Source organism: Diceros bicornis (assembly GCF_020826845.1).
Source record: "Diceros bicornis minor isolate mBicDic1 chromosome 13 unlocalized genomic scaffold, mDicBic1.mat.cur SUPER_13_unloc_1, whole genome shotgun sequence".
NCBI lineage: Eukaryota > Metazoa > Chordata > Mammalia > Perissodactyla > Rhinocerotidae > Diceros > Diceros bicornis.
This window is the reverse complement of record NW_026690866.1, coordinates 8,429,750-8,501,838: the sequence shown is the minus strand read 5'-3', so window position 1 is coordinate 8,501,838 and position 72,089 is coordinate 8,429,750.

Sequence of the window (72,089 nt, the reverse complement as noted above, 5' to 3'; positions counted from 1 at the left end):
GACTGAAGAATTGTCGCCACCCCCAACCCACACCCAGGGTGCACAGGTAAGAACCCCTGGGAAAACTGGGGAAGGACATTCTAGATCTGACCTCGCTTATTCACTGGGGATAAAGAAGGTGCTCCTAATCAGCACAGGTGGCTGGTCCCTGAGGGCATGGGCACTCTGCACTTGGAGCATATTAATAAAGACTTTTAAACACTTAGAGCCCCAGAGTGCTCTGGTCCTTTCACCTTCTCTAAGAAAGGATCCCCTTGGCCTTGGAGCTGGGTTGAAGGCCAAGGGTCTGGGGCCTTGTGTGACCTTGAGGGAGACTCTTGTCAAGGTCAACCCTGGGCAGGTTCCTTGAGCCCCACTGACCCCACTGTGCTCCTCAGCATCTCTCAGACATAGCCCCGCCCCTTGGCCAACCCTTGGTTCCTTCTCTGGGACTCCTTCCCAGGCCCTTGATCTACTTAACCTAGCCCCTGTCCAGCCTCCCACCACCCCTCTCCAACTGAGCTACCAAACGTCCTCGGTCCTGCCTACCTGTGACCAAGACCACAAACCAGGTCTTGCTGGTCAGAGGCCACCACTCAGCTGGGCTTCACCCTGATGGGGGCCACCTGCAGCAGGAGCTCTGCAGCCACACTGGTGGGGCCTGGTGGACACCTAGAAGGCTCTGGGGAAGGAGACCCTGGGCCAAGCAGGGTCAGGGATGTCTGCACTGCCCACTGTTCTCCCTACAGCCCTCCTGGGGCCAGGAGGGATAGGGGTGCACACTCTCATCTCTCCACCTTTTGTTGTGACTCAAAATTGCTGCTGGTTTTCTCCTGGTGAAGTGAATGTGCTTTTAAAAAATGTGAGAAATTGAGAAAAGTGTAAAGAAGAAATTAACAATCGCTGCTAATCCCTGCCCATGTAACCGAGCAAAGGCTCCTTCTGCTTGCTGCAACCTTGAAGCCAATCAATCACAAGATGAGTTGGTGGTCAGGAAAGGGATTTACTCGATTAGCTAGCAAAATCGGAAGATGATGGACTCCTGTCCCAGAGACCATCTTAAACAAGCACATAATCTGTGGCAGTTCTATAGGGACTAGTGGGTTGTGAGGGGTCTCAGGAACATTGACCATCTGGCATCGGCGACTGGAGACATCACACCAGGTCTTTCAGTTGTCATCGATGATGGATGCCAGCATAGATGTTCTTCCTGAGGAGGTCGTCATCTTCCTAAGTAACTCAAAAGAATAAAGTTCTGTCACTCTTGGGATGTAGGTATGTCAGCCAGGATTATTTCCCAGACCTGTTTATCTGCTAGGCTACGTGCAAGGTAAAACACACAGAGCTTGAGTGAGCTAGTCAGAGGTTACTCTAAGTTACAACATGGCTTCCCTCGAGTCAACTTGCTCTAGGCCAGTATCACCCACGGGTAACATTTGGCAAATTTTCTGCCAGGCCCTGCTGCATTTGTGCTTTCACTTCTTGTTTTCCTCATTCACATTAATTCGTAAGCATTTTCTGAAGTCAGCACAAATATTTTTCCAGCTGTATTGAGGTACGATTAACAAAGAAAAGTTGTATATATTGAAGGTGTACAATGTGATGTTTTCATGTATGTACACATTGTGAAATGAATACCACAATCAAGCTAATGAAGAGTTCTGTCAACTCCTGTAATAACTCCCCCTTTTTTTAATGCTAAGAACTCTTAAGATCAATTTTCTTGAGTATACAATGCATTATTATTAACTCTGGTCACCTCGTTCTATATTAGATCTTGAAAGCATCCTCATGTTATAACTGAAAGTTTGTACCCTTTGAACCAACATCTCTCATTCTCCTCGCACCCACCAACCTCCATCCCTTGTAGGCACATTCCACTCTCTGTTTCCACGAGTTTGACGTTTTTAGATTCCACGTGTAAATGAGATCATGCAGTGATTGTCTTTCTGTGTCTGACTTATTATGCTTAGCATAATGTCCTCCAAGTTCAACTGTGTTGTCAGAAAAGACAGGATTTCTCTCATATTTAAAGCTGGATAATATTTAATTGTAGATACACGTAATGTTTCTTAATTCAATCATCCATCAGCAGACATTTAAGTTGTGTCCATATCTTGGCTATTGTTGTCACCAACTAGCTGCCCCGAGTAATTCAAAGGCAATTTCGAAAGCACTTAACTGTTTCTTTTTTGTTGTTTTGGTGAGGAAGATTAGCAGTGACCTAGCATCTGTTGCCAATCTTCCTCTTTATGCTGAGGAAGATTGGCCTTGAGCTAACATCTGTGCCCATCTTCCTCCGTTTGATATGCGGGACGCCTGTCATGGCATGGCTTGATGAGCGGTGCATAGGTCGGCACCAGGGATCGGAACCTGCAAACCACAGGCTGTTGAAGCGGTGTGGCCAAACCCAACCACTATGCCACCAGGCCGGCCCCTTAACTCTTTCTCAAAGTTGTTTCTCAGTTACATTAAGAGACGCAATCACCAACCACCATGAACCAGTCTAAACCCCACTGCAAAAGCAACGCCTGCACAGATGGGCCAAGAAGTCTCCAAAGTTACTTTTGCTTCATTTTAATGTTAATATCTCCACCCCAGGAGGAGCTTAAGCCTTATTAGCATAACATGAAAGGTAGGGGAAAGCATGTTTTCAAACTACGCCTGGGCTAGCTTATACCCACCTCTATACTTGATGACGAAACTTTCCTTTTGAATATTTATTCCCTACCAAAAAGAAAAGGCACTTGTTTTCCCTTGCTGAGAGAGCCACATCTTTGGAAGTGATTCCCTATGGTCCCCTTATTTGCTGCAAGTGAATTGTACTTTGTGTGAGAACAACTTCTAGTAAAGGCTTTGATTTCAACTCACCAAATAGGGAACTCATTTTGGTTCGGTAACATTGTGACAAGTGCTGCAGTGATCATGGGAGGGCAGATATCACTTGAATATACTTATTTCATTTCCTTTGGAACTATACCAAGTAGTGGGATTGCTGCATCATATGAGAGTTCCATCTGTAATCTTTTGAGAAAACTCTGATCTTTAATCTTTGAGAAAACACTGTTTTCCATACCCGCTGTACCAACAAAAATCAATTCCAGGTGGATTTTAAATCTAAACGGGGGTTTTTACAACAATTTCTCTATAAGTACCTTAGAAAAACAGTTTCAAGATCTTGGGGCAGCCAAAGATTTCAGAGAACACAAAGAATAGTAAAGATAAGGAACAAAAAGATAAACAGGAAATTATTAAAAATGAGAACCGTCAGTGAAAAGAAACTTTTAAGAGAGGAAAAAGGGCAGGCACAAAGGGGATAAACACTTGCCATGTATTTATCTGACACAAGACTCTCATATAGGATATTTAACTAACTTGCATAAATTTATAAAAATATTACAGACAATCCACGAGAATAAAAGGGGAGATTTCACTAGGCACTTCAAAAAAAAGATAACCAAATGGTAACAATGAAATGGGAAAGGGCTCCACGTAATTACTCAGGAGGAAAATACAAATTAAAACCACAATGAGCTACCACTACACATACACCAGCACGGTTAAAATCAAACCTCTGACGGCACCAAGCGTTGGTGGAGATGTGGAGTAACTGGAACTTTTGTACACAGCTGGGGGTGCAAACTGTTTAATCCGCTTTGATACTCTTTGGTAGTATCTCCTAAAGGTGGACGTACACATACTCCATGACCCAACAATTCCACGCTTAGGTATCTACCCAACACAGATATGTTCATATGTTCACCAAAAGATGTACAAGATGTCCAGAGCAGCATTTTTTGGCATATCATCAAATTGTAGACAACCCATTCTGCATCAGTAGTGGAATGGATAAATAAAATGGGTTATGTTTTATAGTGGAATACTATACAGAAATAAAAATTAACTACAGCCACATTCAAGAATATTGATGAATCTTACAAGCAAAATGAAAGAAGCCAGACAAGACAAAGACAAGAAAAACAAATTCAGAAGTTAGAATATTGGTTCCCCTTGAGGGAGAGAGGTCAGTGACATGGGAGGGGCACATAAGGGGGCCGTTGGAGGGCTGGTCATGTTCTATTTTTTGTGGGTACTGGTTAGCGGTTGTGTTCCCTTTGGATAATTCATGGATCGATGCAAGGATGATTTCTGTACTTGCTGGTATGTATGCTATGCTCCAACTTGCAAATTCAATCTCATGATTATAAACTTTTTTACTTATTAGTCCCAAAGCATACGTGTTAGTATGAGACTCCAGACTTATGGGTCTACATTCATATCCTGGATGTAACCTCTTCCTACCTCAGAGACCCTGGCCATGATATTAACTCTTTGGGCTTCAGTTTCTTCATTTGTAAAATGGGTTACTTTTGGAACCTCTGTCTTACTCGGTGAGATAATTAACTCCTTGCTGGCACAGGGCAAGGATTCCATAAATAATGGCTCTTGTAGTTGTTCTTGCCATCCTTAACTCTTTGGGCTGGGGAGCTGGTGGGCGATGGCCTGTGGTGGAGGGTGGTGCAGGATGGGGATCCAGTCAAGACACATGCTCCAGGTGAGGGTGAGGGGGTAGAGCAGAGCTGATGCTGAGGTGCAGGAGGAAGGGTCAAAGGCCTGGGGTTCCTCCTTCCTTCCCCATCTCGATTCCTGCCCCTCTATAAATACAGGAGGTTAACTAACCAGGTGATCTCTAGCTGGTTAGTCCTTCCAGCATGGACATTGGAGAGTTGGAAGGGTGATGTAAATGCCATGAAAAACCAAAATCAAATTTCCCAGTTTGATCCACACTCAAACCCAAGGAACCAGACCTGGGAGTTAGGGGAGGTGGATATAGCGGTGAGATTATGGATCCTTTCTATATTCTTCATTGTACTTTTTTCTATTTGGGACAGGAGCCACCTGAAACAAGGAGCCACTTGGGTGGCTGAGGGCCCTGGGGTGGTCCCCTTATCTGAAGACTCCAAATGAAAGGGGGCCCCTTGGCCCAGGAGAGCAGAGACTTGCCCTCAGTGGATGGGATGGTGTGGAACTCCCTGGGCTCAGGGGTTGCTCTGTCCACACAGCTACAGCCACTCCAGGAGGGACATCCCTGCATTTGATGGCTTGCAGGGGGTCCACACCAAGAGGAGGGGGCACAGGCTGTCAGTGACCGGCCTCCAGGAGCCAGTGACCTTACACTCTCTTCCCCCTCACCTGAATCAGCCCCCAGCCCCTCCTGAGTGGAGTCCCATCTTCCCAGCCTGGCCCATTAGAACCTGAAGCCCCCTGAGATGTTCATCCTGGAGAGGGGAAAGTCCCTTGGTGTGGCCCTTGTCCCTTCCAGGGTGTCGGCCTCTCCCTGCCGCCTGAGCCTGACCTCTCCCTGGGGGAGTCTGAGTCTCAGAAGCTGCACCTCAGCCCTCTCCCAGCTGGCAACATGTGTGCACACCATGCCCACAACCTGCCCCACCGAGCCATGCACACTGCAGTGTGCACAATCCATGCACTGAGCCTTGTTTGCAGTAAAGGTTTGTCCTGCACAGGGAAGCAGGGGTGGATGATGAGGAGAGAAGGGACATGTGAAATGCACCTAGAGCGGGGAGGAGTGAGATGACCCAGGGACACTGGGAGGGGTTTGGGCAGCACCGTGGGGCCTTGTGGTCTACCATCATGATGTGACGGTGGGACCAGCCCTCGCTCTGAACCAGCCTGTGCCCCTCTCACAGCTGGGGCAGGTGCAGAGAAAGTGCAGAGCTGGGTCCCAACGTGGATTTCACCATGCCAGGACCATGGAAGGAACAGGACGGAGCTGCAGGACAGGAGCGTGTGGCTGTCCTGGAGGTCAGTGTGTGCAGAGGAAGGAAGGACGTGACGTAGGGGAAGGAAAGCGAACGTGGAGCAAGGTTGGCAGACGGAGACCCAGTGGGCTGAGGACTCATCAGGGGAGGGAACCTCCAGTGGGTGGGCTGGAGAGGCACTGGTGGGTACTAGCTAGAATGGGCTGGCCGTAAATGGGGGTGTCGGTCATGGTGGAGATGGTTAAATGCGCAGAGTGATACCAGGGCAGTGGGTGGTGGGAGCTGAGTGAACGTGGGCGGAGGATAGGGCCTGAGGGTCCAGGATGTCAGAAAGATCATCGAGGTGGATGCAGGGTGACCAAAAGGGGTCGATTTACAGTGGTGGTGGAGAGAGAGACAGTGCGGCCTTACATCCACACCTCAAAGTGTACACACAGGTGGACACACAGACACACACACCCCCATCAGTGCACAGGGTGCAGTTTGGCCCACAGGCTCAGTGCAGCTGCTAGATGTGCTGGCCCAGGTAGGCATCCCACTCTGTGTGGCCACATCACTGCTTCTAAGGCCCCTCCTGCCCTGTGGAGACCCCCACTGAAGAGCTTCATCATCTGCATGTCCTGGTTATTTATCTTGTCTTGGAAGTAAGCGATGCCATTGTCCCTCTCCAGGATGAACCAGGTGTTGATGATGGGTCTCCACCCTGGAAGCGACATGGGCTAGGGCCATGTTGGACTTGTTGGGGTTCATGCAGTTGGGGAGAGTCTTAATGTCTGAAGGAGGGAGAACAGAGTGGGGGAGGCCCCAGTGCCGGGAGCTGCGAGGTCATGAGGGATGCAAGCTCAGATCTCCAGCAGTACAGATTATACGTTTCTGGTGGCTGGCAGGGATGCTGTCCACCCCAAGTCTCTCTGCAGGCCTAAGATCTCTGCCATTAGCCAAGGCTCCCTGAGGATTGTTTGGACAAGTACTCCCATATGCTGCATGGAGCTCAGGAGCAGCTGACCTGAACCCCAAATTTCTTTACTGGGTCTCTGGATGGAATAAGAGAAGATGATGGAACTGTATCAGCATGGTGTCGTGTCCCCTGAGGGTGATGACCCTGTGAGGTAGGGGAAGCACAGGTGTCCTGTCCCTGGGGATGGGGCCAGTTTCAGTGAGAAAGGCTCACAGGTGGAGGGGTGCCCAGCAGAGTGTCTGGGCTCTGGGAAACTGGAGAAAGTCGGTTCGTGGATATGGTGTGGAAAGAACACGAGCTGTGTGTGGGGACCAGCTGGGATGACTGATGGCTCTGAGCAGTAGAAGGAAAACTGTCTCCCGAGGTGATGATCTGAGGTTTTCAAGGGACAGGCGAGGGGGACTCTATCACATGAGTCCTCATCCAAATTCACAGTCTAGGTGGTCACCTGGCACATTCCTGCAGAAATGCTGCCCCCTGGAAGCCCAGGCCATCCATGCAGCTGAGCCAGTGGCCACTTACAGGTTTTGAATTTCGAGGTGATGATTCCACAAAGGACACTTTAAATACTTTGCATCCGCAGGGCTTCCTGGACAACAGAAGCCACCTTGGAGCCCTGTTCTGGTGATGGAAGCATCCCAAGGTCTCCAGGGGGTGAGCCCCGACTATTGAAACCAAAAGGCACCCTTCTCATTCTTCACTCAACGCCCATCCTGCCTCTCCCAACCCAGGGAAGCGCCACTAGCCTATCCATTTGGCCCAGCCCCTGCCTGGCCTGGGGTTCTGCACCATCTTTACTCAAACAAAATTAAACGATAGGGTCAATCCTGTAGCCCCTTCCATCAACTCTCATCATCTTCCACTGCCATGATCTTCTGAGCTCACGGACCCCCATCACCTCTCCCACCAATGTCCCCAGGAAGTAGCAATGTGGCCACATAGAATGAACGGGCAGGAGATTGTCCAGTGAATCTTGCAAACTCTTCCTCCCCCAATCTCAGCCAGGAACACACTCCTTGCTGAAGTCCTCCCATCTCAAGCATGATGAGGCTGCGGGTTGCAGGTGGCAAGACTGTCATTCCTCTTGGGACAAGCTGGTCCATCTGCTGCTCAAGGAGACGGTGAAGGTTAGGCTGAAGACTCCATCTGATTTCTCTTTGTGTCTCCAGAGACCAGGATGTTATAAAACAACACCCAGCAAGTGTGGTGGGCGGAGAGAATGATCTATGGAACATTCAACCACCTGACTAACTCCTCTTGCCCCAGAAGGATGGGAATTTTGGCCTTTCATAAACAGACTTTCAGAATTGCCCCCTCAGTCTTATTCTAAGGACTCATAAAGCTCATCTTGCTGACAGCGCCCAACAGGATCCTGAAGAGGCTGTCAGCCTACTGTGGGGAATATCACTACCATCGCCCCCGCCCATCCCACTTACAGTGCTGAGCCGACAGGTGAGCCTACCTGGGCCCCACCGGCTACAGCAGGATGACAGTGGTACTGTCTGCCCCTTGCCTATTTGCCCACCTGTCCTGTAGACAAGAGACCTCTATTCCTTGTCTAAACAGAAGCCAGTCCAAAGCTTTTATTCCAGGCTCAGAGATCACCAATACCTATCAATCTATCGAATTTCTAGCTCACATGAGATGTACAAAGACTCCCCTTCCTCAAGCACCCGCAGCACAGGGCTTTTGCAAGATGTGAATGAGGTAAGGTGGGTAAAGCATTTTTCAGAGAACCACCCCAGAATTAGTCCTCAGTACACTATGGTGACTCGCCGTTACCATCACCACCATCTTTGTTGTGTTGAGTCTGCTAGAAAAACCAGCACATTAATAATGTAGAGGATGTTGGATCAACTTGGAAGGCTGCGGCCTGGCTCCAGAGCACAGGTGGGGGGTGAGGCCTGTTTCCAGGACCCCAGGATCAGGATTGGGGAGCTTGGAAGTGGGAGGGGAGGGAAGAACTCCCGCATGATGAGCATCTTGAAAACCAAACGATCTTGAAGTTCATTGTGAAGCTGAAGGGCAGCAGAGCTGATGCCACATTTCCTCAAGGTTACTGGTCTAGTCGAGGGCTTTCTATACCATTTTCCTCAAAGCTGGAATAAAGGGATGTCTGTAATAAGGGCTTTAGGGAGAAAAATGTAAAAGACTGAAAGAACTGAGCCCAGATGTCTCTAAAATGACTAACATCGGAGCAAATGTGCATAGCTCAAGGAATATGGACTGTGAAGTTGGATGAAATAGGGAAAGAGAGATCAAATGGTTGAGGGAGTTGTGGGAGGCAAACAGCCATGTGTCCCCACACTTTGGTTCACCCTTCCATCTGATCAGCAGAGGAAGCTGACACTAATAGGAAACGTCCTGTAAGATTTCCATAGGAGCTGCCACGGCCCTAAGATCCTGAAGAGGAGGGGCAGTTAACGGGACCTTTGAGAGGAAAACTCCAAAAGGAATTGGATCCCTCTCAGAACTGGACATGCCCCCAATCCAGATCAAGGAAGGTGTGAGCAAGCAAGAGGAGAGGATGGAGCAAATGTGCATGGAGCTCACAGTGATGATCAAGTGCATCTAGACCCCATTACTTTAGAGGTGTCCATGTGTGCTTTATTTATCCTGACCTCATAGGTATCCATTGATCCATCTATCCATCCATCCATCACGCATCCACCCATGATCAATCCATCCACCATTCATTCATCCATTCATCTATCCCTCATCCATCCATCCAACTGTAAATCACACATCCACCCACCCATCCATCCATCCATTCACCCATCCACTCACTATCCTTGCATCAACTACCCTTTCATCCATCCATTCATCATCCATCCATCCAGCATCCATCCAATCATTCATTTAATTGAGGAACATGGGATGAAAATTATGATGATTATGTGTACAGACCTTCCTTTGTCCTGACACCGTTGAAGGCCTCAGGTCCTCTAACCATTACTATTGTGAAACCGTTTCCCCTGAAATCAAGTACAGTTTCATTCTGATGATGAGCACACATTGCATGATATTCCCCAGGTTTTTGGTGTCACCAACCACCAGGATCTGGTTTGCCATCACCGGGTCCCACCTCACTCCTGGGTCTGCTGGGACTCACTTTCCTTGAGAGGCTGAGGACAACTCTCAGGACTGAATGAGACCAGTCTTTTCAGGGGTAGGGGAGAGGGAGGACCTAGACATGGGCATTTAAGAAGGAAAAGGCAAAGATAGGGGAACTTGTGTCCTGAGGCCTGGGTGGACAAGACTGAGGCTGGCAAGTTGATCAGCTCCGAGAGAGGGACAGTGGGCATAGGGAGGTAAGTGGGCAGACAGGGTGAGGAACCTTGTACTGTACAGTTGGGGATGCCTGGAGCCCAGGCCTGAGTGTCAGAGATGTCCAGGTAACATAAGTACCAAAGAGGCACTGAGGGGTCCCAAGGAGGTGAGGATGTGACGGTCCCTGTGGGAAGGTAGTGAATAGGGATTGGGTGGCACCTAAACATTTGCAGACCTCAAATATTGTTCCAACAGCACCATGGATTTTTGAAATTGATAACACGTTTTGTAACGATGTGTTTGATTTTTAATGGCAACCCCAGCGCAGTAGTCTTGCAAAATACAAACACATAATAGGGACAACAGTCCTCACATTTATAGATGGGCTTATAATATGCAAAGTTTCTTCCAAATCATGACTTTGGCCTCTGAGGAAACTATGTCTTAGAAAGGGTACCTGACTTGGCTATAACTTCACCAGGAGCAAGGGGTTAGCAGGGACCCATTGTGGATGGATATCTGTCCAAGGCCTGACTGAGTTCCCTTCTCCCCTGCTGGGCAGGAAGATGTCCCGCTCTGCCTGGGAGACACCATCAAAGACACAAGAGAGCAAATTCTGGCCCAAGTCCACCTGGGGTTCTGAACAACAGGACTGAGATCCTAACCCAGTGCAGGTGGCTGACCTGGGACACACACGTGCCCACTGCCCAGCCCTCCCAGAGACTCTCAAATGACCTCCACAGTGTGGGTAGGAATAAACTGGGTCCCTCAGCTCACAGCATGAAGAGCAGACTCAGCCCAGCAGTCACAAGGGACAGCTGCATGGCTGGGTGGGGGACCCTACACCTGCTCCCTGTTCACCTGTCTGGCCCTGGGCTGACCTGGAGACAGGATCCTGCCTCTCCCTCATCTTCAGAAAGGCCCCTCATTTTGAATTGTAGGTGGTGATTAAATCATTTTTGGGGGGATCCTGTGAATTTATGTTCTTAATTTTGCATAATTAGCCATCGTTACTCTTGGGTTTGATTTCTTCTGATAAAGCTTATCTGGAAGGGAGAATGTTATCAGAATGGGAAGCAGTACACCTCTGTATTAAGAGCTAGCAAGATAAAACAATGGCTTCCTTTTATGTACCCCCTACTCCCATGGTTTTTGCTGCCCCAGCGCCAGGGATCCTGGACTGGCCCCCGTCACTCCAAGCTCCCCTGAGAGAGCTGGTCCTAGTCCAGGATCCAGCTCCAGCCTTGGAGCTGATGTCGCCACCCCACCCTTTCCTACCAGACCTCTTGAACTACAAGCAAAGTGTCCTGCCTGCTGTAAATGCCCCCACCAGGATGCCCATGGCTCCCATTGCAGCCCCCTCACCCCTTGCAGGCTGAATTGATCTCCTTTCCCTCAAATGTACCCTGGCTCCTGTGTTCTGTACTCCCATCAGTGCCCCCAGTGACCCTGGGAGACCACATTGACCTTCATGTCTGCTACCCATACCACCAGGTCTGCTGGCCCCACACACGCCCCTAATCCACCTCCTCCCTCTATTACTGCTGCTCTTCCCCCGTTCTAGACTTGTGAGTACTGGGGTGACTGCACTGACTGACATACCCTGAGTGGTCTCTGCTTTCCCTGCCCCTCATTCCTCCTCCATTCTGCTCCCAGAACTTTCTACCAAATGCAAATGGCATCATATTGTTCCTGTGCATGTGTGGGTGCATTTGTGTGTTTGTGTGCATGTGAGTATGCCTGTGTACACTTGTCTCTCTGTGCATGTTTCTATTTGTATGCAGCATGTGTACACGTGCATATGTCTTTTGTGCCCACACATATCCATTTGTATGTGCGTAGACGCATGTGTGCATGTGTGTCTTCCGAGTGTGTGCATGTGCAGAGTTGTGTATGTGTCTCTGTTTGTGCATATTGTGCTGCATATGTGTCTGTGTGTGAGTGCATGTGTATGTGTGTGTGCCAGTGCATGGCAGGGGGAAGGCTCCAGAACATTCCCACTGCTACCAAGTTCTTGCTCCAAGGGGTGCATGAATCCAACTTTACCAGACCCCATAACTTTCTGTGAACCCTCTAGCCCCAACCATGCTGCACCCCTGCTGGGGTGCATCATGCATATGGTAACCACAAAGCTCAGGGCTCTCTTTTTTGAGATGTCTTCCAGCTGCTCCTGAGGAGGGTCAGCCATCCTGTTGTGTCCCCCTTTGATGGCTCCTCACACACCAATGACTCCATCCATGACTGCTGTAGGCAGGAAGGTATATTTGCATTCTGTGTGCACTGCCCCACCCAGAGGCCCTTGAAATTGTTCATGTCAGAGAGACGGATCCTCACTGATTCTCTAACAACACTGCATGCAATGCCCTTCCCATCTAGTCAAGGGCCAGAACCTCTGAATATGTTAGGTTTCAAGGCAAAGAGACATGAAAGGGCTCATGGATTAAGGGGCTGGTCAGCTCACCTTGAGATGGGAGCCATCCTCGATTGTCCAGGTGGGCCCAGAGTAATCATATTTCTTACAAGTGGAAGAGGGAGGCAGGAGGGTCAGAGTAGAGAAGACGTGAGGACGGAGGCAGAGTCACAATGATGTGATGTGAGGAGGACTCTGCTGGACACTGCCGGCCTTGAAGTTGAAGGATGAGCCCAGGAGCTAAGGGATGCAGTGACCTCTAGAGGCTGGAAAAGGTGAGAAAATGGATCCTCCCCAGGGCCTCCAGAGGGAACCTGCATGAATTAGAAAAACAACACTGGTCTGTTGAAATTGGTGATTTGAGCAGCACCACTTCAGCTGAGTCAAGAAGGCGTCCCATTGTCCAACAGACAAGGAGGCAGGGCTGGTTTGCACAGAAAAGGTACAGGAGGTGTGTCTATGTGAAGATACCTGGCCCAGCCTCTGCAGGACCATGGGCAGGAATTGTTCTCCAGTCTTCAAGTGGGCGTTTCAATGGGTTGTGATTCAGCCTGAGGTGGAGAGCACTGCCCCTGTGCATGAGATTGGCCTGTGTGAGTGTGTGTGTGTGTAAGTTTCTTAGGACTGTTGTAACAAATCACCACAATGTTGGTGGTTTAAAATAACAGAAACATTCTCTCACGGTTCTGAGACCAGGTGTCTGAAATCAAGGTGTTGTCAGGGAGCTGTGTTAACACAGCGCAGATTCCAATGAATGATACCTGTGGCCTCAGCCCCATGTCTGAAGGCCCAGGGTGGCCTACTGACTGGGCTCTTCCTAGGGTGGGGCTGGGGTGTCCCACTGCCCTCTGCTTCCTGCACATTGTCCAGGCCGATTGTCCAGATATTTGTGAATTCTTTGAACTACAGGATCATCTCCTTGTAGTTTATTTCTGCTTACATTAGCTAGAGTTTCCTCTGGTATTTGTAGTCAATTACCCTCATTGGTCCAGATGCTCATAAAGAAAAAATTCACCCCTGTGACCCTTGCACTTTGAGATCGATGGCAAAACTAGCTTTCCAGTGTCCTTGGACTGGGTCTGCCAGACAGTAGGACAATGAAACGTACAGCTTGTGAAGGGAAATAGAAAACTCATGGAAAGTGCATTGAGAGCCTACAAAACTTGTGTGATCCAAAGAATTATGACAGGGACTCAGACAAGTCCATGAATGAGCATGTACATTGCAGCGTTATTCACAATAGTGAAAGGGTGGGAACAACCCAACTGTCCACCAACGGAAGAATGGATAACCAAAGGTGGTCTCTCCATGCAATGGAATATCATTTAGCCATAAAGAGGAACAAAGTTCTGACACACACTTATAACATGGATGAACCTTGACAAAATCATGCTAGGTATTTTCATATTGTAGGATTCCGTTTATAAGAAATGTCCCGAGTCAGCAAATCCATAGAGATAGGGAGTAGATTACTGTTTGTCAGGGGGTGGGGTAGGGAGGGAGGAGTGAGAAGTGACCGCTAATAGGCATGAGGAAGCTTTATAGGATGATGAAAGTATTCTGGATTAAGACAGTGGATGGAGGAGGTGTGGCCAGGGGCTGTGCCTCTCAGAAGGGGCAGTGGAGGAGTTGAGCGGAGTTTCTGAACTTGATGTGGAGCAAAAGTGCAGTGATCAGCGACCTTAGCTGGCCTAGTGGCCTTTGCAACCCCCACCTATGGCTGGGACCCCTCAAGGCTGACCCCAGCAAGGTTAGGGTTGAGGTCAGTGAGCCCCCACAGGGCCAGCTTCTTGGCTGTGGGTCATTTCCTTCTGCTGAGTTGGATGGCAGGGCCTTTGAATTGCTGGGCAGACTCAAACTGAGTTCCTCTGGGAGGAGACCAGCGTGACTCCTGCTCCAGATGGTTCTTCCCAACACTTTCGTAACTAGACTTCAGTGGGCAGGCAGCTCGTGTGTGCAGACCAGTTGCTTCTAGGCATAGTGACCATGAGTGGACATGCACCGCCCTCTTGACCAGTGTGTGAGCAGGAAGAAGTCTGGCATCACTCACCTGGGGAACAACTGAGATGAGGGGGTCTCAGGGTGAGTAGCATTGAGAAGGGACAGCTGAGGGGAGGCAGTGACAGTCAGACTGGCCCCAGGACCAGCTGCAGCAGGTCGGGGCTGTGGTTTGACCACTGACCTCCCTCTTCTGAGTGTCCCCTCAGGAGGGACATTTCCTGGACCCGGAGAATCTGCTCCCCAAAGGTGAGCAGGGACATTTACATGCACACATGACACGGCAGATGGGCTGTGTTGTCCCCACAGAGCACCGCTCAGAGCCTCTTCACAAGAGAGCTCGCCACTGAGCTGCAAGACCAGCAGCTGGCTGAAGGTCACCAGTGGCAGTGCCCCAGGAGGGAGCACATGGGGAGATTTGGGGAGCGGGCACTGGGCTGGCCTTTCCACTCTGCAGGCTCCTCCAGGGGCAGCCATGTCTCCCACCTCCCTGCTGGGCCAGTGAGGCTCCTGGGAGGGTCTCCTGCCTCTTTGGGCTTCCTTCTACTTCATAGCAGGCATCAGCCCCCACACCCCTCTTGCTCTCCTACACAGCTCAGCAGCCACTTCCCAAAGGACCCAAATGAGTAAGAAACCAAAAAAAGGCGCCAGGAGTAGAAAGGGAGAAATAGAAATGCTGTGTCTGCAGGAAAGATGAACTCTACATGGTCAAACCCCTTGGGGTCCCAGTGTCTCCATGATGAGCTCTCTGGACGTCATGTGTGTTCCTGGAAAAAAGGCTTTGCTGTATTACATGTGTAGGGAGTAGCTTGTTCTTGCAGACATAGCGTGAATATTCCAGTGTGGGAATGAAGAGTGTGGCCAAATGGGGCGGCCAGAGAGCCTTCGGCCCCAGCATTTCAAAAGGCAAGCATATGCTTTGGTTCATACTTTTTGAAACTGAGGGCCAATTTGTCACTGCTAGAAAAAGTCCCACCCCAAACATAGAGAGTATGGGCGTTGACACCAAGCAGGTCAAGAAAGAATCGGATGCCCATAGACAGCCCAGGCTAGCAGTGTGTCCTGTCCAGCCAGCAGGCTCAGAGCCCCACATCTTGGCATCTGGGTCCTCAGCCACTGGCAGCAAGTCTGGTATTTCTCAGGCCCACCACTCGATCAAGACCCTGCAAAGATGAGACCCTCAGATATGGAAACCCGTGAACACAATTCCTACAGGGTTATTTTGTCATGTTGTTTTAATAATGCGGCACGTTAGCACCAAAAGTCTGTCTTATTTAAGGACATTTGGGGACAAATATTCTAAAGACTCAATCCATTCCTGAGAACTCCACCCTTTACTTTCCCACGCCTCCTGAGTGGTGCCTGCGATGGGTCTAAAGTATTCCTTAGCATCCTTTTCATCATTGCCCCTCTGGCACCTGCCACAGGCAGACACTCCATAGATGCAGGTGCACTGAATCCAGCCCAGCGTCTCGTCTGGGGTGGGGAAAGACAATAGCAATCAGAAGAATAATAATAAGTGAGCATCGGCACATACTATGTCTCCCTGAGTCCCCCTATCCAGGAGGCACTTGGCCCATGGTCACATAGCTGGTCGGGCCCGTCTGACTCTTAAGGCCCCAGCCTTGACCCCTGCTCCCTGGGACTTCAGAGAGCCCAGAGCTGAATGGGAGTGAATGGGGTCACAGGAAGGGTGCTCTGGTGTTGCTGACACTGGCTAATCCAGCAATAGCTGTCATGTATCTCCAACATCCCCTCTCCCCTCAGGACTGCTTCACCATCCATTTGGTCTCAGTTGTAAAGATGAAATGTGTCTAGTCAGGAGCAATGAATGACAGATGGAAGATGTTATTTTCCCCCCCAAAATATCCTCTGTTCTTTTGGAATCCCTGCAGTGCAACTTGGACCAGCAGGTTTGGGGAGCAGGTAAGCACCCCACTGGTTGCTGGTCTCCTCTTCCATCAGGCCGAGTGGAGGTGTTGGGGACAGGCTGGACAACACCTGGTGTGCGCCAGGAACTCTGACACCCAGTGGGGCCTAGGAGCACCCTCCTTCACCGTGCATCCACACAGACCAAGGCAAGGAACTGCCCTTGACGATGGTGTCCAAGTCTTCATGGCTGGTTTCTCCTAAATTTTAAATGGCTCCAGGGGCTCAAATCTTCCCCCGGTGGCCCTCCCATGCCAGGGTGCAGGGTTTTCCAGTCTGATGTCTACAGCCTGCAGGGCTGCGTTTGGGCTCTGGATGGTCACCTGGACGCCACAGCAGCAAGTAAATCCCAGAAGGATGTGAGGAGCTGTAAGAACCAAGGCTATTTTTGTTCTTACATGTTAATTTTGTAAACGTGTATGAGCTGTGCATTAGACACCAGCTTTTAGTCACCCTCATCTGATCTTTCCACGTTTTTCTCCCCTCCAGATAACTCTTGTGTTGTCAAGCTACCAGACCATAGTAGTGTGTTTCCTCCCTCCAGGAGAGGTTCCTCTGCTGTGGGGTCCCACCTTGCCTATGGGTTCAGAAGTCCAAAAAAGAGATTGTTTTTTGAGTGAGTTGTCAGTGTCTCTGCATTCTGCCTCTGTCTTCCCTGGGCGAGGTTGAGCTGAGGCATGTGGAGCATCCCTGGGGCTCAAAGTTCACAGAGACTGGTACCCGACACCTGTCCCAAGGTTCTAAAGGCAGAGACTGGCCAACTCCCAGGTCCTCAGGGCCACAGGGAGCTGTGTGAGGCTGTGCATGTTTCCCAAGCACCAGGCATGAATGCTGGGAGGAGGCCCAGGCTGAGCTGTCTTCAGGGGGACTCTGCCTACGATGAGAGAGGACCTGAGAGGCCAGGCCTGAAGGGCTGTCACAAGCTGTCAGCTCAGAGCACCATCACCTCTGTCCGGGGCTTGAGGACAGAGACCATCAGCTGGGGAGAGGTCTGAAGACCCACAAAAGCACTTCCTTAGAAATGGGGTAAGCATTTGGACCTCCACTGAGCCCAGTGGGCACCCAAAAGAAGAGTCAAGAAGGATTTTGCTTCTCTCTAGCCTTTCCTCTGTGGCCTGTGTTGGCCCCACAGGCTCATTTGGAAACCTGGTATGCGTGGGAGAGGGACAAGTACAGCAGCTGCAGCAGCACTGGTCTTTCCTTCTGTCCTGCTCCCTGCCCAGCTCCTGCCCCTCTGGTAACAGGACTAATGGGGACAGACTGTTCTTCTGCTCCCTGGTGTGGGCATCGGCCTGGAATCATGTTTTAAACCTGTTACTTTCCCAGTAAATGACCAGGTTAAGTATCTGAAGAGGTTGGAAAGGACTAACGGCCAGACATAGTTGGGTATGAGCTTGGACTACTTCCTCTCTTCCTCCTGCAAAACTCACAGTGGTGGCCCCAGGCTCACTGGCAGAGCCCAGGCAGGAGTCTCTGCAGGCTGGGGTGGGTGTCCACTACTCGCTCAAGGAGAAGGGTGGAAACCAGGTTGGCATCCAGGCAGGGTGAGCCACCAACCAGATAGCCACCATGGACAGGCTGCTTAGAGCTAATGCCCCAAAGGACGTGATCATAGAGCAGGGCGCCCTTGAAGACTCCAGGGAGGCAAGGCCAGTGTACGCTTCTCGTTGAGCTTCAGGTGCTGAGAAAGACAGGTGGATGGCACCCACAGACGCAGATGTGGCAAGAAAAATGAAGAGTCGAGAGCCAGGCAGGGCAATGCACACTCAGAACTGCAGGACAAATTCCCTTTGATGCTACTACATGCAAAAAAACATGTATCAGTTTCTCTGAGACCAAAACAAGCGAAATCAGATGTTCTGTGCTGTTGCGGCTCCAAAGACTCTCTGAGGCACCACATGTGAAATGTGGCCTACAAAAGGCTGCTGCTGGCCTTTTATAGGCCTCTCCAACCAAAAGTGAACTCGGGTCACCCATCATCATAGCTGCCATCCTGGGTGCTTGAGCCCACCTGGGGGACTGTGGGGAGAAGGAGGCACCCCAGAAGACAAGGAGGAAAGAAGGAAATAACTCCACCCTAAATCTTGCAGTTCTGCCCAGAAACCAGTGCTGAAGTGACATTTCCCATGACCGGCTTGCACGTGCAGCCTCCACCCTCATGCCACACACACTCTGGGAAAAGAGGGGGTGTGCAATAGGAAGATCCCTGCTACTTGTTCTAAAACTGATCAAATCTCTGAAAGCACTTAGTGAAGACTAACTAACTGCTCTAAGATTTCTGATGGATTTTTCTTTATACTTTCAATCTCTTTTGTGAAAAAATTCCTGATTTCATTGAATTGTCTGTTTTCTTATATTTCATTGAGCTTTTTTATGATAGCTATTTTGAATTCTTTGTCATTAAGGTTATACATTTCTGTGCTTTCAGCATTGATTTCTGGGTGCTTGTCGTTTTCCTTTTGGTCTGGAGATTTAATATATTTCTTGGGAATATTTTCATGTCAGTACATGTGGATCTACCTTATTGTTTCTAATTGCTCTATAATATTCCACAGCATAGAATTACTATAATAGTTTTAGTGTAAAACTCATAGAAATACTGATATTTTTGAAATTTAATTTTTTTATAATATTTTCTTTTTTTTAATAACGGTTGAGTGTGGTTTTTATTGTTTGTTTCCTTGAAGTTGGAATTTTCTTTTTCTTTCTGTGTTATGGCTGGTTTCAAGGAGGAACATGAAGCTTCTTTGGTCATCTTCAGCCAGGTGTCTTCATTTATTTACTCGTATCTTTGCATAATCTAATTCCAAAGAAATTATGTTTTATTTGGCAGCATTTGGGAACTGTTTTATTGAAGAGATTATGAAATGTAGATTGATTTGTACTATTGTAAGCAGTCACTTGTATGACTGTTTTTGGAAAGTTTTGTTTTGTTTTGTTTTTTTGTGAGGATGATCAGCCGTGAGCTAACATCCATGCCAATCATCCTCTTTTTGCTGAGGAAGACTGGCCCTGAGCTAACATCCATGCCCATCTTCCTCCACTTTATGTGGGATACTGCTACAGCACGGCCTGAGAAGTGGTGCCTCAGTGTGCATCCGGGATCCAAACCCAGCAGCAGAGCGCACGCACTTAACCACTATGCTGCGGTGCCTGCCCTGGGATAGTCTTCACTGTACACATACTTGTGCATTGAGACTTTTGAACTTTAAAATTATACCACTTTTGATTGTCACAGTGTCTTTTCAAACAGAAACATCAATTTTAAGCAGTTTCTATAAGAAAGGAAGCAGATACCATCCCTACTGGGACTAAGCACTGGTACGATTTGATTTAAGTTGCATGAGAAGTTGATGATTGTATCTAAAGTACCATTGTTGTTACTAATATTATTACTACTACACTTACAACTCTGATAACGATATTAGTAGTATAGTAACAAAAATATTTATGAAGTATTTATGTGCCAAGCGCTTAGCATAGGGACATCTCCTATATCTAAATAGGCATTTTTACAATATCATCATTTACTTTCTCATTATTGATATTAAACAATAATAGTCACGAATAGTCAAACCATGGTATAAGCAAAAGTTTAGAAACAAGCATTTAATTTACAAAAAGGAAGCTTTCCCATTCCTTTGGAGCTTCCTTAACCCTTCTTGAAGGAAGACAAATGCATCCTCTTGTGGGTATCACCAGTACTGCTTCGACTGGCTGACATAATTAGCTGTGTGACTTTGGGATATTATTAAATGTCTTTCAGCCTGTTTCCTTACAGTAGAATGGAGACAATATTGCTTACCTTGTAGGAATGTTAGGGTGAAATGAGAAAATATACATAAAGTGCCTGAGAACTTTTAGGTATTTAAAGTGAGCAACTTGAATTTTACCCATGTATAGCAATGATTGTCAACTGGGTTGGAGGAGAGGACATGTTCTCCTATAGAAGCCTATCATAATTTCTTTTAGTTTTTATTTTTTTGGTGAGAAAGACCGGCCATGAGCTAACATCCTTTGCCAACCTTCCTCTTTTTTGTGCTTGAGGAAAATTGGCCCTGAGCTAACATCTGTGCCCATCTTCCTCTATTTTGTATGTGGAATGCTGCTACAGCATGGCTTGATGAGTGGTGTGTGGGTCTGTGCCCGGGATCCGAACCTGCAAACCTGGGGCCACTGCAGCAGAGCATGCAAATCACAACACCACTAGTAATCAGAATTTCTGAGTGAGGCCTTTTTAAAATCATATATGATGTCCCCCAAATGGACATTCTTTTCTCCTCTTTTTCTTTCCTCCCCCTCTCAACTCTTGAACTATGGCTATGTCAAACAACTTTTCCTGATGAAAGACTTTTATGTTGGGATAGAGTGGAAGAAAGCTTGAGAACTTTTGATAAAAGTAATAGTTTCCAACTTCCCTGTATCAGATCACTTGGGGATCTTTATCTAAGCAGATTCCCTGGCTGAACTACCAAACAGAAGTTCTCAAACTCTAGTATGCATGCACAAGAAGTGCAACTTCCTTTGGATTGCTGATAGTGAAAGGAAGAATGGAGGGGGAGAGAGGAGAGAGAAGAGTTTTGTGTTTAAGAATGAAGAATCCAGTTGACTTTCTGTAAATTTTTAAGGGTCGCATTCTGCTTTACTATGTCTCCTTGTAACTAACTACTCGCATTTAAGCATTGTGAAAGATTGGATCTGTGAAGAAAAAATCACAGGGACTGACGCCCTGTTAAGGGAAATGCTCCTGACTAATAATGCCAAAAACCACTCTCCTAAACAACTCCAAGAAGGTATAGTAGATTGATACTCCTTTTTCCCCTTTAGTAGTGCAAAGAGATGTTAGGCTCATTGAAATCTTAAAATCATGCAGAATTTCCCTGGGGATATAATAATGTTTTCGTGAATATAATTTTAATAATTCTCTTTGAGTTTAAGGAGTTTTACCCATTTATTTCTGATACACTTGTATCTGTTACCTCATAGGTCCTACGTTATATCACTGAACAGGTTGTGTGAAAGGTCGATAGAAAGAAGTCAGAAATAAGTGCCATGGAATAGAGCAACGGACTTGCGGTTACTGGATAGTGTTCTAGATCACCACTGTCAAATAGAAATAAGATGCAAGACACACATATAATTTTAACATATAATTTGAAACTTTCTATAGCCACATTAAAGTAAAACGAAAGGAAAAATTAATTTTAATAATTATTTTATTTAACCCAATATATCTAATATATTATTTCATCAGGTGCTCGATATAAAAAATGATTAATGAGATATTTTACTGTTGTTCCATACTAACTCTTAGGAATCCAGTGTATATTTTATACTTACTGCACATCTCATTTTGGAGTAGCTACATTTCAAGTGCTCAACAGCCAGATGTGGTTAGTGTCTGTTCTACTGAAGAGCACAGGATTGATATTATTGAATAACAGTAATCTGCTGAGTGCTTATAACCTATAAAGGGGGCCACCCTTATAGGTATCAACAAATTCCAATGTTTCAAATGAATGTGACTACCAAAGGCAATACTTGGGTATATTTTCATATTTCAATCAATTTTTAAAATCTTTCTGAAGCCAAGGAAATGAACCTTGTCTTTGGGTCACTAATGTGATTTCTTAAATGAGATATGTTTTGTTCTTTGTGAAATAACTACACCTAAATGAATTTTTCTTAAGGTCCTTATTTTAAGTATGGCCAAAACTATGGCTAGGATTGAAAGTTTTACGTTTAGAGCAACATTGTTTTCTTGATTTGTTTGGCCTGTAGTCTGATAGAGCAATGTTACTTCTTATTTGGTAAGCTGTATAGAATTTAGATTATGACTGCTAAGTTTCTCCTTTAGCATTTTCAGCTGTCCCAGTAAGACATATGGAAACGATACAGATTCTAGAACGCTTGACTCTACTCTCTGCCAGTGAAATTATGCATATGGTAATATGCAGAAGTATTAACATCCAATATGAACCAGCTATTGAATTCAGAGGTTCTGTGGAGAATGCTTCAAACAGTCAATAAACTATGGATGGTTCTTAATACTGTGATGCCTAGAAGGTAATTTCAGTGTATTGTTACACATAATAGATAAGTGTATGGCAGTGATTATATACAATAACCTAAACTTAATGGTTGAAAAAATTGTTGAGTGTTTAACAATATAAATCCCCTCTGAAGACTACTAAAGTCATTATAACTTTCAGAAAAAGCATAAATTTGATCTTAAGAAACAGAGAGAAACTATAAAGTATTTCCAACTTGAGAAACTTCTTTAAAAGTGAGTTCTCCACTATAGGCATCTGTCATTTGTGGCTAATTGTGATTTAGATCACTGTTGTGTCTTGCATCATTGTGGTGGCTCCAAATTTTGCTGCACATTAAAATCACCTGGAGAGCTGTTAAAACTCTTGATCTCCAATTGTAACCCATGCCAATTAAATCAGAATGTCTGCGGTTGGGAGTCAGGCATTTGTATTTTTTTTAAGATTCCCCAGTTGATTCCATTATGCAGCAATGTTTAGAGAACACTTGATTAATTATTTCTTCTTTAGTCAAATGGGTCTCTGCTGGTCCATAGATTGCATCAGAAACACCTGGTCAGCTCTGAAAAACAGGATACTGGGCTGGCCTTCCCTGAGATATCAGATGCTTAATGTTCAATCAAGTAATTTCGATGTGAAAAATAAAAGCATACACTTAAAAAATACTGTGAGAATTTTCATATTTTTAAACAAGGCAGTTTTGTAGTCTTCTAAGATTAAATACAGTGGTCCTGTGTTCTTTTGTTTTGTTTTATTTTAAACTGAGGCTTTGGAATATTTTATGTGAGTAGGAAACCTGTAGGATTTCAAAGAAGTTGAAATAAATGGTTTCTAACTAAATGCAGCGCACATTCTTGGATCAGTTTTCAAAGGCTGGTCAAAACCTGCTGTGTTTATATAACAACATGCTGTTTTTCATCACATTCATTGATGATGTAAACAAAATGTGTAACTATATTAGTAAATGTTAAGATTCATGTATTTTAAGTTAAGGTTACAAAATTTGTCACAATGTGATTTTTTTTATTCAAGTGAAAACAGATGTGTGCAGCTATTTTGAATATTGGTTTATAAACATTCATATTCTTTATCTAATGAACTTGTAGTTTTTTTGTGTTTTCTTTCACTACTCTTCACCTGAAAGGAACAGTTCAAGGGACTGGAATCCAGGACTGTCTGGCTCCAGAGCCTACGTGTATCCATTTCTGTTAAGGCCACACATGTCAAATGGCCATACAAGGCTAGAGTCGATTGAGAGCCTTAGGAATTGAGAGGAGGAAAATCAAAAATAGTAGTAGTTTCTCTGGAGCAGTTACTTAAACGATTTGATATTTAAAAAAATTGTAAAAGCAGAATAAAAATTTGAAGATATTTTTAAGCATTGATAAATTATCCTTCATTCCACTGTTTTAACAGTAAGTTACATTTTTTATACTTTCCCTCCATCTTTGCTTATGCATATATATTTTCACATAATGGAATTCATAATACCCTGTAGGGAGTCTGCTTTCTTTCATTTAACTTTATATGAAATTTTTTTTGCAAGTTGTTTACTTTTGATAATTATTTTATTGGCTTCCTAATGGGCAAACTGATGTATCATAACCGTATAAGGTGCTATTACTAGACCGGGAGGTTGATGACTTTTTTCAGGATTACAATAGGCAATGTTATCAATTTAGGTATTTTTACTTTTTCTTTCTTTTGGATTACTCTTTTAGGATAAACTTTTGAGCCTGAGATTACTAAATTAAAAGGTAGAATTTATTTTTAGCACTGTACATTTTGCAATTGGGGAAGATGCAGTAAAACTGAAAGGGAAGCAAAGAAATCCACTCTCCTCCCACTGCTCCCCTGCAGCAAACCTCTCCCCAAACTAGTTGCTCAAACTTGAGAAACTGTCTCACGTTTTACTTTTCTGAGACACTAGTATCGGAGCCAAGCTTAGGCAATTCAGAAATTGACAAAATCACAATTTGGAGAGATCACGATTAACTACCTACCTTCGAGGAAGCTGAAGTGTACTTCGTGGCAAAGAATAACAACCCGGTGTTAGGAGGGACAGAAGGCGGATGAGCCTTGATTGAGCAGAAGTGACCGGGGCGGGAGCGCTCTAGAGCGTTGCTCTGGTTGAACTCGCTATCCGGGGAAGTCTGGAACATCCTGAGATTCTGCGGCCACTCGTCAACCAGCCTTGTCGCCTGGCCGGGCTCAGGCGTTTGGCAGTTCCCGCCTCCGTCTTTGCCACACCCGGGCCGCCGTGAAGTTCGGAAACGTGAGCTGAGCGGCACTGACGGGCGCTCTGGGAAGAACCCGGCAAGGCTTTCTTTTCGCATGGTCTACAGACCTGAAGAATGAGACTGCGAGTTTCCAAGGAAACGGATGCACGGGTTAAGTCGCCGGTTTCAAAATCTCAAAACGGAGAAGACTTTTCCTTTAAACCCTGTGGTCTGCTCGCGTCCCTCGCTCTTCAAGCGTTCGCCTCAGGGCCACGAAATACTTTGCGTTGGTTTTTATTGCGGAGGCTTCCCCGGGGCCAGGGTTCTCGCACCCTAACCTCACGCCGGGATTGGTTGCTTGGTTTCTGCTCTGGCGTGTGATTGGGTGCTGGGAGTTGAGGGAGCGGGAGGCGGGAATTCATCCGGAAGAGCGCTTGCGCAAGGCGTGGAGAGAGCGGAGGAGGAAACGAGTGAGGCGCCGGAGTCCGCGCTAGACCAGGGAGTGGCAGCCCGGTGAGGAGGCGAGAGGTTTGGGGCTTCTCCTCTCTGCCAGGCTCTGTAGTGTGTGCTGTCAGATACCATTTCCTTTTCTCCCGGGACTCGGAGCCCAGGCAGCGCTGCCTCTGTTTTCCTCAGAACAGGACAGCCTGTCTCTCGTGGGGCGGTGCGCAGCCTGCCCGAAGGGAGCCTTCTGCTCTCGTCTGGCCGCCATGCGGGCCGTCGGGGTGACCGCGTCCCCGGGCCTCGGGGGTCTGAGCACGCGGAGGCCTTAGGGAGCCTGTCCCGACCCCCGGGGAGAGGGCCTGGGCCCCCTTGGGCCCCGCTGACTCGTGGCAGTGGGGACGATGGCAGGAGGTGGATTGGGGCTCGTCCTTTATCCCCTGGGGGATTGCGGCGACTGCGGGCGGGATGGATTTCTAGGCTGTAACTGAGGAACTAGCCGGCGTTGCGTTATTGGCTGGGGTGAAGGGGTGCGAATCCACCAAATCTCTTCTCAAGAGTTGCACAGATGGAATCACAGAATATAAGAACAGGGAAACACCTTAGAATAGTGGTTCTTAGCTTGTTTTGGAACACATAGGCTAGGGGTCAGGGTATAATTGGCTTCATAAGCTGTTGAATTGCTCTTTTAACCATTCCTCCATCCCCAGGTCGAATTTGCCGGTTTTTTTTCACTATTGCAAGGAAGTCCTCAGTTGATAACAGTGCATATCAGTCTCCCCTCTGTTTTCAGTTATTTTATTAGAATATAGTTCTGGGAATGAGAAATCCATGGACTTTCTCTTCAGAGAAACGCAGTCATGTACCAAGACTTCTGCACGCAATAGCAAGAGATCACAGTCTCTGACTTCCGTCTCTGGATCCTAGATTAAGCATAGGTGGTTTAGAAGAGGTGGGGATTAAAGTAGATCACCTCCTCTGTGTCAAGTACTGGAGTTTAGGCACGTTCTATCCATTACCTTACTTAATTCTTAACTCAATGCCTGGCTAATTTTCGTCAAAACTCTATCAGGTGGATAATCTTACCTCCATCGCACAGATGAAGAAACAGACTGAGGTACAGTGATTCACACAGTGGGACTCACACTTAGGCTTGCTTTACTCCAAAGCCCATCTTCTTTTCATTATACCCTTCTGACCTTTAAATCAGAATTATCAAGCATCTACTGTGTGCCAAGCCATTTTCTCCTTTACAACAGTTTTTCAATTAAGGATTATTACATATAAGGATCTTAGTCTAGAGAAGTGAAGATATGATCAAGGAAACACATCTGAGTTGTGAGAACCTTATCTAGAACTCGTACTTCTACATCCTGGTCCACAGCTTTGGCAGAGTAGGGATACAAATCCGGATTTGTCAGATTCTGAGACATGTTCTCAACCACTGTGATGGTTAAGATTAGGAAATTCTTTTACTAGCATTTGTTTTGTTTATACATTTAGGAATCCCTTTTTTCTTTCTAGACTTCTGTCCTAGTCTAGTTGGGTATCTGGTTTTCTTTGAATGGCATTTTTTCAGTCCTGATTTTCATTTCTGCTGCAGTTAGGAATCTAAGTAAACAAGAAAGCATGACTCTTCAATATGGTCTGAATGTACAGTTGGTGGGGTGAAGATGAACTTTCCTTGTAAAGCTTGTCCATCGTAGCTTGCTATAATGAATTCTGCAAGTATTTTTCAGCAGTTAAGACTTCATTAAGATAAAGATGCTGATAATTCATGACATATACTGAATCTGTGACTACATTCATTTTCTCAGACAGTAAATGGATTGAAAATATTTGCTGGGTTCATGGAAGAACATGTAACCTTTCGAAAAATAATCCTGATCGCTATAAACTTTATATGGTTAGAAGGCAAAGGAGAATATTCTGAAAACTATTCTCAGCTCATTTGACACTTCTATTTACGGAATTACTACCTTCTACAAAGTATTTACTGTATTTTACACGGAATACTATATTTCTCACCATATTTTTGAGATGTTTCAATCATATAGAAAATTAATAGACAAATGAGTAAGCCAACTTTCCAGAGTTGTTCAATCTTAATATTTTGCCATATTTACTTTATACCTTGTTTGCAAGTAACATTACTAGTATTCTGAATTTATTCTTTTTCTTTCCTAGACGTGTTGTTATAATTTTGTTACATATGTATGCATCCATAAACAATATAGAGTATTACTTTACCTGTTTTTAAACTTTGTACAATGATATGATACTGTACCTATATTTGTTCAGAAGTGTTTTTAGTTGCTTAACATTATTTTTAAGAAGTAGCCTTATTGATTGTTCATCTATTTTAATTGCTGTGTCGTATTCCATTGTATGAATATACCAGAATATTTTTATACATTTTCCTTTTGACAGACATTTAAGTTGTTTACATTCTTTTGCAATTCTAAACAATGCTGCTATGAACATTCTTATGCATGTTTCCTTATTTTCCTGTGGGAAAGCTTTTGGATATATACATAGGACTGGACTTCCTGGTGTTGGGTATCTTCAACTTTGCTAGAAATTGTTAATTTCTGTCCAAAGTGGTGGTAGCGATTTACACTCCCCCTAGCAGTATCCTCCATTAAGTTTTCATCCAAGATATTAGTGTACTCTAGTTTTACAGAAATGACTGTGCTTGCATCATTAAGGCACATATTGCTTTGTTCATTTCTTTTATGCCTATATGCTTTTAAGTCCAACATAATTTTAGGGAGAAAGATAAAGGAATAAGGTCTAGATTGAACTAAATACTAATTCTCCCTGCAGCTATTGCTATGTTCCCTCAAGTACAACCTTACTTCTTGTTGTGTTTGTACTTGTGATGGAGACAGACCCTAATGAAGCAAATTGTTTACTGATTTTTTTTTATTGTTTTTGTGTCAATAGATTGTCCGAGGATTAAAAAGTAAGCAGCCTTGTTTGTTGGAGAGCCCTACAGAAAGTGGGAAAAGCTTAGTCTTACTTTGTGCTGCTTTAGCGTGGCAACAGTCTGTTGTTCGTGGTAAGTATTTGGTTGATATATTCAGATTGATTATTGGGACTTGAAAAAATATAATAAAATACATTTTATCCAGAATGATTCCTTTAAAGAAATAGCAGTAACTAAGAATATACTTTTGGTCTTTCTTTTAATCCTCCCTGCTTGATATTTTAATAAGTCTCAATATAAACGAATACTCAAGTGGTTGTGCCTTTATTACATTATTAATCTTTGACTATTATCTTTTTGTAAGTTATGCAAATTGATGATAACTTCTCTATAAATGTCTCTGACATCATAAGTGTTTCTCTCCTGTCCTAATTTGATGCTACAGATAGGGTGACCAACTTGTCCAGATTTGCCAGGTACTTTCCCAGGTTTAGCACTGAAAATCTTACAGCCTGGGAAACCTCCCAATCCTGTGCAAATTCGAGTGGTTGCTCACTTTAGCTGCAGAAGATGATTAATGTTTGTTTAATTAGAAATATTATAAATAGAGGTTCTTTCACATTTAGGGAAGCCAGTGGATGAAAGCTTAAGCGAAAAAGCTGAAGTACCATTGTCACGTCGTTGTACGTGCCATTCAAAGAATTTTACAAACGATGGCGAGGACCGAGGAACTTCACGTCATTTCAACAGTCCAAGTACACCATCTTCTGAAAGAAATGGCATTTCATCAACTTGTCAAAGTAGGTTATATTTTTGCCTGGGTCTGTAGGTATGTGTAATAGGAACCTACATTACTGTTGTTATGAGACCTAATTTGATAAATTTGATGAGCATAATTGGTTAGGTACCTCCATCTAATTTCTCTGGAATTATTTTTAGATAACACAAGAGTGGTCAGAAATCCTTGGACTACTTTATTCTTGGCTTTTAATTGATTTGGACATTTTGCTAGCTTAAATCATTTTTTGAAGCAGGCAAGGCAAAATAAATGATATTCAGAAATTGATGTTATTTGTAGGCAGGATTGTTAATTATAGGTTAGAACTTTAGAAAACATTGATTTGTATTGTAAGACAAAATCTAGTTAGCCTCATTCATTCTTGATAAGTCTGCATGAACTTCTGAAGCCAGTATCCTGCATGAGGATGAGATATGTTTTAGGTATGATCCTTGACTAGTTCTAATTAGGTTTATTTAAGAGAAATATATTAAGAATAACATAAGACTATTCATTTTTAAAAAAATATTTCTCTGGCTTTGACTATATGGAAAAGATTGATCGTTATTTGCCTAAGCCAGAAACCTAGGAGACATCCTGTAGAGGTTGCTTTACCTTATTTCTCCGTGCAAACCTCTATCTCCATTGACAACTGCCTGGTCCAAACTACCATCTCTTGTTTAGAGCATGCAATAACTTCTTTTCCTGCTTTCACTCATGCCATTCTTTAACTAATCACTGGCAGGGAGAAAAGAGGTGGCCATGACTGACTTAAGTCTCAACAGTATCCACTTCCTAAAATCAAGAATGGAGTCATCTTCCTCTAAAGCACATGACTATGTGTGGAGGAGGGTGGCTGATGGAACCCAAGTGTGATTCTGTTAGGAGTGAGGAAGAAGAGATGGAATAGTTTCTGGAGAGGTGACCAATAGTGTTGTCTACACTGTTTTGACCCTTAGCCCTTTTGACTTTCTTTCCATTCCTTCAAAGGGTCATGCTTTCTTCTGCCTCAGAGCCTTTGCTTGTGTTAGTGTCTCTTCTGAGGAAAGTTACATCTTCAACTTGTTATCCTCCTCTTCCATTAGCTGTTGCTTAAATGTCGCTTCCTTGGGGGAGCCATACTGACCTTTCCGTTAGATCAGATTTGGTTTCCCTGTTATTTTGTGTCATCTCACTGTGTTTGTCTCATTGACAGCACTTGTCTGTGAAGTTTTTATTATCCATGTGTCTGTGTGCATCTTTTATTAATCTCTGCTTCCCCTAGCAGACTGTGTTCTCCATGAGGTCAGGAACCATGTCAGTTTGCTTACCATTGTAACCCTGGAACCTAGCAGAGTGCTTGGCATATAGTAGGTGCTAGATAAATATTTGTTGTGTGAATGAATGGAGTTGATTTTGAGCTAATTATAAGAAATCTGGTTTACAATATTTATATACAACCTGTATTATTTTTAGAAAAGCTTTATTGAAATATACTTGAGAAAACAAACTGCATTTATTTAAATGGTAGGCTTTGATAAGTTATGACTTCCACCATAAGGTGTACCTCCATGAAACTTTCAGTCAGTGTCAAGATAGTGAACATATCCATTACCTTCCAAAGTTTTCTCATGCACCTTTGTTATCCCTCCTTCCCACCCCTCTGTGACTTACTCTCCCCAAAGAACCACTGATTTGCTTTCTATCACTATAGATTAGTTTGCATTTTCGAGAGTTTATATAAATGGAATCAGACAATTTGTACACTGATTTTGTCTAGCTTCTGTCACTTAACATAATTCTTTTGAAATTCACGCATGTTGTGTGTATCAATAGTTTGTTCCTTTGTGTTGCTGAGTAATGTTCTGTTCTGTGGATATACTACAAATTGTTTATCCAGTCAGGTGTTGATGTATATGTGAGTTGTTTCTAGTTTGGGGCTATTACAAATAAAGCTGCTATGAACATTTGTATGTAAGTCTTTGTTATGGACATGTGCTTTCCTTTTTATGGGCAAATACCTAAGAGTGGAGTGAGTGGATCACTTATGTTTAACTCCTTAAGGAACTTCCAAACTGTTTCCCAAAGTGTTTATACATTATACCATTTTACATTCCCACCAGCAGTGTCCGAGAGTTCCCATTTCTCTACATCTTTGTTTACACTTGGTATGATCAGTCTTGTCAGCCATTCTAATAGGCATGTAGTGTTGTATCTCATAGTGGTTTTAATCAACATTTCCCTGATAACTTATGATGTTGAGCGTCTTTTCGTGTGCTTATTAGCCATCTGTATGTCTTCTCTGATAAAATGTCTGTTCGAATTTTTGCCTGTTTTTTTTTTCTTATTGTTAAGTTTTGAGAGTTCTTTATATATTTTGAATACAAGTGTTTTTCTATCAAATATACTTTTAGGTTTTACCGTTAAGTTTAAAATCCATTTCGAGTTATTTTTGGTATATGGTGTGAGGTATGGATCCAAGTTCATTTATTTTGCTTATGGATATCTCATTGTTCAGCACCATTTATTGAAAAGGCTATCCTTTATCCACTGAATTGTCTTTGTGCCTTGGTAAAAAATCAGTTGTCAATATATACACAACTTGCATTTTAGCATCATTGTGAGTTTGGGCTGTTTAGAATAGTCTCTTGAAGCATCAGATGCGATAAATCAGGGTTGTATTCTTTATAATTTTAAGCAAATTCTTTAGTAAGATATTAGCTAAATACAGAAAAGCACACAAATCCTAAGTGTGTAGCTTGATGAATTTTCACAAAATAAACACACTCGTTTATCTACCACCTAGATAAAAATAAGACATTCCCAACACCCTACAGCCCCTTCTCATGCTCTTTTCTAGTCACTATCCTTTCTCTCCACAGGTATTGGCAAGCCTCCCTTCTATCACCATTGATGAGTTTTGCCTCTTTATAGAAATGGAGTGATATCTGTACTCTTGAGTCTGCATACTTTTGCTTAACACTGTATTTTGAGGATTCATTTGTGTTGTTGCATATAGTAGTAGTTCTTGTTGTGGTATATTATTTCCTTCTATGAACATATCACAGTTTATTAATCCGTTCTGCAGTTATTAGACATTTGGATGGTTTCTCCTTTAGGCTTTTAATGCTTTTATGAACATTCTTGTTCATTCTTTTGCAAGTAGGTAAGTATTTTCTGTTGGATATATCACTAGCAATGACATTGCTGGTCATAGTGTATGGATATGTTCAGCTATAGTAGAGACTGCCAACATTTTCCAAAGTGGTTGAACCAGTTTATGCAACCTCTTCACTACATCCAGTAGTATATGAGAATTACGTTATTCGGCATTCTTGTTAACACTTGATATGTCCAGTTTTCTAAAATTTTAGCCATTCTGGTGCATGGATGGTGTTCTCGTGAGTTTGAATTGGTATTTCTCTGGTGACTAGTGAGGTTGAGAATCTTCATATATGTTTATTGGTCATTTGAATATTCCTTTTAGTGAATTGCCTATTCAGATTGCCCATATTTCTATTGGGTTGTTTCTTACTGATTTCTATGAGTTTTTTTTTTTTAATATCTTCTGGCTATGTCTTGTTTCTTTATAACTTTGTATTTTAAAAACTTAACCCCTCCAATAAGCTTCCTGCAAATGTCCCTGCTATAGAGAACAGGAAGATAAACCTTTTGGTCTATGCAAATAATATGATTTATTTTTAATGAATTGGGGTAAATCTCATTTGGCACATGGCAGTTCAATTTTTCTAAAATTAAATTATTGTTTTTGGTAGACGTTCCCTGCCCTTTAATGGACCCATGCAAATTTGCCCCTTGATTTATTTGGGACAGGTTTTCTCAAAAGTGACACTATTAAAATTTGAATGGGATAATTCTTTGTTCTGGCAGCTGTCCTGTGCACTGTGGGGTGCTTAGCAGCATCTCCCAGGCCTCAACTCACTAGAGGCCAGCAGTACCTACCCCCCAATTTGTGACAACCAAAAATGTTTCCGGACGTTGCTGAATGACCCTGGGGTGGGAGGTGTGGGTGTTAAAATTGTCCCAGTTGAGAAACACTGATCTAGATTAGTTTTGTGGGTATTTTACCAGTTTGCCAGGAAATTACAGAGCTCAAAATTACGTGTGATTTCTAAAATACATATGGAAATACAAAGGACTAAGAATAGCCAAGATATTTTTTAAGCAGCAGGTCAAGGTGAGAAGACTTGATCTATGAGATATCCTGATTTATTATATATAAAGCTATAGTAACTAAAGCACTTTGGTATTAGCACAGTGTTAGACCAGTGGAAAGCAGTAGAGAACCCAAATCCAGTTCCACGTGTATCCAGAAACTTGATTTCTTTTAACAGAAGTGCTCTTACAGAGCAGCAGGCAAAGGAGGGGCGTTTCTATAAGTGTTCCTGGGAATATTAGATATCAGTATGGAAAAAATTCAAATTGGAACCCTACTTTACTCCATACACAAAAATCCATTCCAGGTAGATTAAAGACCTAGGCATGAAAGGCAAAAATATTAAGATGTTAGAATATAGTGGTTTTCAAACGATGTTATTAAGAGTCTTAGAAAAAACATGGCTTGTAGTGGGAAGGGGACAGTGGATCAGGGAAGTTCTAGGTCTTGCATGCTCTTTTGGAAATTTTAAACGCTATTTCTTAAAAAACTGTAGTCCTCCTCAGAAAAGGCTTGAAAACCCATGTTGTGTGACATAAAAAGACTTCTGTGTTTGTGCAGACTCAAACTTATTTTTTTTGAAAATAGTATTGGACTTGCTTATAGGGCTTTCTCCCCTAGTAGTCTGTAAATCCTTCAAGGCCAGAGACTGGTTTTTTTTCATTGTTTTTCCATAGGGTCTAGAATTGTATGGACTCAATAAAATAAATGCTTGTTAAATGAATTCAAGCACTGGGAGTGTAGGGAGCGTATAGAGAAGAGCAGAGAGGAAGGAAGGTACTTTGAAGAACACTCTCATTTACAGGAAGCGAGAAACCAATGTATGGGAATAGTTAAGAACAGTGTTACAGACATTAAAGAAAAAGCAAATGCATTTATTCTGTTGCAAGAATACAGAGTGTTATGTTTGGCTGTATACCTAGAGGTTTTGCTTATGGATTTTAGAATCAGACAGCAGGAGTCAGTAATATCTAGGCTCTGCCTCTTACTAGCTAAACAATATTGGGCATGAACTTGACTTATTTAAAACCCAGTATTCACACTTATAAAATGGGAATAATGTTATTTGGTGATTTAAGAGGTCATTGATGACCTTGAGACAGAGCTTTCTGGATTGTAGGATTAAAAGCTAGATCATAGGAGCTTGATTCTACTATATTGTTAAGCCTAAAGAACATTGAGAAGCTTAGTAGGAAACAAACATTGAGACACTGTAAAGAATGACTTTTATAGAAATGAAAGACATTTTCTTGAGAGAATCTTACAGTTATATTTTTTAAGCCACGTTATTGGGAGTGGTCTACAAAAGCATAAAGCTACAATTGGACTTTCCTGTTGAAAGTATATTTCTCAAAATGTTTGCTATATCTTTGTTAAGGTAAACTGAGTGGTAAAGTGCTTTTAAACATGTTGAGCATTTCATGTTTTAATGTATGTTATGAAATTTTTAGAAATAAATCATACATCTTGATTCCAATTTTTTTCTAGAAAAAGACAGAAAATAAATTTGAATTGGCCCCTGAAGAATCAGTAAGATTTATAAAAGCACAAAGAATTAAAAAGTCATAAAAGCTCAAGTAAACTAGTTTTCCTAAAGAAGAAATTATGTTTTACTGAGTCATCAGAAAGAAGGCTCACAACAGAATGAGGTCAGCTCAGCAAGGACCATGAATGCCAGGATGAGAAGTCTGACTGATTTTATAGGCAATGAGTGCCACTTAAGCATTCGATGTAGGGCTTCCCATGATCAATGTGGTACTTTAGGAAGATTATTCTGGCATGGTGTGCGACTGAAGGATGAGAGGAAGATGCCACTAATCCACTCAGCCTCCCTATAGGGAGCTCTCATTTTTTTTTTACATAAGCTTTGTGAACAGTTATCCTCCAACAACAGTTTCTGGATGAGCATCTCCAGGATGGTCATGGCTGCACGTATCTTGTTTAATTGGAAGAGACCACAGATAACTAAATCACAGGCTGACACATTTATGATGAGACTAAAGAAGACAAGTCTTTACTCAGCCTGTGTCCATTGGGAAAGCAGGAGGTGCCCTCCACTCTGCTCCCTCCTCCCCTACATCCAGACAAAACACCAGCATCTCCAGGCCACCTCCCTTTGTTCCAGTCAGGTTCATCTGATGCTGTTCCTTACCTTCTCCTTATATCTGACGTCACTGCTCATGCTATTAGGTCCTAAGACTTTGGGACTTCAGCTCCTTTGGCCTTGCCTTTCTTTGGCTATGACAGCAATGGTCATCTCTTTACAGCTGAGACAAAGACCAATTATTTGCATCCTTGGTCTCTCTTTTAGGGCTTCATCCTCTGGGGCAGATGCTACAGAAAGAAGAATGCTGAAATGCTTTTGCTATGTGATGACAATAAGTTATTTCTACTCTTCAAAGCCCTGTAGATCTATGAGCAGGTCTGTGCATTCCGTAGAACAATATCTTGAGAATGAAGCTCAAAATGCACTCACTCCCATTCTGTGCCAGGCATAAAATATACCCGCCAGCAGAAAATTAGGGGATTGCAACACCAACACTTCAGTCTCAGACTTACCTTTAATTTATTAAACACTTTAAAGGATATAACAGTTAATGATGTATCTTCCTGCTCAAATATTATCAATATCTCCTAATATTTCCAAATAAAATCCTTTGGGAGGAAAGAAACTAATATTTGGGTGATGTCTTAGGTACTAGGCCCTCTTCTGAGCAGTTTTCATACATTATTTATTTCATCTTCTAAACAACACTTTTAGGTGGGTACTATCCCCGTTTTACTGATGAGGAAACTAATGTTGAAGAACGTTAAGTAACTTGGCCAAGGTAACACAGAATGTAAGGAGTGGATTCAACCTAGCCCCATCTTCACTGTACCACCCGGCCCACTCTGTCTTCACATGGCATTCAAGCTCCGAAGAGTGTGGCCCCAAACAGCCTCTCCAATCTAGTACACATTTTCCCATCTTTTATTTTGTTATATATAAATCACAGTTGTTTGTCCAATCTAATTTCATGATTTCAAAAACATAACATCATAGAAAACCAACCAGCAGCAGTTGCTAAGCTGAAATACACATACTTTACAACCTAGCAATTCTACTCCTAGGTAAATACCAAGAGAAACATGCACATATGCTCATCAAAGACAGGTACAGTACTCAGAGCAGCACTACTCACACGAGTCAAAAACAAAAACATGGGCATAACCCAAATATCTATCTACAACAGAAGGGACAAATATTTCTACAAGGAAAATATAAATAGCAATAAGAATAAACTGTAGCCATACACACTTATGAATCTCACAAACATAATGCTGTGTGAAAGAAGCCAGGCACGAAAAAGTATATGCTCTATGATTCCATTTATATGAAGTTCAGAAACAGGCAAAACTTATCTGTCCCAATGGAAGCTGGGACAGACGTCATCTGCCCCCAGGTGGAGGGGAGCAGATATGACTGAAGAGAGATGACGCCTCAGCACAAATCAAGGGGGTGGCACCAAACTATATTAGAGTCATCATAGTCTTCACAGGCATGATCTCACTCTGGAAACAAAAAAAGCCAGTTTTACTAAAGAACATTCTTTTTTTGTGAGAAAGATCAGCCCTGGGCTAACATCCGTGCCCATCTTCCTCTACTTTATATGGGATGCTGCCACAGCATGGCTGGACAAGCAGTGCATCGGTGCATGCCAGGATCCAAATTGGCGAACCCCAGGCCGCCGCAGTGGAGCGCAGGCACTTAACTGCTTGAGCCCGGGGCTGGCCCCTAAAGAACGTTCTTGATGGAGCAGTAAATATTATTATATTTTAATTTTATTTATTTATTTATTTTTCCCCCAAAGCCCCAGTAGCTAGTTGTATGTCATAGTTGCACATCCTTCTAGTTGCTGTATGTGGGACACGGCCTCAGCATGGCTGGAGAAGCAGTGCCTCAGTGCGCGCCCGGGATCCGAAACCGGGCCGCCAGCAGTGGAGCACGCGCACTTAACCGCTATGCCACGGGGCCGGCCCATATGTTATTAACTTTATTAAATCTTGACCTTGAATATACCTCTTTTTAATATTTTGATATAATACGTAGTATGTGATGAAATGGGAAGTAGGCGGGAAGCACTTCTGTTACGCACTGAAGGAAAATGGCTGTCTTGAGGAGAAGCACTTGTGTGACAATCTGAGCTGACCTAGCCACTCTTGATAGAACGTCATTTTTACTTAGAAGAACGACTGACAAACTGGGGTTATTCAGTTTTGGGTATTTGGTACACATTTTCTCAAAAATTACCTCCAAGAGCCTATCACTTCAAGGAAAACAACTGACGGTATTTGTTGACAATGACAAAATTCAAGCTCTCAGCCAAAATTATGGAAAACTTACACTTGATACAAAGAGCTTGACAGCTTTCCACTATGTAAGACTTTTCTGATAGGTCGGGGGTAGTGTTAAGCACTGTATGGTATTTTGTTTTGTTTTGTTTTCGTATAATGAAACGTGTCAACACTTGGAAGATCTGCAGAACTCAATGAGCAGAGGTCTAGAATAGTAAATCCTTAGAGACGGAACAGTGGTTGCTTGGGGCTGGGTCAAGTGATGGAGCAGGAATGGGGAGAGATGCTAATGTGCTCGGGGTTTCATTTTGCCGTGTTGAAAATGTTCTAAAATTAGACTGTAGTGATGGTTGTAAAACTGTAAATATACTAAAAACTACTGCAGTGTGTACTTTAAGTGGGTGAATCGTATGGTATGTGACATATATCTCATAAAAGTTATAAAATAAAACTCTACCACCGTAATAATATTGTAACATCTGGAGTTTATTTAAAACAAAAACAGGTTGTCAACACAAAGGCCATGGTTTGCTGACCCCTGTCTTATTGTACAATGTACCATCATCTTTGAGTTTATCATTCTAGAACATCTCTGGTGTCCAGTATTTCAAAGTCTATCTTTAATCTACTATTTTTTTATTCTCCCAACATGCCCTCCTTTTATCTGTGCATCAAAAAAATGTTCTTTAAAGTGAGAATTGCCTCTATTAATAAAACTAGCTTACTTCTAACCAACACTCTACAATCAACACACACAACAACAATAAAAGATATCAGCTGAGGCTACAGTCATCTGAAGACTTGATTGAGGCTGAAGGATCTGCTTCTAAAATCACTCATGTGGCTGTTGGCACGAGGCCTCCATTCTTCACCTCAAGGATTTCTCCATCTGTTGCCTGAGTTTCCTCATGACATGTCAGCTGACATCCTCCTGAGCAAGAAATCCAAGAGAAAGCAAGGAAGACACCTCAGTGCCTTTTCTGACCCAGTTTCTGAAATGTACAACATCACTTTCACTTTCTTCTATTTGTTAGGAGTGAGTATTGAAGTTTTGCCCACACACAAGGAGAGAGGAATTAGCCTCCACCATTTGAAGGGAAGAATATCAAAGAACTTGTGGACATACCTTAAAACCACCATAGCCACCTTGGCAGTATACAAACAGGCTCTCATCTCCTCTGTGGGAAGGCAGAGTAACTGGGGACCAGGCCTAAGACTTAATGGTCAGAACAGCCAAACTCCAAAGATGGATAAATTCCCAACAAAGGTAGGTCTGCTGTACCCAGGTCAGGGCCTGGTTGGGAAAAAGATGGATGGAGTTATCTAGATTGATGTCCCTGAAGATCCTGAATCCCCAGATTCCCCTGAACCCTCTGAGCCTCCAGAGGTAGCCCACTCCTTTCCATTATGCACTAACCTCCTGTCTCCCACTTGCTTGGAGATGATGCAGAGGCTGCTTCCCCACAAGACAATGTTCACCCACCCACCTCCATCTCAGTGGGGTGTGGATATTCAGGATCTGCCCTTCCTGGCCACCAGGACTTTAATCCCTACGACTGTGATTTAATCTCAAAATTAAGATTAAGTCACAACATAACCCAGCTGCTGACACATTGAGGCTAACAAGGGAGCAAAGGGACTGTGCCCCAAGGAGCTACAAAACCTACCCAGGATGGACCAGCATAAGTCAGGAGAGCGTGTGTGAGACTGGAGTCTAGGGTGCTTGATCAAGAGGACTGGAACATAAGTTGAATAAGGGAGAATTGATCCATTTGCAAGCTCTTTCCTAGGATCCAGGATTCAACACTTATTCATCAAGAAAATCAATAGGCAAGCTACAGATTAGGGAAAATATTCTCAACACATGTATCTGACAAAAGACTTGTGTCAAGAATATATAAAGAACTTCTACAACTCAATAATAAACAGACAATCCAACTTTTTTAAAAGGACAAAAAACTTGAGTAGACAGTGAACAAAGAAGAAATGGCCAGTGAACACATGAAAAAGTTCTCAACATCATAAGTCATCAGTAAAATGCAAATTAACCCCATGAGATACTTCCACACACCCATTAGGATGGTTAAAATGAAAAAGACCGACAACACCAAGTGTTGGTGAAGATGAGAAACAACTGGAACTCTCATATTTTGGTGTGTAAAATGGTACAATCACTTTAAAAAACTGTTAGGCAGTTTCTTAACTGAAACTCAGCAATTCCACTCCTAGGTATACATCCAAGAGCAACAAAAATTTACGTCCACAAAAAGCCTTGTACAAGAATGCTTGTAGGAGTTTCATTCACAATAGTGCCAAAATTGAAAACAGCTCAGGCGTCCATCAATAGAAGAGATAAACTGTGGTATGGTCATATAACAGAAAACTACTTTGCAATGAAATGGATTGAATTATTAATACACACAACAATATAGATTAATCTCAGCAGTATTACACTGAATGAGGAAAGCCCGACACAGATTAGTACACGCTGCCATTAGTACATACTTCCATTCAGAAATTCTAACAGACAAAAGTAATCTATAGGGATAGAAATCAGAGTAATGGTTGCTTTTGGAGGGGGAACTGACTGGGAAGGGGTACAGGGGAACTCTCTGGGGCTGATGGACATGCTCTATATTTTGATAGGACTGTGAGTTACAAGGGTATATGCATTTGCCAAAATTGATTGAATTGTACACTTAAGATCCATGCATTTCACTATATGCAAATTATACTCTGATTAGGATAAGGAATAAAACTCATCATTTTTCCTTCCAAACCTTTTCCTCTTACCATTTATCTTAGTTAACACATCACCACCTATTTAGTATTCTTCAAGCCCAATTCATCCTAGACTTCTCTCTCCCTCTTCCTGCCACTGTCTCTCCCTCTATCGCCAAACCCTTTGGAATCCTTCTCCTAGAGAACTCTCAAATCTGTCACCTCATTTTCATTACTAATGACCTGGGCTTAGTTCACACCCCTGGACTAAGGAAATAGACTTATAGCTGGACTTACCCTTTCCTAATTGACTCCCTACAATGCCAATAAAGTGATCTTCCTAAAATTCCTAATTTATTATGTCATTCTCTCACTAAAAAATTCTTCAATAAATTTACACTACCTGTGAAAGACTATCGAAACTCCTGGCAGAACAACACGGCAACAGCTACCTAGTCTACTCTGTGAGCATGCCCAACGGATTTCATGTCCGAAGTAGTCTGGTCCCCAAGTAGAGACCTGGCAGTCTCATATTCTGTCTGATGAACTATGTATTTATGTGTCAGGTTCAAGCATATAGCCTGGATTTCATAATCATCTCAATTCAGTGACAAATGCTCATCCTCCTCCTTTAATGCCTCAGTGAAAGGAGTCCAACTCCAGCCACCAAGACTCAAACCCTGGAGGCACCAGTTCTCCCCACGCCTCATCAGCCACACCAGATGTGACACAAAAGTCCTTCCCATTTAGCCTCAACAGCATCCATCGAGCTGACTGGCTGCCTTGTTCTAACGTCAGGACTGTAGCACCCCTCTTTAATTACGGCCGTTGCCTTTCAACCGGTTTTCTCCACTTTAAATGCAACTTAGAGGACTTAGGCCCAACTCATTAACATCCTGCATGGTTCAGATTTCAGCATCCCAGAGATTCCCACTTTCCCTGGGTAGCACTATAACTGTTGCTTTACTTGGAGTTTTGTATTACAAATTTCAAAAAGATTAGCTTAAAAATGAGGACTCCCAGTGATCAAATCAACTCTCCATTTTTATGACTCACTTTATCTCAAAGTTAACGTCAGAGGCTGGTCTAACATCCCAGCAAAGGCTTACTTTCATGTCATTGAAAATGTCTCAGCAAAAATTGAACTGCCTTTGTTGGGGCTGCTATTTATAAAAGAAATGTCCAGAACACGGCAGGTGAGAAGTCATTACCTCTGAGATGCCTTCTAACACAGATGTTTTTCTAATATTCAAGGTGGCAGATTAAAGATGGCCATAAATTGACACTCCTCCCATTAGAGGTGGGGTCTATGTCACCTCCCTTTAAATTTGGGCAGGTTCTATAACTGCTTTGACCAACAGAATACTTCAAGCGTGATGCTGTGCCAGCTTCCAGCCCCAGCCCTTAAGAGACAAGCACCTTCCATTTCTTGTGTCTTGAAACAGTTGCTCTTGGAGCCCTCAGCCTCCATGTAAAACTTCCAACTGTCCTAAGGCCGCCGTGCTGGAGACACACGTAGGGAGGTCCTGAGACCACACGATAGAGAGAGATGCCCAGCCTGCCCCAGCTGAGGTCTCAGACATCATGGAGCATAAATGAATCTTCCTCACTGTCTTCTGTCTGAATTCCTGTCCTACAAAACTGCAAAGAATATTTATTTATCCAATGAATATTTACTGGATATCTACTATGTGTCAGGTTCCACTCTGCACGCTAGAGTTATACTGATGAACAAAACTAACAGTTCCTGTCCTCTGGGAGCTGACAATGAATGATAAAATATAAAAAGAGAAAAGCCAATAAGCCACAGTTGGGCTCAAGAATTAAAAAATGGTCTCAGTGCACAAGGTACACATGTACGCAGTGGTGGCAGGAGGGCAGCCCCACGCCTACTGGGACCTAGGCATGAACCCCAACACTGGCAGCCATAACTCAATTCCTATGGGGTAAAGGAGTCTTGCTCTCTGCAAGACAATAGTCTCAAGCCAAACTTGAGGCTCGAGGCCCTTCTTCTTAAAAAGAAGCTGAAAAAGACAGCTGCCAACTGGGGCTAGGTGCCCTGACCTCACAGGAAGCCGTGGGCTTGGGGAGGTGAAGAACACAGAATCTGAACTAAACTGGGTCTGAGATTCCCAAATATGATCACAGAACAGAGCATCAAAATATCATAAGATCTGGTTCTGGGCTGGAGGCAGAGGACAACACGTGAGGGCAACTATCAAACCATAAAACTGCTAGACAGGAGGGAAAGAGACAACTCATCCATAAAACTGTGCATCTGTTCCTGACAACATGTGAAAAACACCCCACTGAAATTAAACATAGAGAGAACCTCTCAAGTAAACCTAAAAGGCTTTGCCTACACAGAAGAAAAGCTGTAATATTATTTTGTAAGCAAAGTTTGTGTTTTGGTGTGTCATCTATGGAGAGCTTTTATTCTTGTTCCTATAGTGTTTGATATTGCTATGGTGGGGAAATAAATCTCAGCAGCCTGCCGAGCATCAAGAGAGTCTGACAGTCACGGCCACTTATGAGTCTACTTAGCTGGCTGGCAGCCACCGTGCAGCCCTGGAGAGGACTGTGGGCCAGCTCGCAGTGAAGACGGGTCTCCTCTTTAAGGGAGCCACTGTAACTCTAAGGAATGGACAAAAGCTACTATAAAACTGCAAGTATTCTCACACACAGATTTGACTACCTTAAGACAAAAATGAGATAGATGAGTGTTTTCAATAGTAAGTTTTTCATAACGTGATCGCAAGTAAAATAATTTCCTAACATATGTCTTTTAAATTCAGGTATGAATGGAACACATCAGGTGACCCTGGGAGACTTTTGCCTCATCTATTAGTGAGGCAAATTAGTATCCAGGATCCAGCCATTTTATTCTTTATGAAAAAAAAAGCAATTGAAGTAAATAAATGTCTAACCACAGTTTGACAAGAACCTAGCCTGGAGGCAATATTGAACAGGCGAGAAGCACAGAATTCTGAAGCTGGAATGTTGAGTTTCCGACCTTGACTGCCCATAATAGGTGTGAAATCTTTGGGAGGCAACTTTGTTTCTCTGTGCCTGTTCCCTCATGTGCTCACACACTATATTGGCATTCATATATTACATTTTACAGGGATCTTCAGAAATGAAACTGAGTAGTAGAGCAATACTTTGATAAGAATGTATTTTATTTTGTTTTGCTTCAAGAAAAAATACAAGAACATACCTTTACTGTGGCAATCTAATGGAGGTGCCCCTAAGAAGTCATTTCTAGATGGGACTGGGGACTTTGTTTTAACTTTAAAATAGGTAATCTTTCACAAGCTCGGGAAGCAACAACTGTATTTAAACGGAAAACTCTCCACCAGGGAAGAAGCAAACCACCCAGGGGCTGCATTGGTTTTGCAAGTGCCCGTGACGCCGGCGCAAGGATGCAGGAAGCACCTCCTGCGTCTTTGTCCCACTCCCGACGGGACTTGGGAGCTCGGTCCTAAGTGAGCGGAGGGACCCCGTCCCACTCAGCACCAGCAACGCCCCGCTTTCCCTTCTTGCAAACAAGCCGGTGCAAATAACCTGGGGCCCCTGCGACCGCCTCGCCGCACTCACCTGCCACTGCACGGCAGCTCGCAGCCCGGCCGCTTCGCCTCCCCCGGTTGGCCCCGATCAGGAGGCGGGGAGAGGGGCGTGGCTTAGGAAGGGGCATGGCTAGGGGCCTGGGCTCTTCCCCCGCCCACCTCACTGCGCCTGCGCCCAAGGGCGCGGGGCAGGGTGGGAGGTGGTGCCCCCGTGGTGGTCGGTGCTGATGTGGGTCTACCGGGTGTTTGCCGCCCCTCCTGTTCTGATCCTCTGAGCTTTCCAGCCGTCACAGCGCCCAACTCTGGTCACTCCTGCCGCCCCTCCGCCAGCCTGCGTCGGGTGCCAGCAACCAGCCAGAGTCTCCCCCGCGCGGTCAGCCTACCTCCACCTGCTCCTTAGGAGAACGCAGTGACGCCTCCTTGCCTGGGTCCCTGGCGCCTGGCTGGTTAGGTGTATCGTGTGGTTTAATCACCTCTGCAGCTGAGACAGTGAAACCAAAATGTGAAAGAACTTGCTTCAAGTCACAGACCCAAAATGCGCTCCAGCTTGAAGTTGATAGCAGGCTGCCTGCCGCTGCCCTTCCACCTCGCGTGGCGCGCCCAAGTTGAGTGCCTAACCAAGTGCCGTGGGCTTTACCTGAGTTTTCGCTGTTCCTTAAGCCCTGCGAGGGCGGTATTATCTCTACAGAGGAGTCTAAGTGACTTGTCAGTCCAGCTTTGTCTCATGGCAAATCCTGGGCCATTTAAAACGCTGTATGTGGCCTCTGTGTTCCTCCATACCTTTTGTCTTAAATGACTTTATTGAGGTGACTTACAAAAAGCCTGTACATATTTAAAGTGTACAATTTGATTTTTATGTATGTATGTATATGCCCCTGAAACCGTCACCACAAGCAAGAGTGAACGTAGCCACCATCCCCAAAAGTTTCCTTCTGCCTACTTGCAATTCCTGCTCCCAGTCACAGACTGCCATGACCACTCCTCAGATAACCATAGATCTTCTTTCCGTCACTATAGATTAGTTTGCATTTTATAGAATTGTATTATGAATGTTTACTGTGTGCTTTTTTGGGAGGAGGAGAGTCGGGCTTAATTATTTTGAGATTCAGCAGTGTTGCTGAGTGTATCAATAGTTCATTTCCTTTTTATCACTGAGTAGTAGTCCATTACATGGATATACCACGGTTTGTTTATCCATTCACTCATTGTTGGACTTTTAGCTTGTTTCCAGTTTCTGTTTTTTTTTTTTTTTTTACAAACAAAGCTGTCAACATGGTTCTTCATTTGCTTACTATTCAGTTTTGAAAGTTCTTTACATTATCGGGATATGTCTTTCCAGTTATGTGACTCAATATTTTCTTCCAGTCTGTGGCTTAAAAGTTGTTTCAGAAGCAGACTTCTTAAATACTTCAAAAGCAAACTTTTTAAATTTTGATAAAGTTTAATTTATTAATTTTTATTTATAGATTGTGTTGTTGGTTCCATATCTAAGAAATTTTTTCCTAACCCAAGGCCCCAAAGATTCTGTCCACTTTTTCTCAAGAAGTTTTATAGTTCTAAATTTTAAATTTATGTCTGCGATCTATGCTGTATTAATTTTCATATATAGTGTGAGATATGGGTAGAAGTTAATTTCTTTGCATGTAGATACCCAGTTGTTTCAACCATTTGTTGAAAAGACTAGTTTTTCTCTACCAAATTGCCTTTGCCACGTTTTTGAAAATCAATTGATCATATAAATGTGAGTTTATTTATGGAATCTCTATTCTGTTCATTGATTTATTTATCTGTATTAGCATTGATATCACATGGTCTTGATTACCATAGCTTTATAATAAGTCTTGAAATCAGGTCATTTATATCTTTCAATTTTGTTCTTTTTTCTCAAAGTTGGCTTGGCTATCCTATACCCTTTGCATTTCAAAATGAATTTTAGAATCACTTTGCCAGTTTTAACAAAAAAAATTGCACAGATTTTGATTGAGATTGCAATGAATCTATAGATAAACCTAGGGAAAATTGACACCTTAAAAATATTGAGTCTTCTGATCTGTGAAAATGGTATGTATCTGCATTTACTTATGTATTATGTAATTTCTCTCAGAAGTGTTTTGTAGTTTTCAGTTTCAGTGTACAGGCCTTGCACATCTTTTGTCAGATTTAACTCTAATTATTTCATACTTTTCATGCTATTGCAAATAGTATTACTCATAAATTTTTAATGGTTTATTGCTAATATATAGAAATACAATTGATTTTTGTATATTGATCTTACATACTGAAAACTTGCTAAACTCGCTCATTAGTTTGAGTAGCTTTTTATACAATCTAAAACATTTTGTTCGTAGACAATCATGTCATCAGTGAATAAAGACCATTTTCTTCTTCCTTTTCGATCTGGACAGTTTATTTCTTTTTCTTACCTTAATTGTACTAGCTAGAACCTCCAGTACAATTCAGTGGGGGAATGGATGGTCTTTCCAATAAATGAGGCTGGGTCAATTGGATAGTCATATGAAAAAGCATGAACCTTGACCCCTGTCACACACAATACACAAAAATTAATTTCAGAACCTTCATGGACCTGAATGTGGAAAATGAGACAATAATACTATTAAAGAAAACATAAGACAATGTTAATTGTAAGGGCAGGCAAAGATTTCTTAAATGAGACACAAATAACAGTGGCTATAAAAGGTTAACAAATTAATTCAATTTAATTTATAAATTAAATAGGATTAACTTATACATTAATTAAATTAGTAGAACTTGTATTCATCAAGACACCGTTAAGAAAGTAAAAGGTAAATGACAGGCCAGGAGAAGATATTTGCGAAATGTGTCTGACAAAGGACTCCTATAAATTGATAAGAAAACATCTGAATCAATTTTTTAGAGGAGAAGAGGGGCAGAAGGCTTGCAGTGACCTTTACAAAAGAGGATAGCCAAAGGGCAAGGCATGATGAGAAGTCATTCAGTATCATTAGTCATCAAGGACATGCAAAGTAAAACCAAAATTGAGATACCACTACAAACCAAGACTCTCAACCCCCACTGTATTTGCTACAGCTATACTTACATGTTCATCCTACGACCTAGCAGTGCCATTTCTGGGTATATACCCAACGTAAATGAGTGCTTATGTCCACCAAAAGACATGAATGAGAATGTTCATAGCAGTTTTATTCATAATGATCAAAAACTGAAAACAACTCCAATGTCCATCAGCATTAGAATGGATAACTATATTATGTTATATTCATATAATAGAATACTATTGTATGGAATGGAATACTACAACAAGGAAAAAGAACAACTACTGCTACATGCACACACTTGGATGAATATCGCAAATACAATGTTGATCAAAATAAGCCAACCACAAAAGGTTACATCTGTATGATTCTATTTGTATAAAGTTCATAAACAGGCAAAACCAACCCATGGTTACTTTTGATGGGGGGGGTGATAATGACTGGAAGAGAGCACAAGCAAACCTATTGGGGTACCAGAAATTATCTATACCTTGATCTGTGTGGTGGCTAAGCAGATGCATACACATGTAAAAATTCATTGCTCTGCACCTAAGATTTATGTGTTTTATGTATAGACGTTATGTCAACATAAAAGAAAACTGAAGTGTTTTTTCTGAACATAATTATTCAGCTCTGCTGATACGTACACATATTTCTGAGCCAAAGCTGCACTTTTGATCACTATAACTTTCTAGTAGGTTTGATATCTACAAAATAAGTTCAAGTCTTTTCTTCCAAAATTTTCTTGCACCTGTATGTTTCCAAGCTAAACTTTAGGATCAGTTTTTCAAATTCCTTAGAAAAATTCTACTGGGATTTTTATTGGGATTATGCGATATTTGTAGTTTATTTGAAGAGCACTTACATTTCTCCAGTATTGACTCTTTCCATCCAATCAACATGGTTCGTTTATTCAGGAATTTTCAATCAAGTTTTAAATTATTCTTTATGTAGGGCTAGAACATGTTTTGGTATATTATGTATATGATGTATATTAAGTCAGTATGGTTTCTGTTCCTATTATAGGAGAAATATTTGTCCCATTACTTCTCTAATCATTGCTGGTATATAAAAAGGCTCTTCTTCCCCCTATCTGGCCACCTTGCTGAACTCCTTCATTCATTTTAGGAGGTTTCCATGCGATTCTTTTAATTTCTAGGTTGTGAGTAATGTATTAAAATCGTTTCTCCTTTATATGAGAATCTGACTTCTGATTAGTTTCCTAACTATGTTTTCCTGAAAACAGAAAGATGGTATGTGTAGACTATGTGACTAGGCAACTTTGCTTATAATAAAAATGACTCCTGGTTTGTAACTTTTGTCTGGACTGGGAGTCACCATGGCCTGAGGTTCCTTTTCTAACCCACAAGTCCCTTGTGGGGACCCTGGAAACCATGCTTATGGAGTTGTCACCAAAGATATCTTCGCGGGGGTCGGGGGCATGAGGTTTTTAAATCAGAGTGACTGCCTGGTGTAGCTCTTGTCTTCCTGCACCTGAGCCGTCTGCTGAGTGGACTGCAGTAAAGATTCCCACTGCTAGGAATACCTACACTGCCTTGCTAGCATGTGTGCTTCCTGCCCTATGGCCTTGAATAGGCCAGGATGCTATGTGGCCCACAGTGGTCTTGTGAATCTGAATTAGTTGAATCTAAGAAGACCCACCCCCATGGGCATTGCAGAATGGTGGAGCAGTGGGCTAGACTTTCGGACCCTCGATGCAGTTTGACCAATGGACTGTGAGATAGAGGGGTGGGGAAGGAAAGCTGACAAGGCATTAAATGTCTGAGAGGGAGAGTCCATCTGCCTGTTCTCTGAAGTTGAAAACTCTGCGGCATATGACAAGAGATTAGGGCAGAAGCGGGCTGGAGTAAAACCAGATTCATACCAAGAGGAGACACTGCTCACTGTTTATGAAGGGGCCCTGGGCCGAAACCCACTGCAGCTGAGCTACCGGGATAGGTTAATGTCTCTCTGGGAGGGTTGGAGGGGGGCTGCGAAGACAAAAGAATGAACCTGAAGACCCCATGCTTGTGATGGGCCGCCACCTGATAAAGCAGGCGGAACTGCCAAGTTGACTGCAATTCCACTCAAACTTGAATCTACATGGAGAGAGGTTTGAGAGCACCCAAGCAGACAAAGTGCTGTGCGGTGGCCAGCAGGTCCAGGCAGAGCTACAATGACAGCAGTTTAATATGGTTTGGCGTCACCAATACAAGGTTAAAGAAAGCTCTCCATGTGTGGCAAAGGGTAACCCCAGGCCACCTAAACAGCATCCTGGAGTCTGACAACAGCTTTGGACCCAGAATGCTTGAGTCATTTTAAGGCTGCACTGGAGCCTGAGCAGTGTCCTCTGCTGCCATCGAGTGAAAATTTATGGGAATGCAAACATTTTCAAAAGCGACGCAGATTTTTAAAGCAATCATTGGTTATTGTAAAGGCCTAAGCTTTACTATTAGACTGGATAAAACTCTTGATTTGCACTTAGTGTATAGGGAAAAACTACACTTTTTCTAAAAAGGTTAAATATATTTCATTGTAGTATATTTGATTTGCTGAAAACTATGGTGTAATATCATTTGATATAAAATGCCTAGAATTCCCAGAATAAAGGGGGTATTTTAGGCATTATAAAGACAGATGGCCAAAGACTATTCCGGTTGCACAGGACATGGAGGGGACATCCTTACCCCACTGGTTAATACAAATCCTCGTGATCACAAAATGTGCTAGCTTGTCCTTTTCTATGTTGAAAATGTCAGCCAAAGTCGTGGAGGTGGACTATGGGCAAAGGGTTAACAAACACTTCCGCATGAGAATCTAACCTTAGGTTATCTCCCTGAAAGTATGTGTCAACTATTTAGCTAGGCAACATTGCTTACAGTAAAAATGATCATTAGTAAATTGCATCTGGACTGGCGAACCTCTAACTACCCGATGGGGAAACGATTGTTTTGAGCTTCCTGCGTGTGAAACTCTTGTAACTGGGCACGACCCGTGCAGAGACCCTGGAAGCTACGCCTGTGGAACTGTGAGATCGTCTCTGTGAGGCATGGGGCTTTACATCAAAGCAGCTCTCGTAAAGGCCCCAGTGTGGATCTCGACTCCTTCCACCTACTGAATGAAGTGCAGCAAGGACCTCGTTGCAAAGAACACCTGAGGCTGCTCTGTGATTGCTGCAGCTCCTGCCCTGTAGCCTTCTAGCTGCGCCGAGGAGGCCTGGGTCGTCTTGTGAGTCAGCAAAACCTAAGAAGACCGCTGTGGGCCTTGCAGAGGTCATTACAGCTACTACCAAAAATGACTTTTTTTTCTTTTTCCTTTCCATAACTATATTCACGTCCTTTTCATTTGTTATTTGTTATAGTTTGTTGAATGATAGTGAGCACAATGGTGGGAGGAGGGGTGCAGTGGGTGAGGAGGGGAGACTGAATGCCTTGTCCCTATATTTTATTTTTCCACTTTTTATTTGGAAATAATTTCGAACTTATAGAAAAGTTGCAAGAATACAAAGACCTCCTAGAAAGACTTCACAGAGATTCACTGTTAACATTTTTCCACATTTGTTTTATTTTTATTTTCTCTCTCTACATGTAGGCATTTTTATTATCATTATTTGAGAGTAAGTTGCAGCCATCATATCCCTTTATCCTTATTATTTTATTGTGTATTTCCTAAAAAACAAGACATCTACTTACATTATCACAGCATAATTCTCAAATTGGGAATTAAAATGAATACAGTGCTATTACCTAATTATCAGACCTGTGAAAATGTTTCCAGTTGTCCCAATATTGTTTTTTTAATAGCATATTTTTTCCCTGCTCCCAGATCCAGTCTTGTAGTCATCTCACTGCTTTTAGTTGTCATGTCCCTTTACTCTTCCTTAATCGAGAATAGTTCCTTAATCCTTTTTTGTCTTTCATGACATGGGCATTTTGAAGAGCACAGGCCTATTGTTTTAGCAGAATTTCCTTCAGTTTGGGTTTGTCTGATGTTTCCTCACGGTCAGATTCAGGTTGGGGTCTCCACCCTTTAGGGAACTCCACTCTGGCCTACCTCTAGCCACATCTCTCAAGCCTGGAGCCAAGGAGGCAAGCCCATTGGAGCCTGCCCACTCCCACTTGGTCCAGAGAGTAAATATTTTAGGCTTTGCAGGCTATATGATCTCTGTCACAATTACTCAGCTCTGCTACTGTAGCAAGAAAGCTGCCGTAGATAATGTGTAAATGAATGAGCATGGCTATATTCAAATAAAATTTTATTTATAAAAACAGGTGGAGGGCGCATATTTGGCCCATGAGTCAGTTTGCTTGACCCCTCTTCTAATCCATGCCCCAGCTACCAAGAAGTCCAGAATTCCACGCCCAAATAGCCTCAGCCCCGTTCCCAGAGTAGGCCTGTGAGGGTCTCTCTTCCCCGGGTCTGCCATAGTGAGACGTGGCATCTTGCCACTAAGGAGTGCGTTTCTCTAGGCTTGCGTGTGCCCAGGAGATGGCAGTTTTGAGGAATGTGGACAGATTTGAACGCAGAGGTGGGGCCTTCACAGTGTCAGAAAGAGCTGAGAGTGAGAAGAGAAGGGGCAAAGAGCTAGCCGGGTCGGCTCCCCTCCTCTCACCATGTCTGGTGCAAGACTCCAAGGAGCCTAAGAATTACATTCGCATCTGGCCTTCCTGGTCAGTGTGAAGGGTTAGTTTATCCAGAGAAAAAGGAGTGACATATGTTATTCAACCATTTGTTGCTTGATTTATATGTATATATATTGGAACATTTAGCTATATGGTACGTGGTCTCTATTTGCACTTTGCCCCAGCCCCATAGTGCAAGGGCAGCCTGTGTGACAGCATGAACACTTCTCAGAACAGCCTCAGCGGGCTGACTGGTCCCCACAGGTGTTTACCTGTGAAGGGAACCTGCAAACTGGCTCCTGGCTCCACTCTGCCCTGGGAGAATCAGGGACGATCTGTGGCAAGGCCTCCCAGCCTTCCTTGCCTGCAGCCGCTTGGGTCGGCAAAAGACCCCAGGTTCAGTGCTCAGCTTCTAAGCAACAGAACAAGGAAGATACTAACAGGCCAATTCCTCATTCTTCCCACTTTCTACTTCTGGACTGTCTTTTCTTTCTGGTTTATCTAACTGATTTCTTTGGACCTCTTGATATTTGAACAACCAATTCCCCTGACAGACTTCAGACCCCTGGAGGTTTCTGCATCTCCCTCTCTCATTCATGTAACACACCCCCACCATGACTGCCACCACCCCTGCCATCGCCACGCTGCCATAGCTGCCTCTGGTCAGCATGGGGCCTTAAGGCACCTGTCCCTTATCCAGAACACTCCAGAGCCAGGAGATGTTGTAGGGATGCCATCTTACCAACACTAGTGCACACTCATGTCCAGACACTTTGGAATTCCAACCAAGTAAATAACACCAATATGGTACCCGGATCTCGTAAGTAGTGAGGTGTATCTGGAAAGATAAACAGTTCTTTAAAATGTTACCCTATGAAGTACCTCCAACTTTTAATATCTTTTAGAGGAAAGTAATGTATGTAAAGTATTAATCTAAATATCACTTCCAATAACATAATACTTTTGGTAAGGCATCCGATAACATTGAAATTTAAGAATTACTGCTATGCAATTTACATAATTCCTATAATATGGTAGCATATAATTTACTGTTATATAATTTACTATTAGTTTGCTGAATTTTTTTAACTTTTGTCCTAAAATTGTTTTCTATAAATATAAACTCTAAAGGTTGTTCCGTTGTAATTTGTTTCTTTTTATAATGCTTTGAATCTCCAGAAAAAGGTCTTTTTTATGACAGTCTTTTGCAATAATATATTGATTAGTTACTCTATCATTTAAAAAAAAAATTTTATTGAGGTCATAATGGTTTATAACATTGTAAGATTCCAGTTGTACATTATTATTTGTCGGTCACCATATAAATGTGCCCCTTCACCCCTTGTGCCCACCCCCCAACTCCCTTCCCCCTGGTAACCACCAAACTGTTCTCTCTGTCCATGTATTAGTTGATATTCCACATATGAGTGAAGTCATACAGTGTTTGTCTTTCTCTGTCCGGCTTATTTCACGTAACATAATACCCTCCAGGCCCATCCATGTTGTTGCAAATGGGACGATTTTGTCTTTTTTTATGGCTGAGTAGTATTCCATTGTATATATATACCACATCTTCTTTATCCAGTCATCTGTCGACGGACACTTGGGTTGCTTCCACTTCTTAACTATAGTGAATAATGCTGCGATGAACATAGGGGTGCATAAGCCTCTTTGGATTGTTGATTTGAGGTTTGTTGGGTAGATACTCAGTAGTGGGATAGCTGGATCATAAGGTATTCTTGTTTTTAATTTTTTGTGTGTGTGAGGAAGATCAGCCCTGAGCTAACATCCATGCCTATCTTCCTCCACTTTATGTGGGACGCCGCCACAGCATGGCCTGACAAACAGTGTGTCAGTGCACGCCCGGGACCCAGACCTGGGCCGCCAGCGACAGAGTAAGTGCACTTAACTGCTACACCATGGGGCCAGCCCTGTTTATAATTTTTTGAGGAATCTCCATACTGTTTTCCATAGAGGCTGCACCAATTTGCATTCCCACCAGTAGTGGATTAGGGTTCCCATTTCTCCACAGCTCCTCCAACATTTGTTGCTTTTTGTCTTGGTGATTATAACCGTTCTAACGGGTGTAAGATGATACCTTGTTGTGGTTTTAATTTGAATTTCCCTGATGATTAGTGATGTTGAGCATCCTTTCATGTGCCTGTTGGTCATCTGTATATCTTCTTTGGTGAAGTGTCTGTTCATTTCCTGTGCCCATTTTTTGATTGGGTTGTTTGTTTTTTTGTTATTCAGTTGTGAGAGTTCTTTATATATTATGGAGATTAATCCCTTGTCAGATTTATGGTTTGCAAGTATTTTTTCCCAGCTGGTGGTTTCCCTATTCATTTTGATCCTGGTTTCATTTGCCTTGTAGAAGCTCTTTAATCTGATGAAGTCCCACTTTTTTATTTTTTCTTTTGTTTCTCTTGTCTGAGTAGACATGAAATTCAAAAAGATCCCTTTATGGCTGATGATGAGTAGTGTACTACCTATATTTTCCTCCAGGAGTTTTATAGTTTCAGGTCTCACCTTCAGGTCTTTGATCCATTTTGAGTTAATTTTTTTTGTATGGCAAAAGAAGATAGTCTACTTTCATTCTTTTGCATGTGGCTGTCCAGTTTTCCCAGCACCATTTATTGAAAAGAATTTCCTTTCTCCACTGTATGTCCTTAGCTCCTTTGTCAAAGATTAGCTGCCTGTAGATATGAGGTTTTATTTCGGGATTTTCAATTCTGTTCCATTGATCTGTGTGTCTGTTTTTGTACCAGTACCATGCTGTTTTAATTACTATGACTTTGTAGTATGTTTTGAAGTCAGGGATTGTGATGCCTCCAGCCTTGTTCTTCTTTTTCAGGATTGCTTTAGCTATACGAGGTCTTTTGTTGCCCCATATGAATGCTACTATTCTTTGTTTTATTTCTGTGAAGAATATCCTTGGGATTCTGATTGGGATTGCATTAAATCTGTAGATGACTTTAGGTAGTATGGACATTTTAACAATGTTTATTCTTCCAATCCAAGTGCATGGAATCTTTTTCCATTTCTTTATGTCATCATTGATTTCACTCAGTAATGTCTTATAGTTTTCCTTGTATAGGTCTTTCACTTCCTTGTTTAAATTTACTCGTAGATATTTTATTCTTTTTGTTGCATTTGTAAATGGAATTGTCTTCTTGAGTTCTCTTTCTGTTAGTTCATTGTAGGTATATAGAAATGCAACCGAGTTCTGTAAGTTGATTTTATACCCTGCCACTTGGCTGTAGTTGTTGATTATTTCTAATAGTTTTCTGATGGATTCTTTAGGGTTTTCTGTATATAAGATCGCGTCATCTGCAAACAGTGAGAGTTTCACTTCTTCATTGCCTATTTGGATTCCTTTTATTCCTTTTTCTTGCCTAACTGCTGTGGCCAGAACCTCCAGTACTGTGTTGAATAAGAGTGGTAAGAGTGGGCACCCTTGGCTTGTCCCTGTTTTCAGAGGGATGGGTTTCAGTTTTTCCCCATTGAGTATGATGTTGGCTGTGGGTTTGTCATATATGGCCTTTATTATGTTAAGGTACTTTCCTTCTATACGCATTTTGTTGAGAGTTTTTATCATAAGTGCATGTTGGATCATGTCAAAAGCCTTCTCTGTATCTATTGAGATGATCATATAGTTTTTATTCCTCGTTTTGTTAATGTGGTGTATCACACTGATTTGTGGATGTTGAACCATCCCTGTGTCCCTGGTATAAATCCCACTTGATCATGGTGTATGATCTTTTTAATGTATTGATGGATTCTGTTTGCCAATGTTTTGTTGAGGATTTTTGCATCTGTGTTCATCAGCGATGTTGGCCTGTAATTTTCCTTCTTTGTATTGTCCTTGCCTGGCTTTGGTATCAGAGTGATGTTGGCCTCGTAGAATGTGTTGGGAAGTATTCCATCTTCCTCTATTTTTTGGAATAGTTTGAGAAGGATAAGTATCAAGTCTTCTTTGAATGTTTGGTAAAATTCTCTAGAGAAGCCATCTGGTCCTGGACTTTTATTTTGTGGGAGGTTTTTGATTACTGTTTCAATCTCTTTACTTGTGATTGGTCTATTCAGGTTCTCTATTTCTTCTTGATTCAGTTTTGGAAGGTTGTATGAGTCTAGCAATTTATCCGTTTCTTCTAGATTCTCCAATTTGTTGGCATATAGTTTTTCATAGTATTCTGTTATAATCTTTTGTATTTCTGTGGTATCTGTTGTAATTTCTCCTTTTTCATTTCTAATTTTATTTATTTGAGCCTTCTCTCTTTATTTCTTGGTGAGTCTGGCTAACGGTTTGTCAATTTTGTTTATCTTCTCAAAGAACCAGCTCTTTGTTTCATTGATCCTTTCTACTGTTTTTTAAATTTCATTTTCATTTATTTATGTTCTGATTTTTATTATTTCCCCCCTTCTGCTGACTTTAGGCTTTGTTTCTTCTTATTTTTCTAATTCTGTTAGGCATAGTTTGAGGTTGCTTATTTGGGCTTTTCCTTGTTTGTTAAGGTGGGCCTGTATTGCTTTGAGTTTCCCTCTCAGGACTGCTTTTGCTGCATCCCATATGAGTTGGTACGGTGTATTTTCATTTTCATTTGTCTCCAGCTATGCTTTGATTTCTCCTTTAATTTCATCAATCATCCATTGGTGGTTTAGTAGCATATTGTTGAGTCTCCACAGCTTTGTCACTTTCCCAGTTTTTTCCTTGTAGTTGATTTCTAACTTCATGGCATTATGGTCTGAAAAGATGCTTGTTATGATTTCAATCTTCTTAAATTTATATAAGCATGCCTTGTTTCCCAACATATAGTCTATTCTTGAGACTGTTCCATGCACGCTTGAGAAGAATGTGTAATCTGCTGTGTTTGGATGGAGTGCTCTGTATATGTCTATTAAGTCCATCTCATTTAGATTTTGTTTGGGTCCATTATTTCCTTATTTATTTTCTGTCTGGGTTATCTGTCCATTGATGAGAGTGGGGTGTTAAGATCCCCTGCTACTATTGTGTTGTTGTTAATATCTCCTTTTAGGTTTGTCAATAGTTGCTTTATGTACATTGGTGTTCCTGTATTGGGTGCATATATATTTAAAAGTGATACGTCTCATTGGTGGAGTGTCCCTTTTATCATTATATATTGCCCTTCTTTGTCTCTCATTACCTGTTTTATCTTGAAGTCCACTTCGTCTGATATGAGTATGGCAACACCTACTTTCTTTTGTTTGCCATTAGCTTGGAGTATTGTCTTCCATCCTTTCACTCTGAGCCTGTGTTTGTCTTTAGAGCTGAGATGTGTTTCCTGGAGGCAGCATATTATTGGGTCTTGTTTTTTAATACATCCCACCACTCTGTGTCTTTTGATTGGAGAGTTCAGTCCATTTACATTTAGGGTACTTATTGATATATGGGGGCTTTTTGTTATTTTATCGCTCTTTTAATGGTTCTTTTGCATTTCTTTTGTTTCTTGTCCCATGTGTTTCAGACTACCAATTTAGTTTGGTAGTTCTGTAAGGGAGTTCCCTTAGTTTTCTCTTTCTTTATCATGTGTGATTCTGTTCTGGTTATTTGATCAGTGGTTACCATGAGGATCGTATAAAAAATATCTTGTATGTGATAGTCCATTTTTTGATGGACTCTTATTCCCTTAGACTAAGTTGATTCGATCCCTTTCCTTTTCACTTTCTAAGTTATTGCTGTCATATCTTATTCCTTCCTGTGTTGTGAGTTTGTGTTTAACATGATGAGGTTTTATTCCTGCTTGGTGCTTACCTTCCCTTGATCTTTTTTTTGTGTGTGTGAGGAAGATAGGCCCTGAGCTAGCATCTGCCAATCTGCCTCTTTTTTTTTCTTTTTTTGTTGAGGAAGACTGGCCCTGGGTTAACATCCATGCCCATCTTCCTCCACTTTACATGGGACGCCTGCCACAGGCCACATGACCTGACAAGCGGTGCGTGGGTGTGCGCCTGGGATCCAAATTGGCAAGCCCCGAGTCACTGCACTGGAGCACGTGCATTTAACCACTTGCGCCACTGGGCCAGCCCCTGATCTTTGGTTTTATATTGAAGTGTTTGCTAATCTATTTTGATAGGGCCGGCCCCGTGGCTTAGCGTTTGAGTGCTCACGCTCCGATGCTGGCGGCTTGGGTTTGGATCCTGGGCGCACACCGACGCACCGCTTCTCCGGCCATGCTGAGGCCGCGTCCCACATACAGCAACTAGAAGGATGTGCAACTATGACATACAACTATCTACTGGGGCTTTGGGGGAACAATAAATAAATAAAATTATAATCTATTTTGATAGAGGACTGCAATTTTTCTGGTTTTGTTGACCTATTTTCCTCCTTGTTCAAAACTTTGAATCCCCTTTCTCTTTTTTTCCTCAGGTATGCGGGCCTTCTTGAACACTTCTTGTAGTGGGGGTCTTGTGGCAATGAACTCCCTTAGCTTTTGTTTATCTGGGATAGTTATTATTTCTCCATCATATCTGAAGGATATTTTTGATGGATAGAGTATTCTTGGCTGAAAGGTTTTGTCCTTCACAATTTTGAATATATCATTCCACTCTCTCCTAGCCTGTAAGTTTCTGTCAAGAAATCAGCTGAGATCCTGATAGGAAATCCTTTGTATGCTATTTATTTATTTATTTTTGTCAGGCTGCCCGTAATATTTTTTCTTTGTCATTGACTTTTGCCACCTTTACTACTATATGCCTTGGAGAGGGTATTTTTGTGTTGATATATTTAGGAGATCTATTGATTTCATTCACTGGTATTTACAGCTCCTTCCCCAGGTTTGGGAAGTTCTCAGATGTTATTTCTTTGAACAAGTTCTCTGCTCCTTTTTCCCTCTCTTCTCCTTTGGAATACCTATAATCCTTATGTTGGATTTCCTAGAGTTGGATATTTCTCAGAGAGTTTCTTCATTTCTTTTTAGTCTTAGTTCTCTTTCCTCCTCCATCTGGAGCATTTCTGCATTGCTGTCCTCAATATTACTAATTCTTTCCTCTATATTGTCGGCTCTGATGCTTAAGGTTTCCAGATGTGTCTTTATCTCCTCTATTGTATTTTTCATCTCTAAGATTTCTGATTGGATTTTTTTTTACGGTTTCAATCTCCTTTGTGAAGAAACTCCTGATTTCATTGAATTGTCTGTCTGTGTTTTCTGGTATTTCATTAAGCTTTTTTATGATGGCTATTTTGAATTCTCTGCCATTAAGATTATACATTTCTGGGGCCGGCCCCATGGCTTGGCAGTTAAGTGCATGCGCTCTGCTGCTGGCGGCCCGGGTTCAGATCCCGGGCACGCACCGATGCACCGCTTCTCTGGCCATGCTGAGGCTGGGTCCCACATACAGCAACTAGAAGGATGTGCAGCTATAACATACAACTAGCTACTGGGTCTTTGGGGGAAAAAAAATAAATAAAATTATAAAAACAAAGATGATACATTTCTGTGCTTTCTGGGTTGACTTCTGGGTGCTTGTCATTTTTCCTTTTGGTCTGGAGATTTAATATATTTTTGCATGGTGCCTGTCAGTGTTGGCTTACTTTTCCTCATAGTGAAAATATATGGTCGCAGTTTCCTTTTGCTGCTGCTGGTTGGGAGTCAAGGGGCATGTATTCTGGCCTGCCTCAATCTGCAGGCACTCTCGTCACCCCTGGCTGATCTGAGGCTGAGTGGAGGCTGCTGGGGGGGTAAGTGTGGGAACAGCTGGAGCTGGAGTGTGGGAACAGCTGAGACTGGAGTGCAGGTAGGCTGAAGCAGCTGGGGCTTGGGTGCAGGTGGGTTGAAGCAGCTGCAGCTGAAGTGCCGCTCGGCCAAAGAAGCAGGGGCTGGAGTGCCACTGGGCTGAAGAAGCTGGACCTGGAGTGCACTGAGTTGAAGAAGGAGGAGCTGGCGTGCCACTGCGCCAAAGAAGCTGGAACTGGAGTGCTGTGGGCCGAAGTTGCTTGTCCCAAGTCAGCTGGAGCCTGAGCACAGGCCAAGCCAAAGCCACTGGAGCCAGGGAATGGGGGGCGGTCCAGCCAAAGGAGCTGGGGCCGTGACATGGGGAAGCCAGGAAAGCTGGGGCCGTGGCTTGGTCCAGCCAGAGCAGCTGGGGCTGTGGCCTGGTGGGGCCTGAGCTGCCACTGCCTCTGGTGCGGGAACACAGGTTCGCCTTGCTGGTGGTTGGGCCCGGGCACCTGGGGACCACTGCCTGTGGGGGTGGGGCATGGTCATGCTGCCCCTGTTGGTGGGGCCTTGGCTCCTGGGGGCTGCTGATTCTGGGGATGAGGCTGAGCTGAAGCACCACTGTGCTGAAGTGCCAGTCGGGTGGGCTGGGTGAGGGAGGGGCGCTTAATTTCTCCTCCCCTATCTCAGAGGTTTCTCACCTCGCTGTCACTCTCTGCTCTCCTGAGGGGCTAGCTGGTTGAAACTACCCTCGCAACAGTTCAGCTCCCTCCGTAGGGGGATCCCCTCAGGCCGTGAGGGGTCTTGGAGAGCTCCAGGTTTTCACGCGGTGAGCCCCCCCTCCCCCTCCTCTGAGAGCTGCGTGGTCTCAGTCTCTGGGACCCAGTCCTTGGGGAAGGAAAGGAGCTCCTCTAACCCCCTTCCAATTCCTCTGGGGATTCCAGTACCTCCATCCTCGGGTGTATGGCTGCCTGAGTGCCTCAGATGTCGCCTGTGTTGTGTGAATAGCTTCTGTTGGAATATGAATGCCATTTTTGTTGTGTCTTAGAGGGGGAGAGTTCAATGGGGGAAGCTCACTCCACTATGATGCTGACATCACTCAGTTGTCTTTTCATTTTGATCCTCATTTCCTTTGTCTTGCAGAAGCCCTTTAGTCTGATGAAGTCCCACTTGTTTATTTTTTCTTTTGTTTCCCTTGTCTGAGTAGACATGGAATTTGAAAAGATCCCTGCAAAACTGATCTCAAAGAGTGTTCTGCCTATATTTTCTTCTAGGAGTTTTATAGTTTCAGGTCTTACTTTTAAGTGTTTGATCCATTTTGAGTTAATTTTTGTGTATGGCAAAAGATAATGGTCTATTTTCATTCTTTTGCATGTGGCTGTCCAATTTTCCCAGCACCATTTGTTGCAGAGACTTTCCTTTCTCCATTCTATGTTCTTAGCTCCTTTGTTGAAGATTAGCTTTCCATATATGTGTGGTTTTATTTCTGGACATTCAATTCTGTTCCACTGATCTGTACGTCTGTTTTTGTACTAGTACCATGTTGCTTTGATTATTATACCTTTGCTGTATATTTTGAAGTTAGGGATTATGATGCCTCCTGTTTTGTTCTTTTTTCTCAGGATTCCTTTAGCTATTTGGGGTCTTTTGTTGCCCAAATGAATTTTAGTATTCTTTGTTCTATTTCTGTGAAGAATGTCATTGGAATTCTGATTGGAATTACATTGAATCTGTAGATGGCTTTAGCTAGTATGGACATTTTAACCATGTTTATTCTTCCAATCCATGTGTATGGGCTATCTTTCCATTTCTTTATGTCATCATTGATTTCTTTCAACAATGTCTTATAGTTTTCATTGTATAGGTCTTTCACCTCCTTGGTTAGTTTTATTCCTAGATATTTTATTCTTTTTGTTGCGATTGTAAATGAGATTGTATTTCTGAATTCTCTTTCTGTCAGTTCGTTATTAGAGTATAGATAATGCAACTGATTTTTGTAAGCTGATTTTGTACCCTGCAACTTTGGTGTCGTTGTTGATTATTTCTAATAGTTTTCTGATGGATTCTTTAGGGTTTTCTATATGTAAAATCATGTCATCTGCAAACAACGAGAGTTTCACTTCTTCATTGCCTATTTGGATTCCTTTTATTCCTTTTTCTTCTCTAATTACTCTGGCCAGAACCTCCAGTACTGTGTTGAATAAGAGTGGTGATAGTGGGCACCCTTGTCTTGTCCCTGTTCTCAGAAGGTTGGGTTTCAGTTTTTCCCCATTGAGTATGATGTTGGCTGTGGGTTTGTCATATATGGCCTTTATTATGTTGAGATACTTTCCTTCTATACCCATTTTGTTGAGACTTTTTATCATAAAGGGATGTTGGATCTTGTCAAAAGCCTTCTCTGCATCTATTGAGATGATCATATAGTTTTTATTCCTCATTTTGTTAACGTGGTGTATCATGTTGATTGATTTGCAGATGTTGAACCATCCCTGTGTCCCTGGTATAAATCCCATTTGATCATGGTGTATGATCTTTTTAATGTATTGCTGGATTCTGTTTGCCAATGTTTTGTTGAGGATTTTTGCATCTGTGTTCCTCAATGATATTGGCCTGTAATTTTCCTTCTTTGTATTGTCCTTGCCTGGCTTTGGTATCAGAGTGATGTTGGCCTCATAGAATGAGTTAGGAAGTATTCCATCTTCCTCTATTTTTTGGAATAGTTTGAGAAGGATAGGTTTTAAATCTTCTTTGAATGTTTGGTAAAATTCTCCAGAGAAGCCATCTGGTCCTGGACTTTTATTTTTTGGGAGGTTTTTGATTACTGTTTCAATCTCTTCACATGTGATTGTTCTGTTCAGATTCTCTATTGCTTCTTGATTCAGTTTTGGAAGGTTGTATGAGTCTAAGAATTTATCCATTTGTTCTAGATGTCCAATTTGTTGGCATGTGGTTTTTCATAGTATTCTTATAATCCTTTGTATTTTTGTGGTGTCCATTGTAATTTCTCCTCTTTCATTTCTAATTTTATTTATTTGAGCCTTGTCTCCTTTTTCCTTAGTAAGTCTGGCTAAAGGTTTGACAATTTTTTTTATCTTCTCAAACAACCATCTCTTTGTTTCATTGATACTTTCTACTGTTTTTTAATGGTGACAAAGGGGCCATACTAATGTAAGGTGCTAATCACAGGGAAAATTGGGCATGAAGTACATGGGAACTCTGTATTATCATCACAATTTTCTGTAAATCTAAAACTATTCTAACATTAAAATTTTATTTAACAATTTTTTAAAAATAAAGACAGGGCTCCCTGATATCAATAAGCCTCGTGAAAATGCATTCATTAATAATCGGAGGAAGCACCCCCCACATGCTTGTACATGCACACACACACACACACACACCTCAGGCACAGGGAGGGAGCCCAGGATCTGACTCTGACAACACAATGAACAGAATCCAAAAAGCAATTACACTGCCAAGTATTATGCTAAAACAATTATTGAAATTGCTAGTCGAAAACAGTTAATGGAATAATTAAGACAGATTGACCTAAAAGCTGATTTAAAATTTACCTGACGCGTGCATGCTATCTAAATAAAGACTCTCTCCTATGAGCTAGCTTCTCATTAAAATCAAATTCCACTGGGAGAAATTACACACTTGCACCGTGATTGGGAAGAACAGGCCGCGTTCACTCAACCACTGATGGAACTGGAGGGTCATCAGACGAGGTAAATGGAAATGAGTGTCCTGTCCTTCCAGGTGCGCTGCTATCTGTCTCAGTAACAAGCCACCTCCCTCCCATTTTTCCCTTTGGAAATGATGGAAACTCATTAAAATTGCGTCAGCTCAGGACCCCAAACCACTGGGTGCCTGAGTGGGCACATCTGAAGCTTCCAAAGGGAAAGATCGGAAGGGAGGGGCCGTGGGCTGGGGTCCCGTGGATGCACTGAGGGCAGGGAAGGGAGCTGAGCAGCTCTGAAAATGAGGCCCCTCAAGCACTCGAGGAAACTCGATGGCTTCTACCCCTCGTTTCTCTAAAGGTGAGAAAACCCACGCTTGTTGGATACCAAATTCCAGGCGGGTGGCAGAGGCAGGAGCTCTTTTCAGCATAATGCTTTTCCCCGCCCAGCACCTTCTCCTTTCCACTGCCGTATCCAGATGGAAAGAACTCATGGTGAGGTTTGTGGGTCTACAGGCCTGGATCACACCTTGATCCTGAGTTTAGCCCAGGGGTGTCCCAGTCTGAGTGAGCAGTTTTCGCTTGTCCCCATATCCCTAGCTGGCTGCCTGCCACTGGCCAACCTAGGATCCTGTGGTGTGTGCGCCTATGTGGGGGGACGCACCTGAGAAGGCCCGCCCTGCTGGAGGAGGGTCATGGCCACCCCTCCCTCCGAGGGCCCTGGCTCCTAGCAAGAAGGTCTCAGCTGATGTCTGGAACACAGGGGTGCAGGCTCCTTGTTCCTTGTAAACCCTTGGAGTTACCTTGATAACATTTTTTTAAATGGATCCCCTGCTCAGCATTTTTATGAGATAAAGAATTTCCCCTATTAAAATTATTCAAGTTTAGTAATAACATATTATTGGGACAAGCAGGAAAACACAGGATAATCCAAAACGATCCATTACTTGGAGGATTTTAAAACTCTAATGAGAGAAACCACTCTCATTGTTCATCCTCTTGGCCATCAGCAGGATTATTCTGGGAGGAGGACAAGGCAGGAATTGGCTGCATTCCTTATGTATCCCTCTGATTTCTCCAGAGTTTTTCTTTTCTTCAAAGAGACATCTCTGGGATCTGCAGGGCTTGTCAGTCGTGATGTCAGGCGACTCTGAGACTGTGCAGAGCAGGTGGATGAGAACAGGGGAGGGAGAGGAGGAAGAGATGGGACCATCACTTCCCATCACAGGCTGAGGCTGAGTTAATCTCCACCTAAGTCAGGATCCCAGGAATCGGATGTCGTCAGCCTTGTGACACTGTGGGGGTTGGGAACAGGGAACAGCCAAGGTGCCACGACCACTTTCAGAGAAATAAACAAAGTGGGAGGGCACCACTGGGAGCCAGTTTGAAAATGGTCACTAATGTGAAATAATAAGACACACTTTTCAGAAAAGTGAAGACAATTCTTTTGGTTCTCAGACTCGCAAACACTGTGTGTTCTTCAGGAGCAGACTGAAGCCGTTGACCTCTAGGGTGATTGTGAAAGGAATCTGGGCTCCATCACTGTTTCTGAATAAGTCAGAACAGTCCAGCACTCACTCCTTGACAATGCGGAAGATGACCAGCGTCCAGGTGCTGTGGAGTAGAGACCTCTATCACTCAGAGCATCCTGCCAGGCAGAGGGGGCTAGCCTGGTGGCCAGTAGACCTTTATCAGATGTGGGATTTGCAAATATTTTCTGCCATTTTGGATTGTGGATTATCTTTTTTTCCTTCTTATTATTCTCCTTTTATGCACAAAAGTTTTTCATTTTGAAGAAGTCCAATTTGTCTAATTTTTCTTTTGTTGCTTGTGCTTTTGGTGTTATATCTAAGAAATCATTGTCAAATTCAAGTCACAAAGATTTACTCCTATGTTTTCTTCTATGAGTTTTATAATTTTGGCTCTTTTATGTAGGCCTTGGATCCATTTTGAACTCATTTTGTGGATGGTGTGAGGTAAGTGTCCAGCTTCACCCTTTTGCATGTGGGTGTCCAGTTGTTCCAGCACCTGTATTAACTGTTTGTGGGTTTTTCGGATTTTTCCTCATGTAAGATTCTATCTGCATAAAGAGGCATAAAGAGGCAACTCTATTGCATTTCCAATTCTTGTGATTTTTATTTTTATTTTATTTCAAACTGTCTGTGCCTTTATATTTAAAGTGAAATTTTTGTAGATAGTATACATTTGGGTCTTATTTTTATATCCATCCCAAGAATCTCGGCCTTTAACTGAACTCTTCGGTCCACTAATGTGTAAAATGATGAGCAAACAAGATGGTGGGATAGGAGTTTCCAGCACAGGTTGGTCAGCAACAGCCTTGAACAAAAAGAACAAAGTTGGAGGCATCACACTTCCTGACTTCAAAATATACTACAAAGCTATGGGGGCCAGCCCGGTAGCATAGTGGTTAAGTTCACCTGCTCCATTTCAAAGGCCCAGGGTACACAGGTTCAGATCCTGGGCGCAGACCTACACACTGCTCATCAAGCCATGCTGTGGTGGTGTCCGACATACCAAAAATAGAGGAATATGGGAACAGATGTTAGCTTAGGGCTAATCTTCCTCACCAAAATATATATATATATATATATATATATATATATATATATATATAGTAGTATATATATATATTTGTAGTATATATATTATTTTGTAGTATATATTTTGTAGTATATTTTGTAGTATATATTTTGTAGTATATATATATATTTGTAGTATATATATATATATATATATATATATACTACAAAGCCATAGTAATCAAAACAGCATGACACTGGCATTAAAACAGACACACAGACCAATGAAACAGAAGAGAGAGCCCAGAAATAACTCCATGCATTTATGGTAAATTGATCTTTGACAAAGTTGTCAAGAATACACAATGGGGAAAGGATAGTCTCTTCAACAAATAGTGTTGGGAATACTGGTTTTCCACACATGGAAGAACTGAACCCTTACCTCACTCTGTATGTAAAAATTAACTCAAAATGGAGTAAAGACTTAAATTTAAGACCTGAGACCATAAAACTATTAGAAGAAAATATAGGAGAAAAACTTGAGATTGGTCTGGGCAATGTTTTTTTTGGACATGACCCCAAAAGCAGTGGCCAAAAAAAGTAAAAGTAGATAATGGGATGCATTCAAACTAAAAAGCTTCTGCACAGCAAAGGAAATCATCAACAGAGTGAAGAGACAACCTACAGAATGGGAGAAAATATTTGCAAACTGTAATCTGATGAGGGGTTAATATCCAAAATATATAAAGAACTCATACAACTCAATAGCAAGAAACAAGTAACTCAGCTGAAAAATGAGCAAAGGATATGAATAAACATTTCTCAAAAGAAGACATATGAATGGCCAACAGATACATGAAAAGGTGCTCAACATCACTAGTCATCAGGGAAATGCAAATCAAAACCACAATCAGATATCACCTCACACCTGTTAGAATGGCCATGATAAAAAAAAATAAAATAAAATAACATGTCTTGCTGAGGATGTGGAGAAAAGGGAACCCTTGTGCACCATTGGTGGAAATGTAAATTGGTGTGGCCACTGTGGAAACCAGTATGCAGGTTCCTCAAAAAATTAGCAATAGTATCAATAGAACACCTTGGTATGACTGATAGAACCAATCATTGTACATAAAACAAATCTACACATATATGATAAATAAAAGAACATAAGGAAAAAAATTAACAGTAGAACTACCACGTGATCCAACAATCCCACTCCTGGGATATATCCAAAGGAAATGCAATCAGTATTTCAAAGAGATATCTGCACCCCCATGTTCACTGCAGCATTAATCACAGTAGCCGAGATATGGAAACAACCCAAGTGTCCGTTGACAGATGAATGGATAAAGAAGATGTGGTACATATACACAACAGAATATTATTCAATCATGAGAAAGAAGGAAATCCTGCCATTTGTGACAACACGGACGAGCCTGGAGGACATTATGCTAAACGAAACAAGCCAGACAGAGAAAGACAAATATGGTATAATCTCACTTATACGTGAAATCTAAAAAACACATGGAACTCATAGAAGCAGAGATTAGAACGGTTACCAGGGGCTGGGGTTGGGGGAGGAGATGGTGGTCAGGGGTACAAAGATGCAATGACATGGGTTGAATAAGTCCAGAGATCTCACTTACAGCACGATGACCACAGTTAATACTACTGTGCTGAATACTTGAGATCCGCTAAAAGAGTAGCTGGGTGCTCTCATCACAAAAAAATGGTAACTGTGTGAGGAGATGAGGTGTCAATTAGCTTGACTGCAGTAATTATTTCACTAAGTACATGTACATAAAATCAGCATTGGATACTTTAAAATATATAATTTTTATTAAAAGTATGTAAAATTAAAAATAAATAGCTATTGACATAGTTTTGGGTCTGTAATTTTATTTCTTTTTTCTATTCGTTTCCTCCAGTTTTTTCCCCTTTATTTGTCTTTTTAAAACTTTCCTACTGGTTTTTTCAAAGGAAGTAATGGAGGCATGATTCACATGCCATAAAAGTCAAGTTTTTTTATTTTACAGTACTATTTGTTATGAACACATACATTCATAAACCACCACAGAAATCAAGACAGAAAACAGCTCTGCTGTGCCCAAAATTCCCCATCTGCCCCTTGTGGCAGTCCCTCCTCCCCACTAGCCAACACTGATCTGCTCCCTATCAGTAGTTCTGCTTCTTCCTGAATCTCACAGGGGTGAGGGATCACACACTGTGTAACAACTTCTTGAGATTTACCTTCTTTACTTAGCAGATTGTATTTGATATTCATCCATTTCGTCTCACATATAAAATGCTTATTCCTTTTCATTACTGAATAATATTCCATTGGATGGATGTGCCACTTATTTACTAGCTGAAGACCGTTTATATCTACAGTTTGTCTGTTTGGGTTGTTTCCAGTTTTTGGAAATTGTGAATAAGTCTGCTATAAACATCAACATACAGATTTTTGTGTGAACGTAACTTTTTGATTCTCTTTGACGTATATCCAAGAATAAGATTACTGGATCAGAAAGATTACATGGTCAACATTTCTTTAACTTTACAAGCAACTCTCAAAAGGTTTTCCAATATGGCTGAAACATTCTGCTTTCCCAGCAGGAGTGTACGAGCATTCTGGTTGCTCTGCATCCTTGCCAGTACTTGATATGGTTGCTAATTATTTAAGCCATTCTGAAAGGTGCACACATGTATCTCATTGTGGTTTTAACTTGAATTTCTCTGATGACTGATGATGTTGAGCATATTTTCCTGTACTTTCATTCCATTTGTGTATCATTTTTGCTGAAGTGCCTCTTCAAATCTTTTGTCAATTTTTTACGAGGTTGTTTGTTTTGTTATTCAGATTTAAGAGTTCTTCATATACACCGAATAAAAAGCCTTCATAGATATGTGTTGCAGAAATGGTTTCTCCCAGTTTTTGACTTGTTTTCCTTCTCTCAACAGTGTCTTTTGAAGAGAAGGAGTTCTTAGTTTTGATAAAGTTTAACTAAACACAATTGGTTATGGGTGTGCTTTTGGTTTCACACCTGAGAAATCTTTGCCTAATCCAAGGTCATGAATATTTTCTCCTAGAAGATTTATAGTTTTAGATTTTACACTTACTGCTATGATTCACTTTGAGTTAATTTTTGTATGTGGTGTGAGACATGGGTCCAAGGATTTTGGGGTTTTGTTTTGAGTTATATATTATGGTGGATATTTTTGCATATCAATATTCAATTTTTCCAGTGCCACTTTTTGAAAATACCATTCTTTCTCCATTAAGTTATTTTTGCAACTTTGTCAAATATCAATTGCTCATACACGTGTGATTCTGTTTCTGGATTCTCTCTTCTGTTCCACTGATCTGTGTGTTTATTCATTCACCAGCACACTATTGATTATCGTAATGTTATTATATGCCTGGAAAGCAGGTAGTTTAAGGCCTCCAACTTTGTTCCTCTTTTCAAAATTGTTTTGGATATTCTAATTACTTTGCCTACTCAAAAAAATTGTAGAATCAACTTCATAGTTTCTATCAAAATATGCTGGAATTGTAATTGGTATAGATCAACTTAAGGAGAATTAATATTTAAAATACCGAGTCTTCCAATCCACGAACACAGCATATTTCTGCTGGGGTTTGAATGCTTATGTCCTCCCAAAATTCACATGTTGAAATCCTAACCCCCAAGGTTGAGAGTGTTTGAAGATGGGGCCTCTGGGAGGTGCTTGTGTCATGTGGGTCGAGCCCTCATGAACAAGATTAGTGCCTTTAAAACAAAAGAGGCTCCAGAGAGAGCCCTTGTCCCCTCCACCGTGTGAGGACACAGCAAGAAGGCACCGGCTATGAACCAGGAAGTGGGCTGTCACCAGAATGTGACCATGTTGGCGCCTTGATCTTGGACTCTCAGCCTCCAGAACTGTGGGAAATAAATGTCTGTTGTTTATAAGCTATCCAGTCTGTGTGTTTTGTTATAGCAGCCCGAATAGACTAAGACCACTTCCCTGCTTATTGAAGTTTTCTTTTACTTCTTCCATCAGTGTTTTGTAGTTTTCAGCATAGAGATTCTACAGGCATATTATAGGACTTATTCCTAAATATGTTATGATTTTTGTTGCTATTGTAAGTTGCACTTTAAAAATGTCAATTTCTGGGGGCTGGCCTGGTGGCACAGTTGTTAAGTTCGCATACTTCACTTCCACAGCCCTGGGTCCTCCAGTTCGGATCCTGGGCATAGATCTACACACTGATCATCGAGACATGCTGTGGCAGCATCCCACACAAAGTAGAAGAAGATTGGCACAGATGTGAGCTCAGGGATCATCTTCCTCAAGCAAAAGAAAAAACATGTCAATTTCCAATCATTTATTGCCACTGTATAGAAATACAAATGATTTTCGTATGCTGACTTTGTATCCTATGACCTTGTTACACTCATTTATGAATTCCAGTAGCCTTTATTTTGTTATATTCTTAAGGATTTTTTATGCAGACAGTCATGTCATCTGTGAAAAAAGACAGTTTTACTTCTTCCTTTCCAATCTGTATGCCTTTTATTTGATTTTCTTGCTATTTCACACCAACTAAGAATCCAGTGTGGTGTTGACTGGAGACAATGAGAATAGATGTCTCTGCCTTGATCCTGACTTACAGGGGAAGCCTTTAGTCTTATTGTCTGTGATAACTGCAGGTTCTCATGGATGCCTTGTATCTAGTTAAAGTTCCCTCTACTTCTACTTTCCTGGACTTTTATAAATGGATGTAGAATTTCTTCAAATGCATTTTCTGCATGTCACATGATTTTCCTCTTTAATCTGGTGGTGTGGTGGATTACATTGTTTTATTTTTTGTCCTATTGTCTATTTTTTTTTCCAGTCATTTCTCCAGGGTTCACAATCTCCATCTCTAACTTTTCCTGTTCCACTTACAATGAACATTTTAGTACTTCAGGTAAAATATGGAAATATTGCAGCCATATTGGGCCACCCTGCCCATCCTTTATGCTGTAGTAACTGTATGTACTGCATCTACATATCTTATGAACCTCAGAAGAAAATATTATCATTTTTTAAAGACTTTATTTTTTTAGAGCAGTTTTTGTTTCACAACAAAATTGAGTGTTTGGTACATATATGCCCTGCTCCCATATGCACAGCCCCCCCACTATCAACATTGCCCATCGGATGGTGTATTTGTTACAGATGACGAACCTGCACTGACATGTCATCATCACCCAAAGTCCACAGTTTACACCAGGTTCACTCTCGCTGTTGTGCATTCTGAGGGTTTGGACAGATGTCTAATGACATGTATCCACCATTATTGTGTCATACAGAATAGTTTCACTGCCCTAAAATCCCTCTATGCTCACCTATTCATCCTTCTACCCTCCTCATAATATTACAGTTTTTACTGTAAGTTGTGTGTATTATACAAAAGTTAGAAGGAGAAAGCAGAAAAAATAAGTAGCCTTTGACATTTACCTAGATATTTACCATTTCTGAAGCTACTTATTCCATTCTGAGGATCTGAGATTCCTTTTCTGGTATAATTTCCCTTCTCCTAAAGAATTTCCTTTAGCATCTTCTATTGTAGAGATTTGCTAGTAATAATTTCTCTTAGTTTTTCTAAATCTGAAAATGTTGTCTGTCAACAGTGATTTTCAAAAGATATCTTCGCTGGATATACGATTCTGGATTGACAGGTCTTTTTTTTCTCTCTCTCAACACTTTCAATCTCTTTTCTCATTCTCTTCTGGTCCCCATAGTTTCTGATGAGAAGTCAGCTATTAATCAAATCATTACTCCACTCTGTGTGAAGTGTCATTTTTCTCTGTTGCTTCCAACGTTTGCTTTTCGGCCTTGGTATCCAGCTGCTTGATCTGATGTGTCTCTATGTGGGACTGTCTTCATTCTGCTTGGTGTTAGTTGAGCATCATATCTGCAAATGTCTATCTTCCATCACTTGGATAATTCCAGCCCCTATTTCTTCAAGTATTTTTGTCTGCACATTCTCTCTCTCCATTCCTTCTTTGAAGCCGACCATATGTATATTAAAGTTTGATCTTACCTAAGAGTGACTGGGGCTCTGTTATTTTTCCACCCTTTTTTCATTCTATTTTCCATGTTAATTTCTATTGCTCTGCTTAAATTCCATGTAAAGAATTTGTTATTTCTAATATTGTATTTTCCAATTCTAAAATTTTCTTTTTTAAATTTTTCTGCTTAGATTTCCTACTCTTTCATTTGCTGCAAGCATATTTGTTTACCTTCACGGAGGATAGTTATGACAATCACTTTAAAATCTTTGTTTAATACTTATGCTTTCAGCCAAGATGAAATAACAAGGAACAAATTTACCCTTCTTCCCACAACAACTGAAAATCTTGGGGAACATATATCAAACAGTAGTTTTCACACATTGGGTCTCAGGCAGCAGAGTTCAGTGATCCCTGAGAGATCTGGAACCGACAAGGTGGGCCCTGTGGTGGCCCTGCTGCCTGGAGAGAGAATTCCAGGCTCCAGCACAAGGAAGGAGAACCCAGGTGGACCCCTGAGCTCTCCCTGAGTTGAAGAGATGGCACTGGGTGTCCTGGGAGGCTGAGGTGACTAGAGCACATACAGAAGACCACCCAAGAAGAGAGAACTGCAGCAAGAGAGAACGTCACAGATTCTCAGTGGGCCCACTGCATCTTCCACTGAGTACTGACCAGTGCACTCATGTGAGGAAACTACCCAACACTACAGAATCAAACACCAAAAAATTAGAGGAAATAATTCTTGGAGCTCACACAGACAGGAATGGTTTGGGTTCAACCAGTCCACACATGGCTTAGGAAAGCCCCATAACTCACAGGAGATTGTGTCCAGTATTCAGAGTGGTCTCAGTGGTGGAACACAGTCAGCCTTGGACTAAAGTTTACTCAGATCCCACCTAACAAAGCTTAGAATCAGCCTGAATGTTTCAAATTGTTTCAAAGTAACACAACTCTGTCCCAGGAAACAGCTCAAGAAT